Genomic DNA, 72,089 nt, shown 5'->3' with positions numbered 1-72,089 from the left:
GTCATGTCACTAATTTAACACTTTTTTGAGTGTTTCTAAGAGATACCAAGCAATTTGTAAGTTTCTCAGCAATGTTTGGGGAGCTTGAAGCATAAGTATAGCCATAATTCTTCTGGAAGAAAAGTGGAAGCATTGTGTACCAAGCCATCCAGGGGCTAAGGAAAGTATTCAGGCAAAGAGTGAGGGACACAAGTAAACTCCCCAAAAGTGAACACTTACAATGGGCTCAGGGAATCTGTTAGAATGTATACTGACATTAAAAGCAGGTTTTATCTTTTATTTCACACAAAATGAACAACAAGTTTAGTGATAAAATAAACACACATGGAGTTGGAGAAAGAACTATGGATGTATGTTCTAATCTTACTTGTGGTTGTTTGCTATTTGTGTGACTTTAGGCAATCATTTAATCTCCCAGGGATATAGTTTCTTAAATGTAAAATGACAGAATTAGACTAATTTGTTTCCAACTTCACTTCTAGCTCTAGATCTTTTGTTATCCCTCTTCCCCTCTGCCTCTGTCTCTGTCTCTCTGTCTATCTGTCTCTCTCCTCCTTTCCCCTTCCCTCTCCTGCTTCCCTGTCCTTTCTCCATATGCATTTATTGCAGTACCTACCAGTGTGCTCTGCTTAAAATAATTATTTAAAAATACTAATGTGCATTCAGTAGAAGTTTAGTGAAACTTTCAATTTGCCTTATGTGAAAATTATTTTTTGGAGGGATTCATCTCAATTTTCAACCCAACATGAAGACGCTATATATAGCTATTTTCCCATGCTCTTCTTTCCATAAGCCCCTCAATGCACATAGAGAATCACTTTCCTTAGGCTATTCTTCCTCGGGTACTACTTAGTAATTTGCAGGCATCTGACCTTTGACTCTATTCCAGATGGTGCCTTACCTGCTCAGGTGCTTTTAATTATTTGTTTCTCTAATAGCTGACCTGTAAGCCAGATATATGCATTAATCCTGACCATCCCAGAAATTTAGAACAATTCAGAAAAAGCACTTTGTGGAGCAGAAAAAAATATCTCACTCAACATGTATGCTTTGCAGTTGGCAACTCTGGAATCTGCTTGTGCAATGAAGATTGTAAATGATTTAATTCAGCCAGTCTTTGGTAGCATAAGGCCTGGGAAATTACCACAATATACACTGAAACAGAAGGGATCCATCAAGGGCTAGAACCTGAAAAATTAACATTCATCCGAATTTTTTTTTTTTGCATTTCTTATTCTTTCTTTAGTTGTTGCCAAGTGATTTCATTCAGATATTTGTGTTCTGGGCAACACATGACTCTGACAAGTAACAGGATTCTAGGACATACAGAACACATTTCAGTATGTCAGCCAAACCATATGAAATAGCAATGATGCCAAATACAACTGTGATCATGTGTCTTAATAATGAATTGCTACTTTTGAAACTTTGAAGAATGAATTTTATTCTTTGTTATCTTTAGGGATTTGGAACATCATTGATATAATATTACACTTTGCAGACCATCCATGACTTTTCACTTATGCATTTCTTTCTTACATTCTTCCATAAAGTTCCAATATGAAATCTAATCAACAAATTAGGAAGCTTTCCTCTAGTTTTTAATATTTCATATATTATGCTGTAACCCATTTATTGCAATCCTTCTGTTTTCACTCATCTTTACTATGTGACTGGCTGGGTTACATTTTGGTCATGTGCACATCATGTTTTAATGTTTTTCACATTATTCCTAACCAGACATAATTGATGATATGCTCCAAGATACTAACACATATAAGGAATCTCTCCATTTTCATAGGGGTCATTCATAATTTTGTTTCTTCAAGAATTATCATGTTCAATAATGAAAATCTATATAATATCACTAAGAGAATATTTGTGATGAAAAAAATGTGTTTTTGTGTCAGGAAGCAGATTTCTGTCATTAAATCCCAGCACACTTTCCCAAATACCATATAGCCTGTGTATCTCTACTTTTTCACATCTGGATCCAGTTAATTGTCCATCTGTAATGCTTATATAAGATATTTGCAAAAATGAATTAACTCAGTTGTCTATCCATTTCACTTCATATCATAATCTGAGCAATATGCATTATTCATTACCTTGTTTTTTCCTAGATTTCTAGGTCAATCTATTTTGCATAGCTATAGATCTCATTGAGGAATTGATTTAATATTTCAGGACTTGATACAGTCATCATAATGTCAAATGCATCCAGGATCAACTGGAGATTCAATATGATCCCTCTTTCAATTGTACTTTTATTTAAGGATATTTTTCATGACTTTAGTATACAGTATTGATAAGCTTATTTATCTCTGCTTACACTTCACTTAATATTGATTAAAAAGAATTATTAAAGGAAATTATCTATATGGTCGGTTCCAGAAAGAATTTTGTTTAATCTTAGGAAATCTATAATACATATTTTGTTGAAAGAGAATCCTTGTGGCTGAATTTTATCAGGACAAATTTTTTTTATTGCCATTAATAAGAAGAATATAACTATATCATTTATTAGCCACATTTCTAAGTCAATTGTGTGATTGCAAAGAAGCAGTCTGCTAAGAAAGATTTCTCCAAAAGTATTCCTTTTTTTTTTTTTTTTTATCAAGTACAGATTTTTATAGACCTGATAAATACAGTAGTCATGTGGGTCACTACCTGCTGACATTTTCTCAATTGTCCTTTTTTGGTCATATACCTTCCATAAAACATTAATGTCAGTCTGATCTAGAGGTGACCCTCACTATTTTAAAATTATATCAGCAGTGTACAAGTTCTGGCAGATTTTAGCATCCTGGAATGTCTCCCGGTTTGTTCCCATCAAGAGATTATGTATTTTTATAAGGATCAATTGTGCTAAGAACAGAAGCTTATCAACAGTAGGCTAATTACTTGGTGATGAATTATTTGGTCATTCTATCCCAAGGAACAAATCAAGGCTCAAAATTATTCTCAGGCTATGCATTTTCTTTCCATTTATTGAATGATAGTAATTGAGTAAGTCAAAAGGCTTGGAGATGAGGGCAGAGTATGGTAAAATAAAATCACATAATTATTAGACTATTTATAAGTGTTAAATTATCTGTTAGCACTTTAAATTAGTGTATTTTTTTTCTAGTAACTAGTGAGTGGGCATACTACTTGAGTCATTTACTCATTAACCTTGATATTTTCAGTATAAATAAGACCAAAAAACAAATGAAAATTTTCCCAAATGGAGGAATTATTCATGAGTTCTTTTATTGCACATTCAAAGAAACATTATTTCATGGAGCACTTGGTCATCCCATATCATAGTAAGCATTTAAAAATGATAATTGTATTTTATTCATCATCATTGGGTAGAGAGGATGAACATTTAGGAAAAACCTCATATGAAGAACATTAAAAGAACTCTCCAAATTAAATCCATACATATTTTCCTGCTCAATGACTTCATTGGCTAAACAAGCAGAAGAATGGCATTTATTTTTTCACACAGATATGTGAGTGTATACATATACATAATTATGTGTACATATACATACATACATATAAAAATAATTATTCATTCTTTCAGTCATGCCTGTTCTTCATAACTCTTTGGGTCAAAGGACACCAATAATGCTTATGGTATTTTCTTGGTTGAGATATTAGAGTAGTTTGCCATTTTCCAGTGTATTAAGTCAAACAGTAATCAAGGGAATGTCTGAGACTATTTTTAAGCTCTGATGTTCCTTACTCTAGGCCCAACACTCTATCCACTGAGCCATTCAGCTGTCTTCAATACACACACTATACACACACATATGTACATACACATGTAAACAATTACATACTCAAACACATAAACACATACATAATGCATAATTATAATGCACACACATGCATGTCCATATACTCCATCCATAAAAGTGCATATGTTTGTATGCATGTATGTGTATGAGTGTATGTGTGTGTGTATGTGTATATATATATATATATATATATATATATATAAAATCTCCACCTATGTATGTAAGTATACATTTAAATTCACATTTATGTACACATATACAATGTACATCCGTGATGATATGCACGAACAGCAACATATGCATTGTGAAAATGTGTACACACATGGGCACATGCATATGCATACATGTATAGATGTTTGCTCCTGTGCATTCCCATTTATGCATATGTATATATATGTATATATACATATACAAATTATAATATATACAAACAAACATAAACTAATCTACCTAATTTTCCATATTCATATATGCATACATGTACACAAACATATTCATACACATCCATATCCATATACACATATACCTATACTTGGAAAACATAGTAAGTGTGAAATAAATGAGAACAAAATCTTATTAATTCTGCAGAATCTTTATGTCCTGACTACCTTCTTAAAGAGTAGATTCAGAAGGTAAAAAAATAACAGTTTTCAGAAGCACAAATGTGAATTATCAATAACCCTTTGAGAATGTACTCCATGTATGAATACTATAGCAAAGGAAATAGGTGTTAAAAAAAAATAGCTCTAAGGTTTGGCCACATTTCCTGAAAATTGGTTGAGATGAGGAAACAAAAGTGCCTTGTGAAGGTTAAAAGGGCTGTGGAAAGACAGGAAACTTCATTTATAGTTGGTGGGGCTGTGTATTGGTGAAGTCATTCTAGATATCCATTTAGTTTATGTAAGAAAAGTCAATAAACTGCACATAGACTTTTGACCCAGTCATCCTCCTAATAAGTATATAACACAAAGTAGTAAAAACCAGAAACAAAGGCACCGTACAAACCAAACCATTCATAGTTAAACCCTTTTGCCTAACAAAAGAATTGGAAAGAAAGCAGTGCTTCTTTGTTGGGGGATATATGAAAACAACAATGACACAATGAAAAGGATGGATAGCCATGAAGATAAAGCCAAAAATTTTAATTTATCAGGGAACTTGGAGGGAAATAGTGGCCTCTAGGGAAGAAAATTGATAAACAATTCTGGTAAAATTCTCTCTTATCTCATCACTACCCACATCAGCTGTAAAATTCATGAACAAACCTCAGTAAAAATACACTCTTTAAAGTGATCAAGAAAAGGGTCTGTATATCTACAGGAAATGATAGGTTGCAAATCAGCATAGAGTGTTGCTCTACAGCTATTCTGGAAAAAAGTAGCCTTTAAAAAAGATTGCAGCTATTCGATCAAGTTGTTTTCTCATCTTCAGTGTACTTTCTTGCCTTTCCATCTGAGGCAAATGTAAATCAAAAGCCTTTAGAGTTGTGGATTCTCATGATTCACAAGGTAATCTTGCAAATATAGGGAATTTATGATTCACAAACTGCTTAAGAGGCAACTCTGCTATTATCCTAAAATATTATTCCAGAGGATCTCATTTCATAATGTTTCATCTTGATTATATTTTAAAACTTAACTTTTCTTCAGAATAAATATATTCTTTTCCATTTACATACCTTTATTTTGTGAAGGTTTTTTTTTTTTTTTTTTTTTTTTTTTTTTTAATGTACAAAAGGACAGACTGGTTTATTTCAAGTTGCTCTAAAGTTATTCTTTTTGACTTGAGTGTCGATGCATATTTGGAATGACTAATGAATTCCCAAGTTATGTTTTTTCTAACTCAAAATTATAATTGAATTTCCCCAGAAGTTAGCATAATAAAGCTGCTGGATATTTTTCTACTTTGGATTATGCTTGTTCAATGAAAAAGGACTCTAGAACATAGAATTTGTTGTTATATCTTTAACACAATAATTTCATTAACCAGTGCATTTCTTAAACATTAAAAATATTTTTTTCTCAAAATGAATACTTAAAATACAGTGAATTTCTACATAAAAACTTTATATTTTCTCTATGGTTTATGGAGGCCATGCCATATTTTTTTTCACTTTGATCAGTAATTGATAGGGCAATACACAATGAATAATGAAATTAAATGTGGATGTAAGGCAAAAGTCTACCATTAGATATTTTTGTGTGATGCAGTAAGAAGAGATTAGGATCATAATTAGAAATAATTGGGTTTTAAGTCCCATCTTCATTACTTAATTGTCTTTATGATATGACTCAACAACTCTGAATCTCAGATTCCTTATATGTTTTATTTTGTAAGTTTTGGTGAAGTTTAGGGTGCTCAGAAATAGCTCCTCTGGTGTGAGTGCTTGCTGAATCCTTTTCAGGGCTGCTTCTCTACGTTTGGTGTCCACCTGAGTCACCCAACTCTCATCTGTGACTCACTTTCCAACTACAGCTTGTGGGTGACCACATCCCAGGAAACAAGATTGAGGGTAACTGACAGGTCTCACACCTGTTGGTGACTTGGCAGGAAATCCACCCCCAGGATCTAAAGACTTCCTGGCAGAATGGTTAGATGAGTACAGTTTGTTCCATTGGCTGTGAAGGGGCTGAAACAAGTGCTGTGGATAGGATGATTTCAGCAAAGCTTGCAAAGACTTACATAAACTGATGTTGAATGAAGTGAATAGAACCAAGAGAACATTGTACATAGCAATAGCAAGATTATATGATGATCAACTGTGATGAACTTGTCTCTTTTCAACAATGAGTGATTCAGGTCATTTCCAAGAGATGTGATAAAGAGAGCCATCTGCATCTAAAAAGAGGATTATGGGGGCTGAATGTGCATCACAACATAGTTTTTCATCCTTTTTTATTATTATTATTTGCTTACTGTTTTTTCTGTCTCATTTTTTCCTTTTTGATCTGATTTTTCTTATGCAGCATGATAAATATAGAAATATGTATAGAAGAATTGTACATGGCTAATGTATATTGGATTATTGCTGTCAAGGAGAGGAGAGGGGGAAGTGAGAGAGAAAAATTCATAACACGATTTTACAAGGGTGATGATTTTAAAATATTTTGGCATGAATGTTTTAAATAAAATGCTATTATTAAAACAAAACAAGTGCTATGGAGTGTTTAGAGCTTAGTCACACACTGAAGATGCCAAGGATATAGACTACAAGATCATTGCCCTTTGACATACCTTTTGTCTTGACACTGGATTTTACTGATTCTAGAAGAGAGAGTGAGGCTGGCTACTTTTTTTACTTCTATTTTACTTAAATACAATTCATGTACAAATGAAGACATTACCCATTATTTCATTGGTCTTCAAAAACAAAGGAAAAAATGGGTACCCATTTCACAAGTTTGGAATAAGGATCAAAAGAGAATATATATATATATATATATATATATATATATATATATATATATATAATATTTTGTTATTAATAAGGCTGACAATGTAGAATTCTCTCTTGATTGAATATTTAAGTTTAATTTTGTCGATGATCAATACTTTTCTTCCTAATAAATTCTGATTCTGATTCTGTAATGTTTGTGGATATCTCTGCTTTTCTATCTCTGATAACTCTTCTGTTTTAATTCTGCTCCTTAACTTGCTTTATTATTTAACATCCCTCCAGTCATGGATCTGTCCCTTGCCTTCTTCCCCATCCTTTGTGTCCCACTCTATCTCTTCCCCTTTATTTCTGTATAGATTTTGGAGGTGCTATACACTCCAAGGCACATATGTAATGTTGCCTATTTAACCCATTCCTGATATTAGTAGGTTTTCAGAACTGCGAGTCCTCTTCCCTTCTCTGTATCACATTTGCCTATTATTTCTTTGCACTTCATTTGTATAAATCTTTCTTTTGAGCTACCCAATTATTGATGTCAATTTTAAATATATAGTACACATTCCTATGTAAGAAAACATAATTGATTTGTCCATATTAAGTTCATCAGAATTAATCTTTTATATTGACTTTTATGTGTTAAATTTACTACTGAGTTTGGGTTTGGTTGAAAGTCCTAAAAATCTTCAAGTTCATTGGATGTCCATTTTTTTTATTCAATATCATGGATAATTTGCTGATAAGTCCTGTAAAATTCCAATTATAGCTCCTGCATATTTGATTTTTTCTTACTTTTTGCAAAATTTTCTTTTTGATCTCCTTCCTTCCTTCCTTTCTTCCTTCCTTCCTTCCTTCCTTTCTTTCTTTCTCCTCTCTCTCTCTCTCTTTCTCTCTCTCTCTCTCTCTTTTTTTTTTTTTTCTGAGGCAATTGGGGTAAAGAGCCTTGCTCAGGGTCACACAGCTAGGAAGTGTAAAGTGTCTGAAGCCATATTTGAACTCAGGTCCTCTTGACTTCAGGGCTGGTGCTCTACCCATTACCCCAACTAACTGACCCCTAATTCTAATTTTCAAAGAGTTATTTTTGTCTTTAAGACTGCATCTCCTTTTCTAGTTGGATAACTCCCCTCCCCATAATCTTTTTTGTTTTTCTTGGATTTTTTTAAAAGTTTTTCCTCAATATCTTTCCTTTTATTTTTAAATTCTTTTTTTTAGTTCTATAAATTCTCTCTGGGTAGGAAGCTATTTAATGTTACTCTTTGGGATAGAAGAAGCTTTTTAAAATTTTTTTTTACTTCAGTATACTCCTCTGAAGATGAATCATGGTCTTCCCTGTTTCTGTGGTTGAGTTCTTTCTTCTTTGCTGGTTCACTTTTTTTTTTTTTAAAATGAAAAGTATTAGTGTAAGCTTCTCTTATTGTTGAGTGAGGAATAGTGCCTCTAGCTTCACTTCAGCTCCCCTCAGTCTTCTCAGATACAGTCCCCTGACTTCCCATATTGTCTGAGAGGAGATAGTTTCTGTGGTTACTGCTTAGTCTCTAGTCAAATCTAGTTAGCTGCCAGGCTCCCTACTTGGTATTTCTGCAGAGCTAGAAGGAAGGGGTTAATTGGTTAATCTCTGGCCTGCATATTTCTTTGTATTTTCTTGGAAAGTACTTGAAGAATCCCTGTTCTGCCCCAAAGAATTTTGATTTTTCCCCAGTCTATGCTTTCCCTGAGGCACAAATTTGTTCTGTTTGTGGTGGAAATCTGAAGACCTTGAAATTTATTGACCTACTCTATTATCGTCCCAGAACTTCCCCCAAGGCATTTTTAATGTTTAATTTTAAATTGATGTTGATATACTAATGAATTAGGTAGGGGAACTGACTTCATTTTTTTTTAATTGAGAAGGTAAAACTGTCAAATAAGAGGCCTGTTGGAGCTCCAGATATGTGAGGAAAAGCACAATTGTAAGACCAATAAGTTATAATTGCCAAAGATACATTTGTTCCAGTAAAAAAAAAAAAAAAAAAAAAAAACCTTTTAATGAGGGGACAAAGGTCAATTTCTTCAACAAAGTTAAATTAAGTAATGTGTAGGAAAAGTAAAGGAAGAAATATTCCCTCTGCTTGAGGATAAATTTTAAAAGTTTGCAATTTTTTTTTTATAAATTTCAGTTCTTAGATCTGAAGATGATGCTTTAATTAAAGATGATAGGCAAATACTACAGTAGGATTATCAATTCCCTCTTTCTGGAAGGTATGGTCCTCCTACAGCAGTCTAAGATTGCACTAGGTTCTTTGTTCCATCACATTGCTAACTTATATTGAATTTTGTATCCTCAAAAACCTTGAGATCCTTTTCAGAAAAATATCTGTCTATTAATGCCTCCTTCATCTTATATTTGTATAGATCTAATTAAACAAGTAGACCTGTTTCTATTTGCTCAGTATTTAATTTAGTATATTTTATTAATTTTTGATGATTTTTGAAAAAGTTGATTAATTTTACTGTTTTGATGCTGCTAAATTATTAATGTTATTTATTTTAAATAATATTGAGTATTTATTACACCAAGATATTGGAGTTCACAATCAGGTTATAAAGATAAGAACATATTTAAGAAATGCTAAATAGAAGAAAAATAAGTATGAAAAGACAAAAGCCAAGAAATTTCAAGTTAGATTCAGATAAATGAAACTTGATAATTGTTTTACATAGAGAACTGGGTAAGGTGAACAGTGAAGGAAAAAGGGAACAAACTATCTTGCAGCCATGCATTAGAGGCCCTTAGATATTAGGTAAAGACTAGACATTATGCAGTGGATGATGGGAAACTTTTGAAAGTTTGTGAGTTATATAAGCAACATAATAAAATCAAGAATTTAGGAATATTAGCCCACTGGAAGTACTCAAGATTAATTGGAAAGGAGAAAGTATGGAGGCTAAAATATGTTAGGAAAATATGGCAATAATATAAGTACAAAGTAATACAGATTTAAACTAGTGAAGTGAAGGGAGAATTTTTAGGTTGTATGATCCTATTGGAAAGAATAAGGAAGAAATAATGAAAGATAACAATGGTTTGAAAGTTCTTCATCTGAAGAACTTCCCATATTTTCCATGTTTGAAAATTTACAACTGCCTCTACTTCTCAAATTCAATTAGTTAACAAACTCTCTCAGTTCCATCTTTTCAACCTATCACAGGCCCCTCTCCTCTACATTTCCTATTATCACCACTGGACTAATGTAATACCTTTAGAAGGTCTTCTTCTATTATTTTTACATCCTCCAATTCCGTAGCTAGTCATTGTTGAAGAAATTGGAAAAAGATGTAAGTATTAAAACCCTATTGGTAGATCTGTATATTGTTTCAAAACTTTTGAAGAAAAAAATGGAATTTAACTTCCCTTAACATACCTTTAAAAGGGGGTGGGGGGGGGAGAAAGGGAGGGTAGAATAAACTGTACTTTGATATATACTTTGATCAAGAGATTCCAATATTAGTTCCCTAAGGCAGTTAAAGACAAAATGAAATACTTCATCTATAGTGTGTGTATGTGTATGATTTATTTTGAAAAAACAAACTATAAAAAGAGATGTCAATTAAGGGGATGGTTGAATAAGTAGAGATATATGAATATAATGAAAAATTTTGTCACAAAACAACAAATATGAGGGGCTTTATATACATCATATTGTACACAAATACATACATATATACCTAATACATATATGTATGACATGCTTCAAGAATAGGAAAAACCTAGAACACTATGACTACAGCGATGAAAAGATAAATCAAAATGGGACATTGTACAATAAAAATGACTAAATCTTTATTTGGAGCAGAAAAGGAAAAAATTCTTTTCATCCTTATTCTGGAGATATGGGAAAATAATGAGTGTGCAATGTTTTGTGCTTTGTTATATGTGGCTGATGTTTCTGGGGTTTTGTTGTTTGTTTTTGTTTGTCCTTTAAACTGTTTTCCTGTGTTACAAAATGACACTAATATTGATGTAAACAGTAGGAAAGGGAAGTAAGAAGCATTTACAGAAATTGATGTTATATTAAAGCAAAATAAATCAATGAAACCTTTAAAGAACACTAATTTTGGAGTCATTGTGTTTAGGTTCAAATAAGCTTCCCAAGTTGCTAACAGTGATTTATTTACTTGGCCTCCCAAGTCATCTCTAAAATATTGTTAGTTTCAGGAGATCTTTTCTGATTTCTCTTCTAGGTCTAACATGATTTTATGATATTAAAAACATAATGAAGTGAATCAAGTTTTCTGACTATGTAATGATTACTGATTTTTTTTTTAATCTGGGAGATTTGATAGACAGTGAACAAATTCCTACTTGAATAGAAAGAAATGAGGTTGAAAAAGGAAGAGGAAATAGAAATGCACCTGAGCAATATTTGTACTTAGAGAAAATAAGTAAATTCTATTAGATCAAGGAAAAAACATAACAAATGAGCCAGGTGAGAGAAACTGTTCTTTTTTAGATGGTAAGTGGCTGACCTTGTTAAAAATGATATTAAGAAAGTTCTTAAGTAATAATGTCAAAAGGTTTAATATGCAAACTATGTATCTGTAGAAGTGATTAATGGAGTGGATGGATTTTAAAAAAGTAAAAAAATGGAGGGGAAAAACACTTCAAAATGTTAATTAACAAATGAATGGCTTACTTAGCTAAGATGAAAGCATTTGGGAGAGAAAAAGTAGGGCAAGCATAGGTAAAGACACTCACAGACTAGAGATATATCAAAGTTTGTAAGAAGAAATGGAGTGTTGTAGTAAAAATTTATAGATAAAAAAATGAACTGAATAAGAAGGAATGAACAGAAGAATTTTTGAGTGACTGAAAAAGTTCTCTTACATAAGCTTGAATTATTTCCATATGACAACAGTTTCAGAGACTGGAAATGTTACAGATAAAGGGAAAGAATGTTGTCTAATAATGGGGCAACAAAGGTTGGGGGGAATGAACTTACTAGAGAATGAATTAGGAAGAGACAACACTGTTAATTTGCCAGAAATGGAAAGTGCTCCTGAGTCTGTTGGCATTAGTGCTAACTTTTAAAAGCTATTACATGCGATTGAGTAAACTTTTGCCTTTCAGTAGTGTGTCAAAATAAAATACAGGTCCTCAAAGTATAATATCAATATGATTGGTAAAATCTATAAAAAAGAAGAGAACATTAGAAATGGAAGGCCACTGCCATCACTAAATATTGTAAGTTTTTTTGGTAGAAATATATAAAAAGAAAAGCTGATAATATAGAGTAAGCATTATATAATAAGGTCATTATAAATATAGGGATAGAAAGGACTTGACTGATCAAGTTAAAAGATATCATTATGGAGCATATCTAAATAAGGGTGATTAGAAGGATAATTATTTTACTTTGATCAGGAAAAAAAAAAAAAAAACCTCTTGGTTGATCCATTATGGTTTTTGTTTTGTTTTACCTTTTAATATCATGCAACAAAATAGAGTAAGAAACAAGTTGTTGAAACTATGTAAGACATATTTTATACTAATGTGACCACTATAATGACATTTGGAGAGCAAAAAGGTGTTAGGTAGCCACATAAAAGATATGGAAGGCAACAAGGCACACGGTAAATTGAATTCTACTCTTGAAGACAAGAATACTTGGGTTCAAGTTCTTTACAGTTAACAGGTTGTGCAGTTGAGTATACTTCTGATACACATTAAGTATATCACTTATCCTCTGAGACATAATAGCAAGTCACTTAACGACTTGGTGTCTTAGACAACTCTTTAAGGCTAAAATTAGAAAGAGTAACTGCCTTTCTAGAAAATATTCTAAAGCAAGAATTTTCTATATTGTTGAAAGCAAAGGTCCAGAGTCTCCTTGACTCTTTTCATCTTCCCATCTTAAGCAATAATAACAGCCACCACAATAACTATATATCTCATAGACCCTCTTTAAAAGGTCAATTTTAAATCATATTGAAGAGTATATATTCACTGAACATATACTATTCAGTATGATTTAAAATATATGTATGTATATGTGTATAAATATACATATATGTACATATGTGTGCATATATATATGTGTATATATATATATATATATATATATATATATATATGACTAAATTCATATTGAACTTAGAGTCCAGTAAAGACCACAAGATTTTTTTAGGGGCACTTCTGGATAATCATATCTTCTTCCACATCAATTTTTACATTTTTAAATTGATTTTTGGAATTAAATTGATTTTGAAATCCAAGCATAAAATTTTACATTTATTGTATTGTATCATATCTTTTTGAGCTCAAAACTAAACTTTGATTTTACTTTGGTCAATTTAATTCTAAAAATTCCAAAAAAAAAATTCCAAAAGAGATAGCTAGAAAATATCCACTGTAAGGTCAAAAAAGAGGAGAAATGAAAGGCAGGGCATGATAGGGGAGGAGAAACAACACTGAATTTGAACTCAAAGGATGTGGCTTTAAATTCTGACATTGCACCTTGATAGTCATATGCCATTAAATGATGAAGATGTTGATTCATCTCAGCTCTGCAATTTACTCCTTGGGGGACCTGACAAATCACTTCTCTTCTCAGTTTCCCATTTGTAAAATTTAATGGATTTGATGACATCTAAGGTCTTTTCTAGGTTTAAATTGATATGATCCATTCATTCCATATACCATGATAACAAGTAAAAAACAGAAAGACTCACAGGGGATATGTTTTATAAGATATGAAGAGCCAGAGAAGGTTATACACAAGAGCCAAACAAATTAAAAGCAAAGTCATAAAATGTTCAAGTAAACAGGGATAAAGGATAATATGAACCCTTTGGATAGAGAATCATATGTAAAACATTTGGAAAATAGAAATAATAGAAGTTAAAAAGAAAGCACAAAGGATTCAAAAGTGTGTGTGTGTGTGTGTGTGTGTGTGTGTATGTGTGTGTGTGTGTGTGTGTGTGGTACAGATTTATTAGTCTGCTATTATAGGGAACTCTCAAGGAGGAATTGAAGAACTAAGGAATTCTTCAAAATTATTTCCTTTTGTTGTTTCTTAGTTGTGCCTGATTCAATGTGACCCAAAGACCATATTGTCCATGCAGTTTTCTTGGCAAAGATGCTGGAGTAGTTTGCCATTTTCTCCTTCAAGATGTCTTCTTTTCTTATAGATGAGAACTGAGGTAAATAAGGAACGATTTTCCCACAATCATATAGCTACTAAGTGTCTGAGGCCAGATTTAGATTCACATCTTCTGACTCTAGACCCAGTGCTTTATCCACTATACCACCTTGCTACCATCAGTGCAAATCAGCAACTAGGCAGCAACTGATAGTCACAGAAATTTGCTTATTTAATTGAAAGGTTAAAAGAACTACCCAGAATTATAAGTCCAAATGTGTCAGAGGCAATATCTGAAATCCAGTATTTCTTGCCTTGTTATAAAATTAACATAAGATTGATCAAGCAATTGTTAGGCTAAATTTTCTTGTGATATTATTATACCATTAAAATACATGGTTATTTTTATTACAACCTTTTTTATAGATCTAAGGAGCAAAAGAAATAATTTAGGAGACAAATCATGTTTACCCTGTGGAAGAAGGAAGGCTAGATATATTTGCTATATAACTGTTTTACAGTTGAGTACCTTTGTATTTCAGCTTTAAGACGGTTGAAGATTACAGCAATTGGTAAAGTGTTCACTTTCCACTAGCTTTGTTGAAAGCTTGATGTGAAGCAAGTGAGTGTTCAGTGGAAGAGAAAAGCCTCCCCAAAGCAAAAGCTGCAATCAATAGAAACAACATGTTGGAGTTGATAATAGAGTAGAGGAAAACACAAACAACTGAAATTTCTAAAAATGAAACAAAACTGAATGATCTTAGAATGACAAGTGGTTGGTCCAAAATAAAAGAGTGAATATGTTTTAAAATATCAGTGAAGCCTAAAAATTATAATTCACTGTCTAAAATCAATATAAGGCAGTCAAAAGCAGATTATATTGGGAAATGTAGTAAAAAATATTATTCTTATAACTGCTTATTTCTCAGTGCTTGGAGAGAAGTATATGTTACTCTGAACATGGATTCATGAATACTGTTGAGATTGAATATTTAAACTAGGCTTAGAATCACCAATTCTAAGAATTGGAATTATCCTAGACTTAGAATCATCAACTCAAAGAAGGGAAATTGAAGTTTATCAACATTTAACCAAGAATTACCTCCTCTACATCATCCGAATTTGGTCATAAAGCCTTTTCTTGAATACCCCCAGTGAAGAGAAACCTGTGATTTCCCAAATGAACCAATGTCCTTCTTGCATAAAGATTGATTAGGAAGTTTTTTGATTGTTTTTTTCCAGATAGATAGGTTGGTAGATGTGTAGGTAGATAGATAGATAGCTCAACTCTAAATTAAACTTACATCAACTTTCAATCATGGCATCTAATTCTGTCCTCTTGGGTGAAGCAGAACAAATCTAGATTTTCTTTCATGTGGCAGACCTTTAACTATTTACAGAAAGCTATCTCAGACCCTTGAAGTCTTCTCTTGTCCCTGATTACAGGCAAACAAACACTCTGGTTCTTTCAATTGATTATTATAAGCTATGACCTCCAGACCACACATCATTCTAGTATCCTTTGTAAACCATAGTGTCCAGAACTGAACACAATGTTCCATCTGTTGTTTGACTTAAAAAAAGTATTACAGGATTAGCTGTAAATTTTGACACTTGGACTCATTTAATACAATTTAAGATTATATTTTCTATTTTCATTCACAGGTTTCTTTGCTGACTTGTTGAATTGCAATTCACTAAAACTTCAAGTTCTTTTTAGGTGAACTGCTGTTTACTTATGTCTTCTTTTAATTTGTAATTGTGAAGTTTATTTTTGCAACTTGAATGTAGAATTTACATGTATTTTACAAACACATATATGTGTGTGTACATACATATGTACATATATACTTATACAAATATACACAAGGGAAAACAAAGACAGATAAAGATAGAAAAAAGCCAAAACCATTTACTTTTAGGACACTCAACTGTACAAAGGGCAATGGTTACACCTAGTATCGTGGTTTAGTTTTGTAGTTAAACTCATTTTAAAAGAATCTTTAAAATAATTTAAAATAAAGAATAAAAATTCTATAAAAGAATTTTTAAATGAACCAAGGTATCAAAACAAAAAGAAAAATCACAGTATAGCACCCTACCATAACTCCACTGCAAAACTTTAGAAAATTCACAAGACAAAAGTTTGCATGGGAAATCCAAGCCAAAAAAAAAAAGAAAAAAGAAAAATCACAGTGAGTGATTTATTTTTCCACCTTAGGTCAGCATAGGGATACAGGGAAATGTTTAGGTAGGAGTGTCATGTGTCCATTCTATATACAGAAAATGAAAAAGACCTTAAACTGTGTACTAGTGCTAGAAGTTCTATATCCACACAAGAAGCTGTATCTTGTGGAGAATTAAGGAATAGGTTCTAAATAGCATGTCTCCTAGTTACCATTCAGTTTTGGGTCACAGATAGAAAGTTGCATGAGTAAGGAACCTAGAATTAGTGTTGATGTTCCAGGAGGAGAAGCCAGCATGCATGTTAGGCTAAGTTTTGTCTTAGAAGAAAGATCAAAATTAAGGAGGATATCTATGGTTCTAACCTCAGGAGCAAAACTTGTCTTAATTTTAGCCTCTAGCAAATTCTGAAGTTTGCAGGGGAATAATGAGGACAAGAATTTCACATTAAAGAGGACTCAGCAGTTTTGTCATTCTGAAGAAGCAGAGCTTTCTAGTCAACATATAGTGTCTGGATCTAGGAGTAGTCTCCTGAATTCCAACCTGAGGCAAGTCCAAAGATCTATTGCCCATATCCAGATCCAGTTAGGGGATGCAGAATTCAAGACTAGGAAACAATGATGAGACTTTTCCCTGAAAGCAAATGAAAGTGGGAATGTCCCTAAACTAAATTATTTCTAAGATACAGGAAAAGTGTAAACATAATTGACCACATCAATAATAAAATTCATATCATTATATGAATAGATACCCAATTTCATATTTTTCTTTTATTTTTTCTCAATTACATGTAAACGAATTTTTGTAACCTTCATTTTCTTTAAATTTTGAGATCTAAATTCCCTTACTCCCTCTCTTCCCTAATCCCTCTTTGAGAAGCCAAGCAGTTTTACATAGACTATACATATAGGTCATAAACATTTCCATAATAGCAATGTTTCAGGAGAAAATTTGCCTCCCTGGGACCAACAACATGGTAATTAATCTTTTTGAAGTAATTAAGATTGGTTCTTGCCTAACAGCAACATGGCTTATTACCATACTTGAAAACTTTCTATCTTTAATCCAGATGTTATAGTTTTAAGGAATGCAAGTTTATCTGTATGACATAATAGACATGACAAAAGGACTCAGGAGAATCAACAAACATATTCAGTCACTTTACTCATTTACATTTTCAACTTAATGTATATACAATATACATAGCCACTAAAAGTGTCTTTTCTCTGTGACAGAGTAATTGGCTGCATTGCATGTGGCACCAAGTATTCCTGCACAGCCAATCTTAATGTGCATGGAGGCTGAGAAGTTAAGGGCATTTATCAAAGACCTAAAGAAATCATATAATGCTCAAAAGCCTAACAATTTCTTTTTTGGAAGCATATTCAAATCCTTCTCTGATCCATAAAATTGGCTTGGATATTAATGCAATTTTGCCTTCAAATTAGTTTGGTGAATTCAGACCAAGTTTTATACCTCTGAAAATAAGTCTGATGTAAATTCTGTGACAGTATGATATTATCATGTGTTTATCCTGTAATCATAAAAGTTAGGATAGGTTGGTGGGAAAGATAGCAAATTGCTTTTTGATAGTTATATATTCTTCATAATTTTTTTTTTTTGCTTCAGGTAAAGAAAAAAGCCCTAAAAAAAAAAAAAAAAAAACTCTTTTCTTTTTGATAACTTTTCCTAAGTACTGATGCTTTAAATTATTATGTAAAGAGGGCAAAAGAACCCTTAATGTTAGGACCATATTCTTCCTTCTTCTCTCTCCTTCTCTCCCATACTTTCTCATAGACCCTTCCCTTTCCCAAAACCATCCTTTACCCTCTGTTCCCTTTCTCTTCTCTCTTCTCCATTCATTCTCATGTCATTAGTATTCTAAGAATATATGCAAGTTTTTAGAGAATAAAACTTGTTTATTTTCCATCATATTCTACTGGTAGCTACAGTATAAGCCATGCCATTTCACTGAAATTTCACTGGATATGGGAGGATGTATGGATATGGTAATCTTTACTCTGTGTTCCTGGAGTTGTATTCTTTCACTGCACTATTTATAAATAATTATAATTTTCTTTTTTTAATTAAAATGATTTAAAGTTTTGAGTTTCAAATCATTACCTCCTCTCCCTTCATTTCTCCCTACTCCCCTGAGATAGTATAATCATCTGTAGGTTATACATGTGCAGTTATGTAAAATATTTCAATATAAGTCATATTCTATGAGAAGATTCAAATAAAAGGAAAAAAAATAAAAATATCCTCCTCCAATCTGTATTTGATTGATATCTGGAGGTCATAGGATGTTTCATCAATAATTCTTTGGAACTGTCTTAGATCGATGTATTGCAGGGAACAACTAGATCATTCACAATTCTTCATTCAAAAATACTGCTATTACTGTGCACAATGTTGTCCTTTTTTTTTTTTTAACTTTACTATGCATTGAAAGTATTTCCAGGACTTTTTTTCTAAAATCATCCTATTTTTAATTATACCACAATAATAGTCCATTATAGTCATATACCAAGGCTTGTTTAGCCATTCCCCAAATGATGGACATCCTTTTTATTTTTAATTCCTACCTACCACAAAAAGCTGTATTTTTATTTAATTTATTTATTAAGTTACCCAATTACATTCAAAACATTTTTTTGTGTTGTTTTTTTTTTAAGTTCTAGGCTCCCTTATCCCTACCCTTAATTAAGAAATCACATGTGAAGTTATACAAAACATTTCCATAAAAGTCAAATTGTGAAAGAAAACACAGATTTCCTATCCTAATGAAAATAAAAACCTTCAAGAAATTAAGTAAAAATAAAGAGAGAGAAACAGAGAGTGTTCTGTTCTGTATTCAGACAGAAATAGTTCCTTCTCTGGGTATGGATAGGATTTTTCACCAGAAGTATTTCAGAGTAGTTGTGGATGATGATTGTACTACTGAGAATAACAAAATCATTTATAGCTGGTCATCCCAGAACATTGCTATTATTTTATATTCAGTATATCTCATTTTGTTCATGGAGGATTTTCCAGGTTTTTTTTTTCTTTCTTTCTTTCTTTTTTTTCCTGAATGCATCCTGCTCATCATTTCCCAGGGAACAATAAAATTTCATGTCAATAACTTGCTTTGAAATTTTTTTTACAATTACTATTGCAAATTGTATGTTCTTCTATTTATTCTTTTCCCTTTTACCCTGTCCCTCCTCAAAAGTATTTTGCTACTAACACCTCCCTTTCCTAACATGCCCTCTATTTTATATCCCTCTCCCCATTCTCATATCCCATTCCCCTCTTAATTTCCTGCAGGGTAAGATAAATTTCTATGCACCTATTGAGTACGTATATTATTTCCTATATGAGTCACTTTTGATGAAAGTAAAGTTTATTCACTCACCCTTTCTTTTCCCTCTTCCCCTCCACAGTAAAAACTTTTTCTTGTTTTTTTTTTTTTTCTTTTTAATGGCAGATTATTTCCATCATCCCACTTCCCCTTTCTCTTTCTTCCAGTACATTTCTCTCTAACCTCTTAATTTCATCATTAAAAAAAAAAAAGAGATATTATTCCTTTATATTCATCTCATACCCATGTCCTCTATCTATATTTACTCCTTCTAGTTGCCAAAATAACGAGAACATTTTAATGTTACAAGTTTCATCCTCCCATGTAGGAATGTAAACAGATAGATCTTAAATTCCTTATGATATCACTTTCCTGATTACCTCCTCATGCTTCTCTTGAGTCCTATATTTCAAAATCAAATTTTCCATTCAGCTCTAGTCTTTTCATCATGAAAGCTTGAAAATTCTGTTTCATTGAATGACCATCTTTTCCTCTGAAGGACTGTACTCAGTTTTGCTGAGTAGGTGATTCTTGGTTGCAATCCTAGCTTCATTTCTCTTCAGAATATCATATTCCAAACCCTCTGATCCTTTAATATAGAAGCTGCTAAACCATGCGTTATAATGATTGTGACTCCACTTTATTTGAATTGTTTCTTTCTGGATGCTTGCAATATTTTCTACTTGACTTAGGAGTTCTGGAATTTGGCTATAATATTGCTGGGAGTTTTTATTTTTTGGATCTGGATGGATTCTTTCAATTTCTACTTTATCCTCTGGTTCTAGAATATTAGGATAGTTTTCCTTCATAATTTCTTGAAAGATAATGTCCAGTCTCTTTTTTTGATCATCATTTTCAGGTACCAATAATTTTAAAATTATTTCTCTTGGATCTTATTTTCCAGATCAGTTGTTTTTCCAATGAGATAAGTTCAGATTTTTTTCTTTCTTTTTTTTCATTTTATTTTTGGTTTTGCTTTTATTGTATCTTGATTTTTCACAGTCATTATCTCCCATTAGCTCAGTTCTGTTGTTGTTGTTGTTGTTGTTGTTGTTGTTGTTTTAAGGATCATTTTCCTCTGTGAGATTTTGTACCTCCTTTCTCATTTGACCACCTTTTTTTAGGGTATTCTTCTCTTCATTAGCTTTTTGTATTTCCTTTTGAACCTTTCTCAATTCTTTCCCTAATTTTCCCTTTATCTCACTTACTTGATTTTCAAAGTCCCTTTGGAACTCTTCCATGAGCTGAGCCCAATTCTTATTAATTTTTTTGAGCCTGCATGTAATAGCTTTGCCTTTGCTATCTTTTCAGTGTATTTTGATCCTCCTTGTCACCTTAACAATTTTGAATGTTCAAAAATTTTTTTTCTGCTTATTTTCCTTACCTATTACTCAGCTTTAACTGTAAAAGTAAGGCTCTGTTTCCAAGATGGAGGCCCTCCTCACAGGGTTTTTGCAGCTGTTTTTAGAAATCCTTCTGGAATCTGACCACAAGCACACTGATTTTTTGCCCTGGAGCTGTTAAGTGTGTCCCAGTACCACTGTAGCTGTAAGATCCCCTGTGTTAGTTGGGTCTGGACCTATGTCTGGGTGTCTGCTGCCTAGGGCTGGGCTGGCATTGCACACTGTTACCTCCTTGCACCAGACCCTTTCCACTGACCTTCCAAATCCTCCCAGGTGTCCCCAGACTGAGAGATCCAAAAGCCTCCAACTCTATTGATGATTCAGAGGTCTGACCTCACTGACCAGGCAGGAACTGGAACCAGGGCCAGGTCTACACTGGGATTGCACACTAGGGTCCCACTCTGGTTCTCCAGACCATTTTTGCTGACCTTCCAGGTCCTCTCTGGTGTCTCTTGCCTGAGAGGTTTGGAAGCTGCCAATACTGCCAGTAATTAAGAGAACAGGTACAGGCTGAGGTTGAGGTTGCATGTGGGACTGTACAGGGGTACCCTGCACTGGGATTAGATGCTGGATTACCACTCTGGTGTTACAGGCATTTTTTGCTGAGTTTCTAAATTGACTTCTCTGTTTTTGCGTTTTCTGATGCTCCACAATTTGCTTAGAGTCATTATTTAAAGAAATTTGGAGAAGTTTGGGGGAGAGGCTGGGCAAGTTCCTACCTTTACTTCTCCATCTTGGCTCTTCCTCCTACTATAAATATTTTTTGAATAAATAAGTCCCTTTCTTTTTTTCTTTTTTTTTTGAGGGGGTTAGGAGGAAAGTCTTTAGAATAAAGATGCAGTAGTAAAGGATATATATAGTTTTATGGGCATAGCTCCCAAATGCTTTCCAAAATGATTGAATCATTTCACAACTCCACCAACAATGCATTAGAATTTCAGTGTTCCCAGATCTACTCCAATAATCAACATTTTTCTTTTTTTTCATATTAGTCGATCTAATAAGTGTGAGGCAGTATTTCAGTTGTTTAAATTTGCATTTCTCTGATTGATAGTTATTTAGAGTATATTTTTTAATTTGATTATAGATGGCTTTGATTTCTTAATCTGAAAACTGCCTGTTCATATCCTTTGACCACTTAACAACTGGGTAATGATTTTTATTTTCATAAATTTAACTCAGTTCTCTATGTATTTGAGAAATGAGACCTTTAATACAGATACTTATTGCTAATTTTTTTTTTTTCAGATTTCTGCTTTCCTATAATTTTGGTTGCATTGCTTTTGTTTATGCAAAATAATTTTTTTATGTAAAAGTATTTATAAAATTCCCTTGCTGTATAAGAAAAATCAGACCAAAAAGGAAAGTAAATGAGTAAGAAAAGAAAATGCAAGCAAACAACAACAAAAAGAGTGAGAATATTATGTTGTGATCCACACTCAGTTTCCACAGTCCTCTCTCTGGGTTAGATCTCTTCATGACAAGATCATTGGAACTGGCCTCAGTCATCTCATTGTTTGAACGAGTCACATCCATTAGAATTGATCATTACATAATGTTGCTGTTGCCGTGTTGTATCCTAGTTGTGCTCTTTTCATTTAGCATCAGTTAGTGTCTCTCCAGGCCTCTCTGAAACCATCCTGCCGGTCATTTCTTACAGAACAATAATATTCTATAACATTCATATACCACAATTTACTCAACCATTCTCCAACTGATGGGCATTCATTCATTTTCCAGCTTCTAGCCACTACAAACAGGGCTGCCACAAACATTTTTGCACATGTGGGTCCCTTTCCCTCCTTTAAGTTTTGGGATATAAGCACAGTAGGAACACCACTGGATCAAAGGGTATGGACAGTTTGATAACTTTTTGAGGATAGTTCCAAACTGCTCTCCAGAGTGGCTGGATCCATTCACAGTTCCACCAAGAATGTATTAGTATCCCAGTTTTCCCACATCCTCTATAACATTCAACATTTTCTTTTCCTGTCATCTTAACCAATCTGAACCTCTTTCAGGCAGTGACTGACACTTTTATTTTCAATTTTGATTTTCTTCTCTGGTTCTAATATATCAGCACACTTTTGGGGGATAATTTCTTGAAAGTTGTTCTGTAGGCTTTTATTTTTTCTTTTTTTCAAACATACCTTTCAGGTAGTCTAATGATTGTTATTTTTTATGGATCTGTTGTTTAAACTTTTATTTTTCTCTTATATAAATGTCTCAGTTATTAGTTTCCATAATTTTTTTCTAATTTTTATTGAATTATTTTTTCAGTGAATTTTTGCATTTCCTTTTCCATTTGGCCAATTCTATTTTTAGGCAGTTACTGTCTTTGATATGTCTTTTCCCGTGTTATTAACTTTTTTCAAGATAATCTTGGCATTACTGTCATTTATTTTCCTAATTTTTCTTTTACTTCTCTAATTTTGTTTTTAAAATCCTTTTTTAAGTTTTTCCAGGAAAATAATTTGGGGGGTGATCTGGGACCAAATTACTTTTTTTTTTTTAATTTAAGGTCACATGTAACTCTATTTTGACCCTATTGTTCTCTTCTAAGTTTAAATCTTGAGCCTCCCTATCTTTGGAGATGTTATTGATTTTCCAAGCCTCTTTTTTTTTTTTTTTTTTTTTAAACTTGGAGTTTTTATGCAAGACTTGTATTCTGTTCCTGCATTGTCACAAACTTTTGGGGCAGTCTTATTGCTGGCTTTTTTGGGGCATCAGGACTGAACTGCTTGTATTCTCTGGAGGTGACTACCCTTCTGGCTTTTACTGGTAGGTGAAGTCTCCCTGTTGACCTGCAAAGAATATATAGGGTTTAGCAGCCAACCTCCAGGTTTAGGGGCCTTGCTGGTGGGTTGCTATGGAAACAGAGTCTCTCCACTGGTAGATCCCAGAGCTAGACTCTCACTATTGGCCAGACACAGGGCAAGGATTCATTAATAGTCAGCAATGGAGTCAAATCCTTGCTTGTGACCTGAGTAGGGGGTGTGGTTACTGTTGGGACCTTGCTGCTTTGCACAAATTGCTCTCTTGCCTAGGGGGCTGCTAGTTTGCAGGATGATAGGATCTCACTAGTGGATTCACCCAGAGCCTTGCTGCAGGCTCCATGCTGTGAGGCTGACTTCTGCTGCTGCTGTTGCTCTTGGACCTTGCTCCTCCCCCATCCCAGTGAAACAGACTTTTTCTGCAGTGCTGGTAAACTGCTTGTCTTCCTATAACAGTCCTAAGGTTGTTTTATAGTTAATTGAAGAGTAATTTGGAAAATTTCAGAGGATTTCTTCCTCACTTGGGCATCTTGGCACCAAAAATCTATCATAAATTTCAAAATCTTTTGTTTTTTTCTTTTGATACTGGATACTTTACTAATCGTGATCTTAGATACCCAAGGTTATTAAGATCCCCTAAAAATGAAAACTATTTGTTAATTTTCTCTTCCTCTACTTACTATGGCAGAGCTGAGAGAATAGTTGTTCTAGCAAAACCAAAGACCACTTGAATCGCCTCAAAGAAAGGCCTTTTTAAAAAAAAAAAAAATCTTTTTTGTTTCCATTTACCTAATGTTCCAAAATATTCTATAGTATTTCTGTATTCATCCATTTTTTTGTTATAAAATGTTTAACATAGAAGGTAATTAAATGAAAAACAACAGGTGTTCTTTTTTCTGTGCCTTTTTAAAGGGATCAATACATAAATTATATTTTTTTCCTTTTGTACAATATTCATTTTTTAAGTCTTCATTTTTAATGTCCCTTAACATTTCAAGCATAATTCAACAGACTAAAATATCTTTACTAAAGCTACACAGGAGGCATTTGAGTTAGATGAAGGGAACAGTGGCCAAATTAAACTCCTTATCTTAATTCCTTCAAACATTTGAATTACATTTCTATTTATTTTGCCTTTCTCTTTACCCTTAATTTCCACTTCTCTCCAGTGTCTCTAGTAGGCTTGATGAGTTGATGATTTGCAAAAGTAATCAACCTGCTGCTAACAGGGCATAATAATATTATGTGGGACAGTATCTTATGGTAACATCATCTAGTTTGTTTGTTTGTTAAAATTGCATCAACAGATTTGTTATGATAGGTTGGGGTGGTTCCAATCTCAACATCACAATAGCATGAATAAAATCCATATTTTATAGTTATAATTGTAATTCATATACTATGGCTGTAAGTATCCAGAAACCAAAACATCTTTGATTTCTTTAACTACTTATAATAGATTGCTATTTAATAATTTATCTAAACTATTTATAAAACTATTATGTTTAAGTGTTTTATAGTCTTTTGTGATATTTAACTTCACAGAATTGCTACACACTAAGAAAAGCCCTATCTGTACTTGTGTTTTAAAGATCTAAGGAGTTCGGCTAACTTTTATTACATTAGAATTCAAGGGGAAATTATGAATTGTTCCTATCCATCACCTTCATTATTTTATCACCTTTAATGTTACCGTCTCTTTTCAGGCTGTTTTATTATAACATTTTAAAAGATATTTCATGCTTTCTAAATGTATATTTCCCTCAACAGTCTTATCAAACAAGTACTAGAGTTGTAGGAGAAAGATTTTTACACTCAAAATCTAGCTGTATAACCTTGAATAAATCACACTACTAAAAATTAACCAAGGTTAAGTCTTAAAAGTGCAGCGATAAAGCCTTTTGAACTACTTGCTTTTCATTTTGAGCTTAGTCTATCTAACCAGACTTTCTGAGAAAGAGGCTGAGAATATTGCATAATTATTATTGGCCCGAAGGGAATGACCTATGGCTGAGAAATCCTATTCTTTTCAAAGCCAGGGGTACAGGAATGGCTCATGAAACCTGGACAGAAACCTGTCCTTTGCCAAGCTTCATTTAACTCAGTTTCCACCCAATTCTCTGGTGGTTTCTTTAGGTAGTGTATTGTTTGTTAGTGCTATCAATGCCTAAGATGACATGAAGAGGAAGAAAATAAGTAGAAAATATGTTAAAATCAAAATCTGAAGCCCAATCTATCATCATTAATAGAGTGAATTTGGATCCCGATTTATTTAGCTTGCCAACAACACTGTGTAAAAAAGTAACCTCACTTATCAGACACAGGCTCTATCCACAGTGATGATATAATGTTCTATTCCATTTATCAAGGGACCTGTAAGCCAAAAGCTGGGAAGATGCAGCTGATTAGTTTCAGTTTTCAGCAGGGAAATCTTCATCTCTTAATTGAACAGAAATTGATTTTTCAACAATGAGATTCCTGGCCCATGAATAGAACTCAAGAAGGCTCTCAAAAAGTAAAGAACCAACATACAAACTAAACATTTACAGGATTAGGTGGGTGGGGAATGTAGGAGTTGTCTTTCATTTGGTAGATTCACAATTTATCTCCTTTTGAGTGACCGCTTCTGAGTAAGCTAGTAGTCACCTCCAGTAAACAAATTTAAAGTCATATGCTTTTCAGTCTCCACCTCCCTGTCCCTAGGCTTCATATGTAATCTTGAGCTGAGGATGTATCAGTAAGAGCACAAAGAAAATCCATTCCTTTAGGCTACATAGAGCTAGGGGATTTTCAAAAAACCAGTGCTAAAGTTGCAAAGGATAAACAATATTTTGACCTCTGTGCTACATACCAACCCAGCTATTAAAAAAAAAAAAAAAGAAACAAATACAACAACAAAGAAACCCAAAACAACAACAAGAACTATGCAGTGTTAAAACAAATTAAATTCAGTCAAAATAATTTTGACAGAGATAATAAGATAAACCATGAGGATTTCTACAAACTAGATCTGGGTAAAAAGTTCAGAGTTTAAAAGAAACTGCCCAAAAAAAATGTAGTTGTAGTATTGAATGAGGTTAAGACAAACCCAAACATTCATCTGAATTCCATTCAGCAAGCATTTTTTGTTAGGTGCCTACTATGTGTCAGACATTGTGATAGTTTTTGAAGATATAAAGGAAAGAAAAAAAAAAAAAAAGCTCTGCCATGAAGGAACCTGGATTCGATTACATTTCCACAGATAAATGAATATTATTTTTGCTGAATAGTTTTCAGTTGTGTCCATCTCTTTGTGATCTCTTTTGGGGGATACTAGGCCAAGTGGTTTGCCATTTCTTTCTCCATTTTTTTTAACCATTGTAATTTAGGCAAATAAGATTAGGTGATTTGCCCAGGGTCACACAGTAAGTATTTGGAACCAGAATCAGGAAGATGAACGTTCCTGACTCTGGCCCTGGCTCACTATGCATTGCAACACCTAGCAGCCTCAGAAAAATGAATACAAAATGCACAATATTTACATAATAAAATATATCATAATATAATGTCATAAGCATTTTGTCAGGTTTAAAGCTCAGAATGATCTAAAATTGCCAACCAACAAAGGCCAGGTAGGGATGGGGCAAATTTTTTAAAGGATATTTGAAATTAAGAACAAAAGAAAGCAGCAACAACAGAAACCTATATTAGAGAAAGAAGAGAATCAAAGTAGGAATAAGAGACCTCTGCCTATGACTAATAAAATTTTGATAAAATGCAAACAAAAAGAACTGTTTAATTTTCATTTTGCTTCAGTTTTCTCTGTGAAAAAGGAATGTTCTTTGTATTTGAAAGGAAATAACATAAAAGAAAAATAGGGAAGCTGACACTAAAGAGAAGCAGAAATATTGAAAGAGAGCATTTTGTTAGTTTGGCTCACTTGAAGCAGTCTTGAAATGGTAATTACTGAGCCATTTTCAATGACAAATGAAAAATCATGAAGGATGGGTAAGGTAGTACAACTGAATTGGAAGGGAGCCAATACTTATCCCCATCCATCCCCCAATACGACAAAACAAAATAGAGAATCTTTAAACTGAAGGTTTCTTGTTTATTCCCAAGAAAATTATAAGATGTAGACATTTTCTGATGGCAGAAAATGAAGAGGAATTATGAAGTCTCTTGATGAGGGTAAATAAGAAGAATATAAAAGCTGGCTTGAAGCTTAACATCAGAAAAGGCTAACATCTTGGCAATGAGTCCCATCACTTCCTGGCAAAGAGAAAAAGAAAAAATGGAAGCAGTGTCAAATTTTATATGCTGGGGCTCAAAGATCATTGCAGATAAAGATGGCAAGCCATGAAATTAAAAGACATTTGCTCCTTGGAAGGAAAGTTATAGAAAATCTGGATAGCATACTAAAAAGCAGAGGCATAAACTGGTTGACAAGGGTCTGTATATTTCAAAACTATGATTTTTCCAGTAGCAATGTATGGTTCTGAGAGTTGGACTACAAGAAAGCTGAGTCTCATAGAATTGACAACTGAATTGTGGTGCTACAGAAAATTCTGAGAATCTGTTGCATATTTTAAAAAAAAGTCAAATCAGCCAATAATTAATACCATCTATTTATTGGAAATTTGAATACTGGTGCTGAAGTTTAAACATTTTGAACACATAATGAGAAGACAGGATTCATTGGACAAACTCCTGATGTTAGGAAGGATTGAAGGCAAAAGGAAAAGGGGAAAGTAGAAATGAGATGAATAGATAATATTATGGAAACAATGAAGATGAATTTGAATAGATATTAAAAGTATAATGGAGTGGGCCTGACATCCTAATGGTCCATGGGGTCATGAAGAATTGGACAAAACTAAAAACAGAACAACATGAGAGATTTAGTGAATATTTACAAAGAATATCAATCAGAAAGATCCAGCATGACTATATCAAAGACAGGTTATTACAGATAAGCTTTACTTTATTTTTTCCACTGAATTACTGAACAGAAAAAATCAGGAGATTGCTGTAGTTAAAGTTCATCTAGATTTTAGTATGATATTTGACTAAAACATTGTATGCTATACCTGCATAAAAGGTATAAATTTAAGAGCTAAATAATGTATAATTGGGTTAATTTGATTAAATGGTCAGACTGACAAGAGTTAGATTTCAAAGGGACCTTAAAAGTCATAAAATATAAAACCTTTATTTTACAGACAAATAAATCAAGGTGCAGAGAGGTGAAGTAGCTTGGTCAAGATTACATGGAAAGTAAATGGCAGAATCAGGATTTCATAGCAGGTGATTTGATTTTAAAATCCTGTATTTTTTTTTTTTTTCACTGTATACTCAAAAGTTAGTCATCAGTAATCTAAATATCATCTTGGAAACATATCTCCAAAAGAGTAACTATAAAGCCTGTGCTTGACCTTGTGCTTTTTCATATGTCTATCAATCAGTTGCATACAGGTATAGAAGGTATGTTCACTAAATTTTTATGCAACCCAAAGCTAGGAGGGATAACTAATGTACTCCATTATCATTGGGAAGTAGATGGATAGATAGATAGATAGATAGATAGATCTTAAATTAGATGATTTTTTTTTAAATTAAAGCTTTTTATTTTCCAAAACATGTGTGGACAATTCTTCAATATTAACCTTTGCAAAACCTTGTTCCAATTTTCCCTCCCTTCCCCCACGTTCTCCCATAAATGGCAAATAGTCTGATATATGTTGAACATGGTAGAAATATATGTTAAATCTAATATATGCATACACATTTATACAATTATCTTACTGCACAAGAAAAAATGAAGCAAAGTAAAATACAAGCAAACAAAAGTGAAAATGTTATGTTGTGAAGCACACACAGTTCCCACAGTCCTCTCTGTGAAATTAGATGAAATCTAATGGACTTGACTTAACCATTTTGGGTGGCCTCTTTAGAATATATCCAGCTTATCAATGTCTTTTCTTTGTAGGTAAGAAAGATTGTAAATGACAGAGAAAAAAGTGTATAGTATATACCTAAAAAAAAAAAAAAAAAAAAAAAAAAAAAGAAGCTGATCTTATTGAATTGAAGGCCATGATCAGTATCTCCAAGATTCTGTCCTAGATCCTCTTCTCTTTTTTTTCTATATTCACTCTCCTATTTTTTCTCTTATCATCTTTATCCTGATGACCCTGATGGACCTATATAACCTTTCCTAGCTTTTCTCCATTCTCTATCACCACTTGGCTTCTGGTCATTTTAAATTGAATGACCTATAGATATCTGTAATTCATCTCACACTCTTTCACTTCAAATTCAGTACTTCATCATCATTATTGGCATTATTCTTATCAAATATTTATTACATACAGTGAAGTGTTTAATACTTCACTGTGCTAAATTCTGGGGACACAAAGAAAGACAATCACATTAACTCTCTTCAAGGAGGTCAGTTTTAATGAGAAATGTATCTTACAAACAACTTTGTTATATATATATATGCATATGTATGTATATATATAAATAATATGTATATATTATTTATGTGTGAACATATATACATTTATTTCTGAGGGAATATAATGGCAGTAGGTGAAATCAGCAAAGACTTCTTGCAATAAGAAAGTGAGGAGAGAGACTGTACCAGACTTGGTGAATAGACAGTGAAAAAGAATGGAGTATCTTATGTGAAAAGAAGAATAAAATGAAAGCTGGAAAGGTAAATGTAGAAACCAAAGTTTGATATCTTGTTCTCAAACAATAAATACATATTTGTTAAGAATCTGTTAGGTATTAGACACTGCTCTAGAGTATAAAGAATGAAATAATCCCTATTACATGTAGTTTATATTCTAAAGGGTTACCTCAAAGTATGTGTGTACATGTGTGTATAGTGTGGTATACATACATATACATATATGTGTATATATATTTGTGCATATATATGTGTGTGTATCTGATAACAGTAGGACCTGAATTAAGGTGGTAGCTGTATGAATAGAAAGAAGAAGTCAGGTGTAAGAAGTGTTGTAGAAGTAGAAATAATAAAATTTGGTGAGTGATTAGATTTGGAAGTGAGGAACACTGAGGAATTAGGATTAGTGCTGAAGGTCAGGATAGTGGTGCCCTTGTCAGAAAAAGAGAAGTTAAGGAGGTAGGAAGGTTTAAGCCATTCATTCTAGTAAGCTACTAAATCCTGTTCATTTCTCCATCTACAGAACTTCTCTACTTCCATCTTTCTCTCATAGCTACTACCACATTTTAAACCTTCAACACATATTTCTTAAATTATTTCAAATAGTATTCATATTTATTTCTTTGGCTCAGAATTTCTGTCCCTTTCCATATAGGTGTCAAGGTTATTTTCCTAATGTGCTAATCTAAGTGGATTATTCTCCTATTTGTAGGATCAATTACAACAGTACAGTTTAGCGCTTATAGCCTTCCATTTTGCTTTGTCCCACCTCCCCAAACCTTTTACACATTTTTATACTTCGTATATGCTAAAATTCAAATAAACTAGATAGACTTTTCCTCATTCTTGGCACTCCAAGTGTAGAAATGCTTTTTAAATTAATTATTTCAAACATTCTTCTAGATCTAAAGAAGTTTTAGAGCCAGTTTTTAAATTCAAGTGTCCTAACTCCAAGGCAACTGATCCTATAGTTCTAGTTAAATGTAGTTCATTTCTTCTTCAGAGTCTCCTTTCATCAATATGGCTGTTATGGAAAGGAAAATCATAGAATTACAGAAGCTTAGAGTTGAGAAAAAATATCAGAATGTATCTAAATACCTAACAAATAAGACATGGTAGAAATATTATTTACTCAAATAATCTATCCATTGCATTTTGAAACAATATTGTTATTATTAAATTCTTTTATTATTATTATTTCAAACATTCTTCTAGATCTAAAGAAGTTTTAGAGCCAGTTTTTAAATTCAAGTGTCCTAACTCCAAGGCAACTGATCCTATAGTTCTAGTTAAATGTAGTTCATTTCTTCTTCAGAGTCTCCTTTCATCAATATGGCTGTTATGGAAAGGAAAATCATAGAATTACAGAAGCTTAGAGTTGAGAAAAAATATCAGAATGTATCTAAATACCTAACAAATAAGACATGGTAGAAATATTATTTACTCAAATAATCTATCCATTGCATTTTGAAACAATATTGTTATTATTAAATTCTTTTATTATTATTATTAAGGTAGTTTCCCCCCTTTTTGAAAGCTACCTTTCTGAAATTTCCATCTATTACTTATAGTTTTACTTTCTGGGAGCAGGAACAATTTTAATCCATTACAAGTCTTCAGATATTTAACAACAATTATCACTTCTCTCTCTTCCATTCTTGTTCTTTTAACCAATCCTTATAATAGATTTCAAAATGAGAAACATATATATATGTAAACTGCCCTTTCTTTCACATCCCCTGGCTTTGACCCTTGTCCAAGTTTTTGTCATCTTGGTCGAAGATTACTGATGATAACTTTGAGGCATCAAGGTAGCATAGTAGAGACATTGGTAGCACTGAAATGAAGAAGCTTTGAGTTTGAATCTTACATCAGTTATATCTACTGTTTATCTAACTTTGGGAAAGTCATATAACTTCAGTCTGTCTCATTTTTTGCATGATTAAAATGGAGATAATGATAGTTCCTACATCAGAATTATGAAGATCAGATGAGGTAACATATATAAAGCACTTGGCAAAACTTGAAATGCTATGTAAAATATTATTTGATGATATTGATGGTGATGATGATGATGATGATATTCTCTTCCATAATCCACTGTTTATGTTAACGTGCTCCTCTTTAGAGTTTTATTATGTATATAAAATGAATTTAAAGTATGCAGACTTTATGTAAGAAAAGACAGGTCAATTAGTAATCCTAAAGTGAAACAAACTGCCTTGGGAGGTAATGACTTCTTCTTCATGTAATGTCTGCAGACAAAGTATGGTTGTTTCCTCATACAACATGTAGCATTTTGTAGGAAGAATATTCAAGTGCAAAGTTTGAATATTTATCATCCAAGGCACAATCTAGTCTCAAGATTCTAGATTCCTAAGTTACAATGCTCTTTCTCCCCCCATCTTCCATTAAAATTGCAAATTAATCTAATTTACTTTACCTTCTTTTAAAATGTTTATTCTTTTTTCCTCTTGTTTTTCTTCACCATTTTAAAAATTCACTCTCCATCAATAAATAAATAAAACTGAATTTCTGCCATCCTATTGAAGTCAGTCAGATGCCTGGCCTCATACTAACTATAGTTTTTTGGTTTTTTTTTTCCTTTCAAACCATTTTAATAAAGTATAATAAGGTGGGAAAAGTATAGAACTAAAAGGCAGAAATCTGATTTTGCCCCCCCAAAAAAAAAACAAAAAACAAAAGAAAGAAGTGGGATAGGTATTATCTAATACTTTCAATTGAAAAATTGAACAAGGAAAAGACATGTTCATATTTCAGAACTCTTGGATTCATATAGTTCATGTTAATTAGGGAACATAACAATAAGGTAAATTGCAAAGATAAAATAACTATCTTTAGCTCAACAATTTTCTAAAAATATATCTCTATATATGGATTAATAATTCTCTAATAGTGAGAGGCAGTGTTAAGAAGAGACAGAAGACTGACATTGAAGATAGGAATGCTAGAATCTAAGTTCTACCTTTGACACTTATTAATTGGGCAAATAAATTTTTGACAAAGCATTTTTGGAGGGACTTTTCATACCAGGACTTCCACATAATCCTGAAATTGGAAATTCAGGAACAAAATTATAGTTGTGCTCCCACCCTAATTTATTTTTCTTCTCTCACATATATAAAGAAGTAATGGAAAATAATTTTATTCTTGGATCAAAAGGATATCCTCTATTTCTCTTTTTTGTACCTTTTGATTATGACTATAATTTTATGTAGCCCCTCTGAAACTCTCCACTGAGGCTTGAAAATACAGATTATTTCACATGGTCCAGCTCTCTTAAAGCTCTATGCAACAATGATATTATTGTAACAAACAAATGGAAATCCAAAAATGATTCAACATGCCAAGGTATGAAGCCCCTTGAGATGCTTTTGTTCTCCCATCACACAATCTGTTCAGGTCATGGATTTAACAGTTTACTAAGCAATAGCTACTTGTAAATAATTTTAATTTCACTTTTCACATAACAATCTCAATATATTATCAAAATCCTTTAACAAAGAAGAAATGATTATAGCTACCCCCTTAAGAAATATCACTAAGGATAAAGCTAATTGGTTTCTTAACCCCAAATTTCCTTTATTTATATAGCAGGAGACACTAGTTGACTGGGTAACCAAGGGAATTACACAATTCTTGTCTATTCTCTTCCATAATACATTATTTATATTAATATGCTCATTTTTTCCTCCTCTGTGGCTATGGCCATGAAACAATTCTGAAATGGGTTGGGGATTGTCCCTTTCAATTGATAATTAGATGAGCATTGAAACAGAGCCTTTGGGTATATTTACATAATTGAGAATTAAACCATGTGATCTTTGGTTGAAAAATCAGAAGATAAAATTCACAAGCTAGTAAAAAACTCAAATTCAAAGTGAATCAAATTAGTGACATGATTATACCATATCATTGATAGAAACATGCAGTTATTAGTAATTGTATATTTAATAAAATCCAACATATGGAAATAGTAAGACATCTCAGAAGACATCTAAATATTAACATTTACAACTAACAACTCTAAAGTTTTAGGTTATTTACATGGACATTTCCTAATTACATGAGGAACTGATTATATGTAAAAAGCCTTTTCTGATATTTTATCATAGTGCTACAGAAATTTTGCATTGCTCTTCAAGTTCACACATAGCCAGAGAAATTAAGTTAGGACCCCAAAGTCCAAGTACCAGACTAGCAAAGTGTGAAGAAAGTCATAATGGAAAGGTTACTCACAGGATGATTAATGTTCTGGCCACAAAACTCATGAAACTATCTCCTAAGTTGTGAATGGTTTATGATCTATATCAATGGTTTGTGATTTGGGTGTTACTTGGTTTGATATAAACCTGTGAGTTTATTTTATAAGAAACTGCAAATTAGCAAATTATCATGAACAAATTAGATCAAATTAGAACAAATTAGATTATAATATTTAGAGGTACCTGAGATAATGAGCTTTTAAAGTTATTTGGTAGAGTTACATCTACCCCATAAAGCAGAAGAGGAGCTGGCATTTGTCTTCTTAATTCTGGGCTGGCTATCTGTCATGATTTCTTGGAAATTTTGGAGGAGGGACAGTTAGAGAGTTATCCATATTGAGAAATCCCAAATCTTTTGAAGTATTGGTGTTCTTCCAAAATTTATCCTTTCTGCATATAGAATAGATTCTGTTTAAATGCATGCATTAATATGTTAAACCATTGTTTAGAACTGTTTCTATGAAGTTGTTACTGGGATCAGTGATTACACGAAGCAATGAGTACTTTACTAGTAGGTAAAACACAAGCCAATAACTCCAACAGAAGAAAGTATTAAGGAAGGAATCAGGAAAGGAAATTTTACCTTTTAATGATTAGAGAGAAATATATGTAATGGGGCTCTGGCACATTCATAGACCATCTATGATGGTGTGGGCTGATGAAGAACTTTGGGGAATCATTTCCAGGAAAATGGAAGATTTGCACACAAGTGGAAATTCTGCCTAGGACCATGAAAGGGACAGCCTTTTTTCCATTGACTGCATAGCCAGAATAATCAGTCACTCAATAAATAAATTATCAAGCACTTAATCTATTAAGTTTTAGGTACTGTGAAAAGCATTGAAAATGTTAAGGTAAAATACAATCCCTGTTCTGAAGGGGATAATTGTCTAATGGGGAAATGACATGAAAGTTCTTTTGTGCATTTATATATACATATATATATATATATATATATATATATATATATATATTCATAAGTTACTAGCATTATATTGGATAAGGAAAGACTGTTTGTAGAAGGTAAGATTTTATTTGGAATCTAAAGGAAGCCAGAGAAGCAGAGATGGGGAAGGAGAGCATTATAAGCATGGGAAACCTTTAGTGAAAGTTCCTGAAGTCTGGAAGTGAAATGTTTTATATGGGGAACATCAAGGAAATAATTGCTACTATTATATAATATGAAGAGAGGAGTAAGATGGGAAAAAAAGATTAAAAATGCAGGAAAGGCCCAAATAATAAAGAGCTTTAAAATCTAGATAATTTATATTTGTTCTAGAAGCAATAGGGAGCTGCTGGATTTCATTGAATTGCAGAGTGACATGGTCCTATCTGCACTTTAGGAAGCTTAATTTGACAGTTGAACAGAGAGTAAATTGAAGTGGAAAGAGACTTTAGGCAAGGAAAGGTACTAGTAGGCTATTACCATAGGCTATTACAATGAATTGATGAGTACATGCAATAGAGTGATGTCAGTGGAAAAAAGAGGGAATATGTGAGAAGTGTTATAAAAGTTAAGTCAATAGAACTTGGCAACAAATTGGATATAGAAGTTGTGACTGAGAACTTAAGGATGAATCTAGGTAATATCTATTAATATCTTTAAAATGCTCTGACTGGAAATCTGGAGTTTTGCCCTTTTCATTTGCTCTTTTTCTATTCTAAGTATAAATAGCGGACTCTGCAGTCTAGTTAGAAATCTCTAACCACTGGATCTGAGAGTCCAGGAATCTAGGCTAGATGATTTAGCCTGAACTTGGTGGGATTAATTCTATGTAAGAATTGAGTTTAATTCTGTGGTTAATTCCTTTCTATTCCCCAATCACTGAGGCAGTGATAGGGGATATTATAACCCTGAAGATGAAAATTTTTTCCATACTCTTTTTTATATTTTTTTAACTAAATATCCTTGTATAAAATCTAATCCAGTCTTAAATGGTTATATGAACTGGAAGAAAATTGATGCTGAAAAATAGAATTGAGGGTACTTTGATACCAAACTGGTTCGATTAGTTTTAGCAAATCTCTATGGTCTTTTAATTGCAATTTAAGATTGAGAATGAACTTATAATGTAAAAATTCAATAATAAAGTACTGAAGTAGGTTTTAATTATAATCAAACATTGAATCTAGAGAACTTTGAAGGGTGTAACTATTATTATTATTATTTTCTATTTAAATTTCATGTGCAACATTCTTTAAGAACTGCATTCTACAAATGGAGAAAATTCCCACATTAATTGTTTCAAGGACCGTGTTAAGATAAATACCCAAATTACCTTGCATGCTTATTTTGTTTAAAAGTTGTTTTAAAACATCGTATTTAAAATTAGGATCCTAAAATCATGGATTTAGAATGATTGGATGAAATATTTATTAAGTGAATACTATGTTATTGTTTTTTAGTTAAGTCATGTCCAACTCTTTGTGAACCCATTTGAGTTTTCTTGGCAAGGATATTGGAGTGTTTTGTATTTCCTTTTACAATTCATTTTACATATGAAGAAACTGAGGCAAATATGATTAATGTCACAAGTTAGTGAGTGTCAGAGGCCAAATTGAATTCAGCTCTTCTAGACTCAAGACTTGACTCTCTCTAACCTTATGATGTTACCATGTGCAAAATATGGATTCTGAAGATATAAATAAAAAAAATGATAAACGCCCTTACCTTAGGGATCTCACATTCTAATGATGGATGCAACACTTATGGAAGATTTCTGCTGCAAATCCAGGGGAAAAGGCTCATTTAGGGTCCAACTCTTATGTTGAACCACTCGACCCCTGATTATGCAGTCAGGATCTGAACTTTGAGGCTTAAATACTTAAGTGGCTATGTAGCCCACTGTTACTGCCAGGGCTTTGAATGTCTCCACTCTGGAGATTGGATTTTCTCTAAGGATTCTTCTACTCTTACTATTGCTAGACAAAATGCTTTGCAAACTATACAAGATCCTGCAGCCTTCTTGTCTCTGGCAGTGGGGACATGGTAAAGGTAATAGGTTGCTGCATGATTTTTTAAAAAAATAAATACATTTCTTCACAATTGGAAAAAGTCCCTTACAGCAGTTTATCATTGGATTCTTGATCCTCATTCCATTTTGTGCAAATGTAATGGTTTTGCTGGAATATGTTAATGTCTACAGTCTTCCTCCAGGCCAGACCAGGATCCTAGCACATAGAACTTTTCCCTTAGTTCTGGCCTCTGAAACTGAGCCAGAAAACACAGTCAGTTCTTTGTCTTGAAATAACTTTAATGGAATCATCAAGTTGCCTTTAAATTTTGTTTTCTCAAAGCTAAATAATACCAAATTCTTTCAACTGACCATATTCATATTACAGTCCTAATGTCTTTTATCATTCTGGTCATCATCCTGTGAACATTTTCCAACTTGCCCAAAAATGTGACCTCTAGTACGAAATATATATATATAGTTAATGCTCCCTATTCTTACCTACAATATCTTTAGGAATGCAGACTAGAAGAACATCCTGCTCTGCCCGCTCTCCCCCCCACCCCCAACATATAGCACTTAGATCATATAAGCTTGTAGTCCCTGAAACTGAGTTCTTTCTTAGGTAAATTTCTGTTTAACTGTCAAAACCCTGCTTTTTCTGTATATATGAGATAAAAATTTAAATATTTCAAGACAATATATTTATCATTGTTCATTCTTCTATTTTATATTTGGCTTTACATTCTCTCCACAGGAGATATTTTTATTAAAAATCTAGTATCTACTATATATATTATCCTTTTTAGCTTTTCTCATCTAAAGATGTTATACAGGTGATTGATAAAAAAAATTAAATAGCACAAGGGCAGAGAAGATACCTGAATCACAGAATTAAAACAAGAAGGAAAAAAATCCGCAAAATCTGAAGAGATACTAGAGGCAATCAGTCATCCAAAATATACTTAATGGGAATTCCCTCTACCTCATACTTGATAAGTGATCTTTTGTCTTTTCAATATTGATATCCAAGGAGGAAGAATAAACTATCTGCTAACACAGCAAATTATTTTTTAGATAACTGTAACAGTTCCTCCAGCTTGGGGATAGAGTGGGAATCACATTAAGAATACCTCCCCCTTTCTGTTCTGGAATTTCCTCTCTCTTTCCAGAAGACCCAACCCATGAACTCTCTAATTTGGTATTTCTAGAGAAAGAATTCTAATACTGACAGTCTTAAGAAATCTAAAAGGCTGAATCATGCTGCCTGATCATGTAGCAAGCTATACAAACTTTGGGAACTGAATGTGCGGTCCTTTTTTATCTTTAAGAAACCAGCTCTGCAGAGACAATCCCTCTTCTCTTGTTATCAGGCTTGATTCTGGAGTCTAAAGTAACAATAATGTCCATTTTTTTCCCAAGGTCAGAGGAGAGAATGTGTAAAGGGTTTTTCAAAAACTCCATATAGTATGTAAATAAAATGCCATCAGTCTAGTGGGAAAAGGGTTGAATCTGGAGTTAGAGGACTTGTATCCAAATTTCAGCTTTATTACTTAAAATCTGTGGAAATTTGGGTAACTCTTCAGGCTTTAGTTATTTCCTTTAGAAAATGAGAGAATTAGATTAGATAACCTCTAAAGTGCTTTAAACCTCTTTATTCTGTGACACATGATGATGATGAGGATGGTGACTATTGGCAATATTAGGCTTTAGCTTTTTGAATCATCTTAACTGAGAATAAATCCTACGCCCACAGTGTCTAGAACTGACGATATTTAACTTTTGAGCTTCTGATGCTGCTATGGTTACTGGCAGACTGCAATGCCTTTTAAGGGATCCTATCAATATAGCAGTAATGTTATGTTTTACATAAAAAAAGCCTGTCATTCTCACTGTTACAGGTGTGCAGGTATTGAATGATTTGAAGAAAATAGGAACATGATAGATATATTTGTTCCATTACTGTCATCTTACTAGAAACGGCTCATCAGCATTTTCAATAAAAATTTTCCTCATATCACATATTCAAAAATTCTGTAGGGTAGACTGAGGAGGGAGGGCAACCAAAATTTTATCAATATTATTTAGGAATTAAAATAATGGAAGTATACCAGTGGCTTGTAATCACTTCTCCCTCAGAAGCTGGAGTCTGAAAATCATGTCATATTGAAAAATTAGGTGCATTTCTTCACATTATAGCAACTATTTGACCAACATTCACTGAACTTATTTTGAATAATCATTGATATTTGTAAAAAAAAAAAAAAAAAAAAAAAAAAAGCATTGATTTTATTTAGTGAGGTTTGGTGCTGGTGAGTGGGAGAGTGGTAAGTACAGCTAAAATGCTCACAATGGAAAGTCTCCTGAGGAATTAAAAAAAAATCTAGAGAATGTACAGATTTTTTTTCTCATATTCATACAGTAACCTGACCCAAAGAGAGAGCTGTTGCTAAGCAACAAATTCCCCCACCCCCTTTCGGTTTCATGTTGAAATCGGAGGAAGTGTCCTTGCCAAATACTTCTAACAGAAATGAACCTGTTTCCTAGGGAGTACCACCCTCAAACTAAATCAAACACAGAGAAAAACTAGGTCATCTTTTCTGTCGTTTTGTCTGAAAAGTCAACTTGGAAATGTGAACTTAGAAATACATGATATTCTGTTGATTTTCTTTCACAAATGACTTTGTGTTCAATGTTTGCAAGTCTACAATTTAACACTCCTTTGGCTCCACATATTATAAAATTCTGCATTCCTGATTGAGAAATGAAACACGTTCCCAATGCCCTTCTATCTCTAAATGAAGGTTTGTTGGGAATTGAGATAGAGCGAGGAAAGACTTCTCGGGCCTCAGCCAAGTCCTTAATTGCTTCAGTTGAACATGGCCAAGGTAGCTATATAATATAATTTTTTAATGGAGATGTATATAAAATGACAGGGTTTGCCTAATAAAAGTCGTCTTTGTTATCAACTTTAATTGTTGAAGTCATTTATCATAGTAAGAGAAGCAAAGAAAAGGGAAAGAAAGGGAAAAGAAATTAAAAACAAGCAAAGGATAAAACCTATGCAAAAATATGACTTTTTTAAGAAATGTGAAAATATTTTGAAATGACTGATCTTCAAAAATGCTATTTGAGAGGTATAAATATATGCTTTTATAAGTCATAATGTAGGAAAACTTATCTAGCATTACAGGCAAAGGATCTGTGTTCAAATCCTGCTTCTGCCATTTTCTGAATGTGTGGCACTGGATTTCAGACTCTCCAATTATAAAATGAAATTATTTAATTGGATGGCCTATCTATCTAGATACCTCACAGGTACCTCCAAACTAAAATTTTGCAAAAATTTCAGAGCCAACATTCCTGTTTTACTTGAGCCATTTTCTGAGTTGCTATTGCTACTGGTGCATCTCCAACTAGAGCACAGAGACCATGCTCTAGAGTATTTCCAACCCCCTCATTTTATAGTTCTAATTAGTGAAAACTGTCTATATCTAGGAGTTCCTAGAGGCTGAATCCTTTTCCTTTGAGCATTTTCAACTTGCTGCCATACAAAATTTCTTACTGTACCACACTTACTAGTATAAGCAATGCAATATCATTATTAAGATTGCTCCTAAAATTGCTGGGAAAACTGGAAAATAGTATGGCAGAAACTAGATATTGACCATCATTTAACATCCTATACTAATATAAAGTCAAAATGGGTTCATCATTTAGACATGCAGGGTGATACTAAGTAAATTAGGAGAACAAAGGATAATCTACCTTTCAGATCTGTGGAGAAGGAAGGAATTTATGGCCAAAGAAGAACCAGAGAACATTATGAAATACAAAATGGATAATTTTGATTATATTAAATTAAAAATTTTTGTACAAAGAAAACCAATGCAGCCAAGATTAAAAGGAAAGCAGGAAACTGAGGGGAAATTTTACATCCAATCCTGATAAAGACCTCATTTCTAAAGAATATAGAGAATTGACTCAATTTTATGAAAAGTGCAAACCATTCAACAATTGTTAAATGATCAAAGGATATGAAGACAATTTTCAGATGAAGAAATTGAAACCATTTCTATTCATATGAAAAAAATGTTCTAAATCACTACTGATAAGAGAAATACAAATTATGACAACTACTGATAAGAGAAATACAAATTATGACAACCATTTCACATCTCTCAGATTGTCTAAAATAACAGGAAAAGATAATGATGAATGTTGGAGGAGATGTGGGAAAACTGTGTCATTAATACATTGTTAGTGGAGTTGAGAACTGATCCAATCATTCTAGATAGCAATTTGGAACCATTCCCAAAGGCTATCAGATTATTCTCTACTGGGTCTGTATCCTAAAGAAACCATAAAAAAGGGAATAGGACACACATGTGTCAAAATGTTTGTAGCAATCATTTTTTAGTAGAAAGGAACTAGAAACTGAGTGGATGCCCACCAATTGGGGAATAGCTAAATAAGTTATGGTATATGAATGTAATGGGATACTATTGTTTTATCAGAAATGATCAGCAGACTAATTTCAGAAAGTCCTGGAGAGACTTAGATGAACTGATGCTAAGTGAAATGAGTAGAACCAAAGAAACATTGTACACAGCAACAAGATTATGTGATGATCAACAGTGATGAACTTGGCTCTTTTCAGCAGTGAAGTGATTCACGTCAATTCCAATAGACTTGTGATTCATTTGTTGTTGTTTGTTTATTGAATTTTTGTTTCCTTTTTTCCCCCTCTTGATCTGATTTTTCTTGTGTAGCAGGGCAAATGAAGAAATATGTTTAGAACTGCACATATTTAACATATATTGGATTATTTGCTGTCTAGGGGAGGGGGTGGAGGGAAGGATGGAAAAATGTAGAATAGAAGATTTTGCAAGCATGAATGATGAAAACTATCTTTTTTATGTATTTTGAAAAAAGGTATTATTATAAATACATACATATATACATATACATAAGCACATGCACACACATGTATAAAACAGAAGCTTCTTGAGAGCAAGTCCTATTTCCATGTTCTATTTGTATCCCCAGTACATAGCTCATTAATTAACATGCAGAAAATAGCTTTTCTTCTCCCTCTTTCCTTTCCTTTTTCTCTCTCTCCCTCTTTTCCTCCCTCCATTTCTTTCTCCCTCTCTTCCTCTATTCCTTCCTTCCTTCCTTCCTTCCTGTCTTTCTTCTTTCCTTCTTTCCTTCCTTCCTTCTTCCCTCTCTCTTTCTCTTCCTTTTGATTTTTGGTTATGGGAATGTCATTGAGGTGACAGAGGCTAAAATGAAATCTAAGTATTTTTCATATGTTAGGAAAATTAACTATTAGAACTGTTACAAAAGATGCCTTAAAATACTGGATAAGTATGGTAGATCATAATTCCAAAAGGTAGATTTGTAACTAATTCAGTGATCAAAACTATGGACCAGTCATAAATGTCAACTTGTACGGGTTAGATTTAAGGTTCTAATGAGGTATATTGTAAGTCTATTCTTGAACCTGTGCTACTTAACAATTACTTCAGTGATTGGGTTAAAGTCTTAGGTTGTATGTTTATCAACTCACCTTATCAGGGTGAAGCCAGAAGGGATGTCTACCACTAGATTATAAAAACAAAATTTAAAAATATCTTAGACTTGACTCTTCAACAATGAAGTGATTCAAGCCAATTTAACAGACTTGTAAGGAAGAGCCATCTGCATCCAGAAAGAATTGTGCAGACTGAACGTGGATCACAGCACAGTATTTTTATCTTTTTGTTGTTGTTAGCTTGATTTGTTTTTTCTTTCTCAATTTTTCCTTTTTGATCTGATTTTTCTTGTGCAGCATGATAATATGGAAATATGTATAGAAGAATTGCACATGTTTTAAACTACATTGAATTACTTGCTGCCTAAGTGAGGGAAGTGGGGTAAAGGGAAGGAGAAAAATTTGAAACATAAGGTTTGCAAGAATGGATGTTGAAAACTCTCTTTGTAAACATTTTGAAAATAAAAAAAAAATAAAGATTAAAAAAAATTCAGAGCACGTTAAACCAAAGGATTCAATAGCTAATGATTTGGTAATAAGATTTTCTTTCTCACTGCGAAAATCAGAGATATGATGGTTCACATGACTCTTTGGGTACAAAAATGTATAAATATTTAAATTTGGCTAGAATTTTTTTTTTACTTTTTCAGTCATTTGACTCTTTGAATGAAGAATACTTTCAGCAATGGAAAGAAATTAACAGAAATATAGCATTATCTCATCAATTACACTGATTCCTATAAGAAGATTCCTAATCTTTTTATTTGACAATGCTTTTTTTCTTGCCAAACAAAACAAAATAAGACAATAAAGCTTTTCACATAAAAACTTTCTCTTGCCATTCCTCATCTCTTAGAATCCTTCCTAAAAACTTAGTTCATGGACAGATTGCTATGGGTGGTCTTTTTTGAGTCCCCGTATTCTCCCTCCTCAAACTGTCTTATAGAAGCTTGTCTATTTTTTTTTTCATTTCTACCCTAGATGGTAAGCTCTTTGAGGGCAAAGATAATACTGTATCCTCAGGGCTTTAGCAGTCGTTAAAGACTTGGAGAAAGCCAGCAGAATGTGGGCGAAGAGATGACAAAGGAAAGATTTCTCAGCATAACTGAGATAGCTAGTGAAAATGTGCAGTATTGAAAAATAGAGTATTCTAGGAACAAGAAGAATACTAGTGTCAAAGGATCACAGAGTATATGGATCACAGAATATGTGTAAGAGGAATGGAAAGGTAAGAAAGAGCTAGATTACAAAAGGCTTTAAAAACCACATGGAGATTTCTATATTTGATTCTGTAGTCACAGAAGTTTATTGAATAACATAGTGACATGGTCAGAATTGTCCTTTAAAAAAAACAGTTTGGCAGCTGAAGGGATGGACTGGGATGATGAGAGGCTTAAGGCAGGGAGACCAACTAGCAGGACATTATAATATCTCATTTGTGAGATGGCAATTTCCTAGAGCTGGATGATAGCAGTATCAGAGAGAAACAATCATAGGTAAGAGATCTTAAGGTATCTCTATGGTGGAATCTGTCAAAGAATCTTAAATAATTGCATCCTACCATGTGAGACATCTTGATTAAAGGAAGTTTTCAAGGCTTTGTTCTACTGAATTGAATGCTTTAAAAATAAACAATGGGCACATCAGGATCATTTATTTTCTACACCTTTCAGTCAGTTTAGTGCAAAGTCTTTTCTGTATCTGCCTCATGTTTCCTTCAAGGTATCTACAATATGTGTTCATAAATCCTATCAAAATTTATATGAGTAAGTAGGCATATTTGACAGGAGTTTTTTTTTTTGTCAGATTCAATATATAGGAAATATTTTAGACAAGAGAAGAAAGACTTGTTTAAAATATTTGAAGCTGTTTCATATAGCATAGAAGGCTTGGGTTGGAATCCTGCCTTAGACACTAGATGTGTGATCCTGGGCAAGTTATTTAATTTCTTTGAACCTCTCTGTCTTCTCATCTCTAAAATACATATAACAAGCAGCACCTGTGGTATTTATGAGGACCAATGTGCAATTTTATAAAGTTATTTTTGTATACCATAAAGAATTATGTAAATATTAGCTATTTTATTATTATTTGGAACAAAAACTTTTTTTTGTATCTAGAATCAAGGAACTAGGAGAAATTGATGAAAATTGCAAAAAAGCAAATTTAAACTTGGGATTAATCAAGAATATCTTTCTTTGGTTACCCCAAAGTATAACATGCATCTTGGAAGACAGAGAGCTTTTCTTTGCTGAAGATCTACAATACTGAGTGATTACTTGAAAGATGTGTGATAGAGAGTATCCCAGGATTCCTTTTAGGTAAGGATTAGACTAGATGGTGCCTACTGAGACCCCTTTCAAGTTAAAAATCCTCTGACTCATAATACTGGTTTGGTAAGGAATTTTAGATTAGTGAGAATTTAGATCCCAAATTTGGAAACTACTGATGAAAACACTTTTCAAAAACTTTCAAGAAATTTTGGGAGCCATGATTTATTGCTATTGTAAATCTGCCTTCTGTGACAATAATAGCTGAGAAAAAATACAGGAAGTTGTGCATCTGGTAAATAACTGGTATTTGTTCACAGAGAATTCTGAGAAGAGGAGAAAAGAGGAGAGGCATATGAAGTTCACTGAAGCATATGTGTCCTCCATCTTGAGGACTTGTAGCTGAAACTTTCCATATGTGTGTATCCATCCCCATTTTAATGTTTGCTACTTGAGCAGAAACAAAACATTGTACACAGGAACAGCAATATTGTAATGGTGATCAACTGTGAAAGGCTTAGTGTCTTTCATCAAAACAAACAATCTAAGCTGATTTCAAAAGATTCCAAAGAGACCCTTCTTTTCAGAGAAGTGATGAATTCTAAATGCAAATGGAAGCATACTTTTCCCCCACTTTCTCAGTTTGTTTTGTTTTGTTTTTTTGTCCAGCATGGCTAATATGGAAATATGTGTTGTACAAATTTATATGTATAATGGATATCATATTGCTTGCCTTTTCAGTGGTTTGAGAAAGGGCTAGAGAGAGAAAATATTTAGAAATCAAAATGTTTTTAAATGGATGTCATAAATGAATGAATGAACAAGCAATCCAACCAACCAAAAAAATAAAGTGAGCTCCTTGAGAACAAAATGTGTCTTATTTTTCTATTTGAAATTCCAGAACATACCACCACAACTTTGTACATTGTGAATATTTAATAAATGCTTTATTCATTCATTTATTTATTTCAGATAAAAATGTGGAGGAACATATTTTCTCTTTAGGATTTTATTTAGATTGACTGTGAGTGTTAAAACTCATACCACATTCCTTTCTTGCCATTAGCACTGGAAATTGAGTTTTTAAAAAGAGCCCAGGAAAAATCTTGAAGTGCTGACCACCTTTACATAACATTGTGTCATAGACTCTAGGTGCATTATCTCCATCCTTGTAGGATAATTCCTTTTCCTGTTGAGTATTACCCCTCACCTTGCTGTCTATTGATCTTGATCTTCTTATCTTGACCCCTATCCTGTCAGGATTAAGTTATGATCCTTTCCTGGAATTATGGCTTGTCCATCCTCCTAGTGTTTTGCTCCCCCTTATCTGCCTTTGTTTCTCCTATAAGATTGTATACTCATGCTATGTAATCTGTTTGCAATCCCTAGTTAACTAAAACCCTATATAGGTTCCATGCTTTGTTTTTTCTGCACTGAATGCTTTGGACAAGAGTCCTATCAGGTGAGTTAGCTTAAACCCCACATTAAAGATTAAAAAAACAATCTCTGCTTGCCTCAGTTTCTCTGATATCATATAATTGGAGACCCCAGCAAGATATGAGGAATTTGAGAGTGAGATTAGAGATTGGAGAAACATGGGACTTCAATGGAGAGCCTTGAGCCTGCTGGTTCTGAACTCTTTTAGGGGGACTGGCCCTTGATTTGTTCCAGGATCCCAGGGGAGACTAGATCCAGATGAAGTAAAGACCCACCACAGACTGACCTCTATTTGGCCTAAGTAGAGAAACTTTAACGAAACCCTTACAGGATAAGTTTTCTGTCTGGTCTGATTGCAAATCTGGGTCCCCAGAAAAAATTGGACTGATGAGCCATACAACTCTGGGAAGTGCTAATGGGACACCATGTGACATTACTTAGTCTGGGTGCCTTCAGGTATAAATTTGTGTGATTTTTAAGCACAACTTGGTCTTGGGTACCTTTGGGCACAGATCTGGGTGCCATTAGACACTCTGGGTAATTTTTTTTTTTTCATGTGTAAAATGCAGGGACTGAGCACTCTCTGTGAAAGCCACAGAATGCACTTGGTCTAATTCCTCCAGTTTTAGCTTGGTTAATCTTAGAAAAGGCTTAGTTTGATACTTCTGTTTCTGGGAGTTAGAGATTGTTGAACTGAAAGCTACCCTCCTAGCACTCCTGAGATATCAAGAGCTTGTCCTTAGTTTCTATTTGTTGATATATGGTGAGAATTCTGTTGTGTTTATGAGGTCTGTTTTTGTGACTCATTTTTGATTTAAGTTCTGTTAAGTTTTAAGAACAATGATTGAGGAATTTGGCAATTGATATTTTCAAAATTGCAAAGGTGCTTGGCATAAAACAAATGCTTTATGAGTGTTAACTTCTTTATTGGATTTAATTGTAACCTGTTTACTCGGTGAAAAACAGAAAACCTTGGCTGCTTTTAGAATTTGGCAGAAAATCAGGCTGTTTAAAAACCTGTTTGAAGAAAAAAGAGGACAAAAACCTTATCTGGATCAGGTTTCAGTTCTGAATGAGGGGAGGTAAGATAGAGAACAAAAGTACCTAATATCAATTGTTTAAAAAAAAAACAAACTCTAGCAAGCAATAATAGCCTCCTAATCTATTCAGAGTTCCAAGTCTTCTCATACTTCTAAGGGCCAGGTTTGTATGTATTGAAAAATAACCAAAAGCTAATTCAGTTTGCTTGCAACATTTAATTAGAATTTAGTGAAATTTATTTAAGTGTGAAAAAGGGTATGGCTTATTGGCTAGTCTATTGAATTAGGGGGAGGGGGAGGGAGGCTTAGTATTTTGAAATTGGAATTGTGATTTGGAAATTGTGGGAGATAAATACTATTGCCTGGTACATGTTAAATCTGTTTATTCTGGGTATAAAATCTTAGGAATTTGTTTGAATATTGAAACTTTACTACTGGAAATTTGCAACAGTATTTGATTTGATTTGGTTTAAAAAGAGCTTGTTAAAACAAAGTTCTGATAACTTACCTGAAGAAGTCACATGTTTGTATTCCATATGAGCTAGGATTTAAATTTTATCACCTCTGCTGGACATGGGTATAAGCTTTGTGAAGTTATTTAGCTGTTAACTATATTGTGGATCTTAAAAGTTTTGAAGAAAAATAAAGCAAAGGAAAGGAGGAAAAAGGTGATTTTATATATATGGGACAAAAAAGATTGATTTACAGAAATAATTGACAGTTTGAATGAAATATCTAGTTAGAATATCACATTGATTTTTTTATATTGGTGTGTATGTTAAAAAATCAGAAAAACTGTAAATTATATGAGGTTCTGATACATTTTTGATAGGCTATGTTATGTTCACTATATTATGTTTATTGGCTATCGTGTACAAATTGTGAAACTGATAATTGTGTAGGGGTTATTAGTGAAATTGTTATATGTTATTGGTTTAAAAGCATGTTAGAAGGAGAAAGAGGGAGAAATAATGTTAGGCAAAAGGAAGAATGTTGAAATCTGGAGGACAGAGAGGTGGGAGAGTGTTGGAAACAGGGAGGGAGAGAGAAAAGCACAGTATGTTGGAGAAAGGGCAAGTCCTTTAATAGAAGGAACTTGCCATTTGCTTAGAGAAAGGAAATACACTGGCTGGCTAAATCCTGAGAAAAGCTTGGCCTAAAAGCCTTAAACTTAATTTTAAGGAGAAGTGGAATGGGGAAAGGGGAAAGAAAAAGATCTTTTGGCTTTGGAGAAAGATGAAGATTTAATTCACCCTCCTCCCCCATGGTGTGGCTTCTTCTTAGAAGGGAAAAACTTGTACCTCATCTTGGCTTGTTGAAACATTAGTTGCTTTTATTTTCTAAAGATATAGCCTATATTTATTTGGTGTTAATTACTAAATGAATATTTCTTTTAATTGTTTCAAGTCTATGGCCACTTTAAGGCAAGGTCATTTTTGATGTTGTATCATAGATTCCACTGCTTAGCAATATAAGTGTGATTATTTCTACCAAGGTCTCCATCTATCTTCAGCAAATTATTTAATGTTTATTTAAGTGCATAGTGGTCTCTTTGTTTAATGAATATGATTAAAAAATGTGATCTATACCATTCTTGAAGTACCAGGAGCAGGATTTTAACCTGATCTATTAGAGTATGCACAATTGTTTGTGGGATATTTTTTGTTTTATATAGACCTTGTATCTACTATTTATGTAATATTCTTCTCTAAAATATAATAAAAGGCTCTCTCAAGCTGGGCTCTCTCAAGCCCAGAAGGCTGTTCTCTGGGAGCAGCCTTCCTTTCAGTTTAGTAATCGCCCCAAATGCAGCCAGGTATTAAAGTCCAAATCCTTTATTGTCTCCTTCAAAATCTTGTCTACTTCACTTGGGGCTCAGCTAGTTTTTCTGGAAGCCTATCTCTCTCCTTGGTTCTGAGAAGCTTGCCTTCTCTGGCTTCTGAATCTCCCGGATTTCCAAGGGTTTGTGCTTGAGCCTCCAGCCACAACAAAGGTGGAAGATGGAATGAATCTGTCTCAGCCTCAGAAAGCTTCTAGTGCTCAGAATGCCTTTCTGGCCCTAAGAGCTCCTCCTTATATATTCCACACTGATTATACACCAATCATTATGTCACTAGGAAACTATTATTTGTTGTAGGATTAAATCAATGCTAAACTAGATTTAACCACTGTCTCCTCAATTCCACTTACTTAGCACCTTGTTTCAAGTTCTGGCTCATAACATTTATATTTCCAAAATTTTATAGGAAATCCTCAATTGGAGAAAGATAAATTAGTATTTTTTAAGAAGTTATTAATGTTAATTCTGATAAGGTTCCTTTATGTGAGATTAAGATATTCTATACTCTGTATCAGTTTTAATTGATTGTATTGAGTCATCTTAAAGTGTACCTATTATTTAACAGGACTCTGAGGATAATGGTTTTTGCCTTTGTCCCTTTGAATATGTTTGTTATAGACAATATGCAATTTAGAATTTTACTATATATCAGGCATTTTAAAAGCAAAATGATTTGTGTAATGTTGACCTTAAAAATTATCTTAGATATGAAAGATAAGCTGTGAACTTTCTAAGAGCAATCTCTTATTGTTACCAATATAAGGTCATAGTCCATACCTATTTAGGATATGTGATCTTTGAGAGCTAGATTCATCTGAAATTTTGATTAATGAGATTTGCTATTGGAGATTTCCTGTGTCCTGTATGTGCTCTCAGATTGAGGCTTGAAGAATCAGTTTTGACTGATTATATTATATTATACTCATGACCCTGGCTTTTTCCTCCTATAGCAGAATTTCTATGATCAGAACAAATGTGAGACCTAGCTACTATTTTTTTTTTAATTGGGACTACAGCTGACACATCTTTAACATTTGTCTGCCCTGTGAGACAAACATTTTTCCTTACATGGGAAGCTGCTGGCCAATCTATTATAAAGGCCTCTTCACATCTTGTAACAATCCTTGTGAAGCAATCTTTCTATCTCAGACTATTCTAACATTTATCTGTTAGATTTCATTTTTATTCTGAATTTTGGTCAAGTTACAACTGTATTGACGAGCTTCAGAGACCTGGATCAACCTATTACATGCTTCAATAAGTTTCAGTACATATCCCCCGAAAATAAGATCCTGTAGGATAATTCAGCCCTATCCCCATTCTCAGAAGGAAGTAGTTTTAGAAGATGACCATTGTTCCTGCTTCTAATGGCCTTTGGGACCCATTGATTTGGGAGGAACTGGAACTGTTGGTTGATGAATGAATGCCATTCTAACTGGGTTGCCTGTTACAATGTATTTAGGATTTAGGATGAAAAATATTGGGTAAGATTTGGGTAAATGTTACTGAAAAAGGACACACCATTAACAATTCAGTTTAGTGCTTGTCAAATTATAGAATGTATCTGAATTATCTAATTGAACACAATGTTCCCTTGTAATTATTATTCCCATGTAATTATTTGAGGAATCTTTGGATAAGTTCCAGAGTAGAAAACCCCTACTGTACTAGTGTGTTACATATAGAAACTTTAATTCACTTTCAGGACTTATATATGAGATGGCTACTTGATAATTAGAGCCCTGTCTACTCCCTCTTGGATGATTCCTTTGACAGAACAGAAGGGGAGATAAGAGATAAGAAACCAGGAAAGCTGATGGATTTTCTCAAAAGCACTTGAAAGAATGGGAAGAACAACATTATCAGACAACTCACCTAGGGATTAGGTTGAAGGGACTGCAGCTGGGAGAGAGATGGGAAATGGATTTGACAAAAATTAAATCTCAGGCAGCAGGTTACAGGTATCTCTCTCTAGCCACCATAGTAATCCTTCCCACAACTTCAGTCCTGCCTAACCCATATCATCCTGAATGCCACCAGTTCCTGTTCACTTTAGAAGCCCTCCCCACAATCCTTTTCATCCTTACTCTTTGCTTGGCTTATTATCAATAATATATTCATTTTTTGACCCCACAAAACCTTGTTGGGCTATGATTGCTGGCTCTGCTTTAACTTTGAACCTCCTTATTTTGTTGGGATTGCCTTGGCAGACTCAGTACCTGGGACCACTTCTCTCTATCTATCTGTTCTTGGGAATAACCAAAAATCACCCTCAGAAATCTCCAAGTTATAGTTGTCTGTCTTATGACTGCTTCCATGAGGCTTTCTGATCCACTCCTCCAGTCCTGTAACCCTAGTTCCTTAATTAACATTTCAACATCCCTGAAGGGCGCTGAAGTTTAGTATCAGGCTCATGAAATGTGCATACTCTCACACCTTTCTGTATCCTGGTAGGCTTTCTATTCTTTCAGACCTAGACAAGTGGAGCCATTTCAGGTCTCACCATTCCCTCTTGGAGTCTCCCTGACAGCGTTATGCAGTGCAGCTCCTTCCCTGCCTAGTAGGGTTAGGACTGCTTAGCACAACAGCTTTGAGCCTCTCTGCCCTCTCTACCGGCAGAGGCTGAGTTAAGTACACAGATGGTGCAGACCTAACTCACATTGAATTGTCCATCTCTAACTGGATTCCTGGCTGAGATGGTGCTCCAGACCTGACATGCATTCTTGCAACAGGGAGGTCTCTGTACCTCTCTAAAGAAAGAATGCTGTTAGCCACTCTGGGGTTATGTGTGAGAGTCTGGCCCTTGCTCTAGGTCCTTGCACCTTTTCTAATTTTGTTTATTTGCTCTCAGCTAGAGTCAGTCAAAATCGTGGTGCTGACACCCTGCAAGATGATTCAATGATTTGAATACTTACTAGAGAAAGTGGGGATATGTTGAGCCACCCTCTTCCTTGCCATTAGGACTGGAAATTGAGTTTTTAAGAAGAGCCCAGGAAAAACCTTGAAGCTCTGGCCATCTTTATATAACACTATGTCATAAATTCCAGGTGCATTATCTTCATCCTTGCTAGGATAATTCCCCCCTCCTTTTGAGTATTACCCCTCACCTCACTGTCTACTGCCTTAGACCTTCTTATCTTGACCTCTATCCTGTCAGGATTAAGTTATGATCCTTTCCTGGAATTATCTATTCTTTCAGTGTCCTTCTCCCCTTTATCTGCCTTTGTTTCCCCTATAAGATTATATATTCAGGTTATGTATTCTGTTTGCAAACTCTAGTTAACAAAAACCTGATATAAGTTTCGTGTCTTGGTTTATTTGCATCTAATGCTTTGGGACAAGAGTCCCATCTGGTCAGCTAGTTTAAACTCCACATTAAAGATTAAAAACCAATCTCTGCTTGCCTTAGTTTCTCTGGCATCACATAATAACTAATGATGGGGGAGATAACTCTGGTAAAATGAATATCTAGTTATAGATTGTCTCTAACTGAGTGAGAAAATCTCTTTCTAGCCCTTCAGTACATCCCCTCCCCCAATCCCTACCTACCTACCTATTATTGAACTTCCCTCTTTGTTATTTCAAGCAAGAAGCTTTGCTTCTTTTCTGATGTTCAGATGAGTTCCTATAATTTCATTGCACTGATCAGCTCCTGTCTTCCACTGAGTATTCTATTTGTTTTCTATATCACTCCCTTGCTTCTTTTATCTCCCTTGATGCATGAAACTGTCTTTAATGCTCTAGCTTTGGCTATGTATTTATTTGGGAAAATCCTGGAGGTGGGAGTATGTTGAGTTGGTCTAGAACAATCATATTAAATATAATGAGAGTTTTCTACTTCATTATTACAAGTCTTAAGTGGTTCCCTTTAGCAGGTACAGAGGTCTGGTAGCAGGAGTACAGAGACTAAACACGTGGCCATGCATGCCCTCCAGTCCTCCTGGCTTGTCTTTCCTTCTCATTACTGGACTAATAATATTGGTCTCTTGTTGCATCTAAGGGTGAATTTGGGTTTTAATCTAATATTCTTTCTGATATTTACTTCTCCTGCTTAAAAATTTGCTTTGACTTAAAACAGGGTGTGTGCTGGTGCTCAAGTTCATTGTTTTCCTGGCAATTTTAGCCCTAGTGACTGATTCCTGAACAAAACAATGAATGAATCTATTATATTCATTTTAGAAAAATAAAGAAAAGCCCTACCTTTCCACACTCCAGCATTCCTCAAATGTCTGCATAGACAGGACTAGAGAACTAAAAATATTTTTTATGCATCAAACATGGTGAGTTACAATATTAAAGTCAGAGAGGGAGAGTGAACTGAATATTCAATTAATGGAAGGGGAAGGTTAAGAGCTAATTAGCACTATGGAAGGACTAACTATAGGATATAAGAAACAAGCACAGCCTTCAAAGGCTTTCCTAACTATTCTTTTTTGAGCATCCTGGAATGTCTACACTTCAGAAGATGGGTTACACTATGTAATGGCAATTTGTAATTTTATTTAGTAAATGAGAGAAAATGTGCATTTTGGATTGGGTGCTGGACTTGGAATCAGGAAGATGTAGCTTCAAATTCTGCCTCAGACCCTTAATAACTATGCTTACTACTGAGTATTAATTTTGTGAACAACGGATGCGTGTGATGATATATGTATATATATATATATTTTTTTTTTTTTTGGTTTCCAAAGTTATAAAAATTAAATTGGGGAAATGAAACAAATCAGAAAACTGAGACCCACAGGGACATCAGTAGGTGCTCAGAGTAGAGATTATCTCAGTCAAAAGAATTTAAGAATGGAAGCTCCTTGGGGGGGTAGGGGTGGTGGTCTGTGATTTAAAAGGAACCTTTTTGATTTTTACACTGTTGAATCCTCTTGATGCTTTCAGGACTTGGTTTGCTACCAGTTGAGCAAACATCTTTGTTTTATGGTCTTTATTTTTTTTTTTTTTTTCCTGAAGGACGTGGGAGCATTCCACTTTAAGATTGATATAAACCTTATCAGAACTGCTCACACTTGCATACCTTGCTGACCCTGTTTTGGTCAACAATGGGAATGTCCTTTCTCATGAGAAAGTAATAAATTCCTTTTTGCCTCTCCTAAGACAAGTCTCTGATTGGTTAATTGGATGGGGGGTAGGGGGGCAGTGTTACTTACCATAAAGTTTTTTCATCACGAAATAAAGAGCTTGGATTAGATAATTTCTAAAATTCTTTCCAATTCTAAAATCCATGTTCTCTTTTTAAGGATCTTAGAAATTGTTTAACATGACTTGGCTAATAATCTCATGGTTATTTGTCTGTCTGTCGTCACAGTGAATAAATGTGGAAGCTAAGTTTGGAACCCAAGTCTTCTGATTAGAAGTCTTAAACTCTTTCTAGTATTGCACACCACTTCATTAATAGAGGCTGTTGGGAGCTCTTGCACCCCACATCTTTAATGCAGTATTAAACGCTGAGTTCTTATATCCAAAGGCCTCAGAACATCATTCAAACAATCTGACTACATTTTAAAGTTTGTCATTTGGAAGTAATAAGTATTTTCAATTCTGCATGTGTCAAGAACTTAGATGGGAATGAAATTCAGAACTCTCAGTTGTGTTGTTGTTATTAAAAATACTGGGTCACTTTTCTTCTTTGTTATTCATCACACCGTTATATAGATTGTTCTTAGTTGTCAAAACATCAAAGAAAAATAGTCTTTGTATTTAATGAAATCTTTAGATATGCAGACATGGAAATATCCCAATTCTTCTTGTAATGGCTCAAGCTTCTTCAACAGTTAAGGGGTACCATAATTATTATAAGTTATCATTTCATATGGAAAATGAAAGTTTTCTATTCAAACTAGGGAAAAACTACACAATTTGCCCACAGAGTGGTTGCTTTCTTTCTTCCACCCCAATAACTTTGATGCACAGAAAACTACAATGTGTGAACAATACCTTGAGAGTTACACTTTGCTGTTACTTTAATAATGGTTTTAGAGTAAAACTCAAATGTAGTTTCTCAGAGACAGGAAAATTATAAGATTGGAAATCACAGTTCTAGCTTTAAAACAAAACAAAACAAAACAATGATTTTAGGTGTGTGTGGAATTTCAGCTGAGGAAATTCCCTTTACTAATGTAGGCTAGTATTTGGCCTGTCACTTATAGTTTTATAGAGTTAATTTGAACATTAAAACATTAAATGCCTTTTCCAGGGTCACACAACTAGTCTAAATCACAGTTAGAACTAGGATTAGCAACCAAATTGATCTCATGCCTTACTTTCAACCATTATACTGAGCTGCCTCTCAGTTTTTAAAACCAGATAAACCCCAGCTTCTCAAATTTAATATTTCACTGACAAATAAACATGCCCATCACATCCTCCAACTACTTCTTATTTCATTATAATTTAAAGTGATATTTTTATAAATTTAGTAGTTTTCCAAATTTAAGATTTGTGTCTCTTTGTTGTAAAGATTAGCCTCGAAGCCTATGCTAAGAAATCACTAAGTGGCTGGAAAGGTTTGGAGTATGGGTCTATTAAAAGACTTGTCTATTGCTGCTGTCCTGGCTCTGCTTCTCATTCTTTAAATTTTGTTACTATGTCTATTGTTTTCTCACTGTGGAAGATTCCTGCCTTCCTTTTGACCAATCGTCCCCATGGTAGTGAGTACTTTCCTTAATGTCTATGATCAGGAAGTTCCCATACTGACCATCTTTCACTCCTGTCCTGTCTCCTCCCCTGGCTCACTGTATTTTAGTGTATCAATTTAAAATAAATAGCAAAGACTAAGATTTTTAATGGAGGCAAAGGGATTAAAATCCTAGGCCTACATGCAGCATCAAAATATTGGAGTATCTTGAAAGGCAGAGGAATGCAGGATTAAATATGCTTCAATAGGAAAGAAGTCCCATGGGAAATACAATCTGCAAAAGGTGTTATATAAATTGTTTTGCATGAGAAAAGAAAGCAGGAATTTTGAGGATCTCCTTCCTTTTCTTCCTTCCTTTCCCTTTTCCTTCCTTCCTCCCTTCCTCCTTTCTTTCCTCCCTTCCTTGCTTCCTTCCTTCCTTCCTTCCTTCCTTCTTTCCTTCCTTCCTTCCTTCCTTCCTTCCTTCCTTCCTTCCTTCCTTCCTCCCTCCCTCCCTCCTTTACTTCCTTTCTTCCTTCCTTCCCTCCTTTTTTTCTCTTTCTTTCTTTCTTTCTTTCTCTTTGTTTCTCTCTTTCTTTCTCTCTCTCTCTCTTTCTTTCTTTCTTTCTTTCTAATGACTCTGGGATCAGGAAAATTCAGTTCATAATCAGCCGAATTCAATAACCAATGAAAGCTCTCCAATCCCCTTTTGCCTATCATGTCTTTATGTGCTTGTCTGTAAGTTTCTTGGGGGACTTTCTTTTTGCTTGTTTCCCCTCCCTTCCCCCCCCCCCCCGTGATTTGCATAGTATATGGCACATAGTAAATAATTAATAAATGGTTGTTGTCTTGACTTGTGGCTGTGTGAGAACCATACTAACTCATTAAGAAGAGAATCACTACCAGATAGTTGAGCACTAGGTCACAAAATCTAGCAATGGAAACCTATGAAGCATTTTCAATGTAAAACATATTGTTTTTGGGAAAAAAAATATTGACCTTATGCTTAAGTATTTTTTTTTCTTCCATGTTTTCATGGAATTTTAACTTTATAGTTATAATGATTTAACTTTTTGATAGTTATTGAAACATTCTATGAAAATACCAAACCAATAAGTAACATTTTACTTATCCTCAGAAAATTTGCCAAATACTTTGAATATATTATACAGTTTGATCTTCACAACAAATTTATGAAATCCATGTCATTCTGTTTCACATGTGAGAAAACTAAAATACTAGCAATATTTTTGAGTTATGATTTACTCAAAAGAAATACAGCTATTAAGTATTTTTGTGGTATTTGAACAGAGAACTCTGAATCTAGGATTTTACTCACTTCTAAGGACAAAAGTTTTTTCTGATCATAGATCTAATGAAATAGGAGTGATAACAAGAATGCTAATACAAATGATAAAAAAAAATAAATCTAAGATCCCCTTCACCAAATTCATTGCTTCTTGTCAAATGAGTTAATACATGTGAAATGCTTTGCAAATTTTAAAGCACTATATATTCTAATTATTATTTCCAAGTAGGTTTTTTTTTTTTTTAATGGAGAATACAGTCTTGAATGTGCAAGCATAAAGAAGGGGTATATTAAATTGAATAGTATAGATCACCTGAATTCAAACAGTCTGCATTAAAAGCCAGGCATATATGGAATTCCCTGCCCATGCCCTTTTAAAGAATAAAATACAATCTTAATTAAATTACTGCATATGAAAAAGTGCTAAAAAGCATAGCTGGTTTTGTTTAGTCTATTTTTCCATGTATTATTAAAGTCAAAATTCCCAAGGAATCAGCCATTATAGGTAATTAGGAACTCATTTGTTGGTTATCCATCCGGAGGCAAAGCAGAAAATGGTTAATGTTCTAATGAAATCACTGCTTACAAGGGCTCAGGAGGATTCCATGGCTATTTTTATAAAAACCTAATAGATTGTTTACAGGCATAATGCATTTTATGCCTATTCTTAAAAAAAAAAAACATAAAAACTCAGGATAAGTAATAAGAACAGACCTTATAATTATAGATTGACTGTGAAAGAGGTTTTTATATTTATGTTCACTAGTAGTCCATGCCTCCTACGCTAATGTTAATATTATACAAAATGCAATGACAGATGTGACTATGAAGATAACTTGTTCAGTGATGTACTTTGCATTGACATTAAACAAGGTATAAATCTGGGAGATAATTCTATGTTTGACTAAGATATTTTCCAGGGATATGGAATATATCTTTATAGTGAAGAAAATTTGCATGGAATCTTTAAAAAGAAAAAAGACAAAAAAAAAAGAAAATTAATAAATAAATGAATGAATAATAAATAATAATAATAAAAAAGATTCCTTGTCAATGGTAAGTTTTCCAAATAGTCTTATTTGAGAATAGTATCATACAAATTGAACTAGGGCCTAAATGCCTCAGATCCTCTCAAAATTAGTAAAAAATATTTGAGCATTGTGTATTCTATATATTGTCATATAGTTTAATAAATCGTTCATCATTAACATCAATTATTTATCTAATCTATAATTTTTGTCAGTTAATAAAAATGGAAAATGATTTGGAATTGTAATTGAAGAGATAAGTCTCGATCAGATTTTAAAAATTATATAATTCTTTCAATGATTCTGTGCTGTTTATATTATAAAAGTCAATCCTATTAGAGCCAACATATTCATAAGGATTTCTGCATACGGTATAAATTTATTTCATACTTATTATTTCCTTGATAATTGTATTAATTTACTTTTCTTAATTTCTGTTTTTTGGGGTATTTGCTAATTGGATAATCTATACACTAATTTATTTTCTGTGAGCTTTTCTCCAGAAATGCTTTCATGACTTTTCCTAATAGAAAATTCAACTTTTTCATTGAAAATTAGGTTGAGGTCTGCAGGGTATACCATTTCCTCTAAAATGCCTTTTCTTTTCATAATATGTTATTCTATTCCCTTCTGCATTTTTGGCAGGTATAAAATGATTTTGTTATTCAAATTTTCTATGCTTTCTATATGAATGCCTTTTTCCTGGTCGCTTATGGAATTCTTTGCTTATGATTAGAGTAGTTATAATGTAATCACAAAGTGTCTTCATGTTTGTGTAAAGGAGTTTCATTCATTTTATGTTTTTCTGTTAGGTGATCAGTGAATTATTTGGATTGCTTTCCCTCCCTATATTACAGTTAGTGGTTTTTAAAAAATTTCCTGCATTATGATCTTAGACTTTTTGACTTGTCTTATTCTTATGGGAGCCTTGCTATCCTTAAGTTGTCTTTCCTATCCAGTCTTTGAAGTTAATGTGTTTTGCTTGTAATGAGATATGTCCTTTTAAATATTATTACTTTTGGTTTCTTTTCTATCAGATTATTTTTAATTTCAGTGTGTTTCTTTTCCCCATCAGTGATTCCTTCTTTTGTGTCTTTAGAGATACTTAACATTTTGTATTCAAGTTTTTCTCTTCTTTCAGTTGTTTCTGCTGTGTAGGCCATGAATTATACTGTTTGTTTGCTTTTAAATGCTTTCCTCAAATTTTTGATTTCTGTCTTGAAACATCCAGGAACATTTTCCTGTGGTTCCATTCTGTCTTGGGAATCCACAGAGTCCAATTTTCTTTTGCTTTTATTTTTTAACATTTATTTTAATTAAAAAAACAGAAAAGGAAAACAAAATAAAACAGAATATTGTCATAGGCTCAGTGGAACATCAGGGAGTATTCAATATATATATAAATAAATTACCAGTTCAAAAAAGGACATGTAATAGTAGAAGAAATTATATTCCTAGGGATCTATTTTTTCTTTACTTGTGAAGGTTTTTCTTTTGTTCTCTGCTGTGTACTTTTTTAAAAAAATATTCTTTCCCTGCTGCCTTTCATTCCCTCCACCTCACCCAAGCAGGCTACAATTAAGCAAGGCTATATTTATATATACATATATTGATTTATACAAAATATACACACATCTCCATGCCATCCCCTCCCCACATACACACACACCTTTCCTAACGCTATTAACTCTTAGCTTGCTCCTTAAATTGCCTTGTTATTACTTAACCTCCCCCCACCCATGGATCTCTTCCTTGTCTTCTTCTTTCACCTTTTGTATTCTCCTCTTCTGATCCCTTCTCTCTTATTTCTTAATAACTTTTTGTAGGCTACATATATACCTTCAGGGTATAAGCACATCATTTACAGAGCATAATTACTATTTTAACTCTCCCCCAATTTGAGCTAGCTGACTGCAATTGTGAAGAAGCAGTGGAGTGGGAATGCTGCTGTGGGATGCAGCAATTTTAAATATATGTTATACATTTCCATGTAAAAACATAAGCAATTTGACCATGTTTTTTGGAATTGATCTTTAATATTGGCTCTTACATGTAAAATTTTCTATTGAGTTCTGGTTTGGTTGAAAAAAATCTGCAAGTTTATTGAATGTCCATTTTATCCCATTCAATATTATAGATAATTTTGTGGGCCTAGTTCTTTTTATTTCTGGTATATATGATTATAGGACCTGCAGTCTTTTATTATGGCTGCACATAAAAGTACTGTCCAATTCTAATTATAGTCACAGCATATTTGAATTGTTTCTTGTTTCTTGCAAAAATTTCGCTTTGATTTGGGGGTTTCAAAATTTGGCAATAATATTCCTTTGTGTTTTCCACAAAGGATCTCTTTGAAGTGATGATTGTTGGATTTTTTCTGTTTTCTACTTGCACTCATATTCTGTCATTTCTTAACAATTTTCTTGCATTATTTCTTGCATTGTCAAAATTATGTTTTTGGTCATAGCTTTTGGGTAGTCCAATTATTCTTATATATTTCTCCTCTTGATCTCTTCTCAAGACCTGTTGCTTTTATTAACAGATGTTCTTTATTCATATTTTATGTTCGGTTTTGTTATTTCTTAATCTCTTAAACTTCACTGGCTTTCCCTTGCCCAGTTCTAATTTTCAGAAAGTTATTTTCATCTGTAAAATGCTGTACCTTCTTTTTGAATTGTTTAACTTTTTTCATAATTTGTCTTTCTCTGACAATTTTTATTTATTTATTAGTTTTTTCTCAATGTTTCTCATTTGATTTTTAAATATTTTTTCAGCTTTTAAAAAAATTCTCTCGGCAGGAAGCCATTTAAATATTACTCTTTGGGATAGAAGAAGCTTTTATTACTTCAGTATCCTCCTCTGAAGAGGAACCCCAGCGTTTCCTGTTCCCATAATAAGTTTCTATCATTAGATTCTTTCTTCTTTGCCAGTTCATTTTTTTGAGAAATATTACTGTAAACACATTGTAAAGATTGGGGGATTGGTGCCCCAAACCAAAAGTTCCACTTTCTTGCAAGTGCCTACAGCCAGTTACATCCCTGCCCCACTGCTTCTGCACTAACCAGGTATACTAGTTCCTCCTTGCCCACTTTAAAAAAGAATCAGTTTTTTTCTGGTTATACATGTATATTATTAAAAATAATTAATGCATGTATAATATTAAAATAATACATATTTTTATGAATCATGTTGAGAGAGAAAAATCAGAACAAAACGGAAAATCATGAGAGAAAAACAACAGAAGGAAAAGAAAAAAGTAAACATGTATTGCTTTACTTTCACACTTAATAATTCTTTTTTCTGTAGGCAGAGGGAATTTTCCATCTAAAGTTTATTGGGATTGTCTTGGATAACTGAACCATTGAGAAGAACCAAGTCTTTCATAGTTGATCATCACACAATCATGATGTTACTGTATATACTTTATTCCTGATTGCTTATTTCACTTAGAATCAATTCATGCACATCTTTTCTGGCCTTTCTAAAGTCATCTTGTTCGTTATTTTTATAGAGCAATAATATACTATTACCTTCATATATGATAAATTATTCAGCCATTCTCCAATTGATGGGCATCTACTGATTTTCCAATTATTTGCCACAACAAAAAGAACTGCTACAAACATCTTTGCACCTATGCATCCTTTCTCTCCTTTAAGATTTCCTTGAGATAGATACTCAATAGTAGTACTTCTGTATCAAAGGGTATGCACAGTTTTATAGCCCTTTGGGCATAGTTTCAAATCACTCTCCAGAATGGTTGGCTCATTTCACAACTCCACCAACAATGCATTAGTGCTGCAGTTTTCCCATATCTCCAACATTTGCCATTATCTTTTCCTGTCATCTTAGTCAATATGAAAATTGTGAGTTGGTACCTCAGAGTAGTTTTAATTTGCATTTCTCTAATGTAATCTCAGTAGTGATTTAAGAGTCTTTTTTCATGTGACTATAGATGGCTTTAGTCTCATCATCTGAAAATTGTCTGTTCATATCCTTTCACATGGTCAATTTTTGTGTGGGAATACCAGGCACAGCTGTTGTTTAGAGATGCAGCCTTGGGTAAGGAGAAACCAGCATATTGTTTAGTGCAGAAGCAGTGAGGCAGATCTGTAATTGATTGCTGGCACCTGTAGCAGGGTGGAGCTTTTGATTTGGGGCAACATCCTCGCAATCCTATATTCCTAAAAGATAAAAGTCATATATCTTTTTTGTCCCTATTCAGAGGTCTATCATATCTAAGTTTTCTAGGATTCTATTAATCTCCCTAATTTCTCTCTTGTTTATTTTGTGGTTAGAATTATCTAATTAATGGTGCTCCCTTAATATAGTTTTGCTATCTATTTCTTCCTGTATACATTTGATTTCATTTGCTTTTCTTGCAGTTTAGATTCCTTTTCTCTCAGTTGTCTGTGTTTTTTTTTTTTGTTTTTGTTTTTTTTGGTATTCATCTTCTATTCTGATTTTTGATTGTTGATTTATCCATTTACCCGCTAATTTGAACTGTTATGCCTTTGTCCCCAAATCTTTGTTGATTATAATCTTTTTTTTATATTATCCTTTTACTTACTTAAATTTTTTTTTAACTTTTTTTTTTACTTCTGCTTTGATGGTGAATTTACTTCTAGGAATAAACTTCAAAGCTATCTTAGTCTTTTTCTATTTGGAGGAATACTGGCCTTTCATTCAGTTTCAGATAGCTTCTGGGGAGAAAATACTAGACTCAAAGTGATCACACCAGGCTCATTGTAGCTCTTAACTTTTCCAAAGCTTTTTATCCATTTTAAGTTTCCTTTACATTTCACTGACCAAGTAAGATCATTTGTTAAGAACTTCCTCTTATCATACTCTCCCCATATTGGATCACTCAGATGTTTTTTCATCCCTTCTTCATATGAAGTTGCTTTTCTCCTTGCCAAGGCAAATCTTTCTATATATAGGAAATCTTCTCTATCAGACTCCACTCCTCATAGTCCCTGTTCTCTCAGGAATCATCAGTCTCTCCCTCTATTCAGGGTGTTTCCCTACTGTTTACAAACAAACCTCTGATTCTCCAAAGTCAAAAACTGTCAGGTGATTCATCAATCATAATTAGCTATTATTTATAACCTCTTGTCTTTAGTTGCTAAATTCCTTTAGAAGGCTGTCTACAATTTTGGTGCTATTTAGTTCTTTTCCTCAAACTTCTTTTTAACTTCCATATGGCTTCTGACCTCATTGTTCAACTGAAGTTCTCTCTCCAAAGTTTCTAGCAATCTCTTAATTGCCATATCTAATGACCTTTTTCTCAATTCCATTCTTTTTTAACTCTCTGAATTCTCTGACACCATCAATTAATCTCTTCTCCTCAAGACTATTTCTTGTGTGTGTGTGTGTGTGTGTATGTGTGATTGCTAAAATAGATATTCAGGGCTCTATCTTATCCACTCATTAAACTTAATTGTCATCACTACAGAAATGATTACCCAGTATATTTATCTGATGCTAAACTTTCTCTTGATTTCCAGGCTTGCATCTCCAACATTTTATTCAACAATTCAACCTAGATGTCCTATAATCTTCTTAAATTCAATATATCCAAAATCGAGCACATTATCCATCCTATCCCCCATATCCCACTCTAACTTTCCTATTCCTACCACCATGCTCCCAATCATCAAGGCTCAAAACTTGGGTATTATCCTTAAGTATTCCCTTTCACATCCAAGCAGTTATTTGGTCTTAGTGACTCTATATTCATAACTTCTCTCATATATTCCCCCTTCCTTCCTCTGACATAGGCAATACCCTAATGCAGGGCTTTATCACTTTATGCCTGGATTCTTTCAATAACCCACTGATTAATAATACTGCCTCAAGTCTTTCCCCACTCCAGTCCATTCTCCAGAAGCATAAATCTGGCTTGGTTATTCTCCTCTTCCTGAAGAAATTATGGTTTCTGTCTGGTTTCTATGTTTTTTAAAAACATATTCATGAATCACATTGGAAGAGAAAAATCAGAAAAAAGAATAAAAACTATGTGAGGAAAAAAAAAACAGAAGAAAAAGGGAAAAAAAGTGAACATGACATGTGTTGCTTTACATTTATTCATCATAGCTCTCTCTGGATGCAAATGGCATTTTTATCCAAAAGTTCTCTCCTCTAAGATCTTCAATATAAAATCCTCTGGAAGTTAAAGCCCTTCATAACCTAGCCTCTTCCTACATTTTCCATCTTCCTTCATTTAACTCCCTTTTACATATTGTACAATCAGTGAACAATAGCTTTCTTGCTGTTTCTCACATGTTTTTTCTCCCTGATTTTTTTTTTAATGATTATTTCCTATACCTGGGAAATTCTCTCTCTTTATCTCTGTCTCTTGGCATTCCTCACTTACTTAAGGTGCCACCTAAATTCCTATCCTTCATAAGATGCCTTTCGTAACTTATTTTAATACTAGTACCTTAGATGCTTAAGATGAATTATAAATTTACTCCATATATATCTGGTTTAGACATATTCATATGTTGTTTTTTCCCTTTAGCTTGTGATCTCTTGGGAAGCGCTATTACTCTGGCCTTTCTTTTCATTCTCCAATACTTAGCATAGTGCTCGGCATATATGAGCTCGATGCAACTTTACTTTGTCTTATAGACACTTGGACTATGTAAAAATTTCTCTTGTGAAAATGTGTCTCTGCCCCATACCTGTGAAATAAGACCTCCAGTGTCTGTCTCCAGTTATTCAAGAAAGTAAATATAAGGTGGCCTAGCTGTACCTGACCTAAAACTATATTATAAAGCAGCAGTCACCAAAACCATTTGGTATTGGCTAAGAAATAGATTCGTTGATCAGTGGAACAGGTTAGGTTCACAAGACAGAATAGTCAACTATAGCAATTTAGTGTTTGACAAACCCAAAGATCCTAACTTCTGGGATAAGAATTCATTATTTGACAAAAACTGCTGGGATAACTGGAAATTAGTATGGCAGAAATTAGGCATGGACCCACACTTAACACCGTATACCAAGATAAGATCAAAATGGGTCCATGATTTAGACATAAAGAACGAGATTATAAATAAATTGGAGGAACATAGGATAGTTTATCTCTCAGACTTGTGGAAGAGGAAGAAATTTGTGACTAAAGACGAACTAGAGACCATTATTGATCACAAAATAGAAAATTTTGATTACATCAAATTAATAAGCTTCTGTACAAACAAAACTAATGTAAACAAGATTAGAAGGGAAGCAACAAACTGGGAAAACACCTTCACAGTTAAAGGTTCTGATAAAGGCCTCATTTCCAAAATATATAGAGAATTGTCTCTAATTTATAAGAAACCAAGCCATTCTCCAATTGATAAATGGTCAAAGGATATGAACAGACAATTTTCAGATGATGAAATTAAAATCATTACCACTCATATGAAAGAGTGTTCCAAATCATTATTAATCAGAGAAATGCAAATTAAGACAACTCTGAGATACCACTACACACCTGTCAGATTGGCTAAGATGACAGGAAAAAATAATGATGAGTGTTGGAGGGGATGTGGGAAAACTGGGACACTGATACATTGTTTGTGGAGCTGTGAACGAATCCAACCATTCTGGAGAGCAATCTGGAATTATGCCCAAAAAGTTATCAAACTGTGCATACCCTTTGATCCAGCAGTGTTTCTATTGGGCTTATACTCCAAGGAGATACTAAAGAAGGGAAAGGGACCTGTATGTGCCAAAATGTTTGTGGCAGCCCTGTTTGTAGTGGCTAGAAGCTGGAAACTGAGTGGATGCCCATCAATTGGAGAATGGTTGGGTAAATTGTGGTATATGAATGTTATGGAATATTATTGTTCTGTAAGAAATGACCAGCAAGATGAATACAGAGAAGCTTGGAGAGAATTACATGAACTGATGCTAAGTGAAATGAGCAGAACCAAGAGATCATTATATACGTCAACAATGATACTGTATGAAGATGTAATCTGATGGAAGCGGATTTCTTTGACAAAGAGACCTAATTCAGTTTCAATTGATCAATGATAGACAGAAGCAGCTACACCCAAAGGGAAAAAAAAAAAAAAAAACACTGGGAAATGAATGTAAACTGTTTGCATTTTGTTTTCTTCCAGGTTACTTCTACCTTCTGAATCCAATTCTCCTGTGCAACAAGAAAACTGTTTGGATCTGCACACATACATTGTATCTAGGATATACTAGGACATATTCAACATATATAGGACTGCTTGCCATCTAGGGGGGGTGGAGGGTGGGAGGGAAAAATCGGAACAGAAGTGAGTGCAAGGGATAATGTTGTAAAAAAAAATTACCCTGGCATGGATTCTGTCAATAAAAAGTTACTATAATAAAAAAAAAATAAGAAAGTAAATATAGTCATGTTTTGGAAAAAAATAAATTCTTCATGTTATAATAAAATGATGAATATATGCTTGGTCTCAGGAATATGGATATTTTCCCAGCAAAACAAGTCATAATTCATCTATATATGTTCCTCCTGGATTACTCTTATCACTGTGTTCCCATAAATTCCTAATAGGAAATCTCCTAACATGCCAGGTCACTTTTTTTTTTTTTTTCCAATTCTCTTGACATTACAGGGACACAAAGAAAATCAGGTACTATCCACTGTCATTACCTGAACATTCATTCTTTCTCTCTCTTTCTCTCTCTCTCTTCTCTCTCTCTCTCTCTCTCTCTCTCTCTCTCTCTCTCTTTCTCTCTCTGTCTCTGTTTGTCTCTCTCTCTGTCTGTCTGTCTCTGTCTCTGTCTGTCTGTCTCTCTCTCTCTTTATTCTTTATGTGTTTCACTTTCTTTCTCTTTCCGTCCTCCCTCCTTCTGACTTGTCTTTCTTTCTTTTTTCTTCTGCTTATACATTTCTTTGGTGTCATTCTTTATTCTGCTCTTCCTGTGTTATTCCTTACTTATATTTCATTAGAAGTGTTGTGTTTTCTTCTGTGGGAATGCTGAATGTGATATCCAATAAAAAAAATAAAACAATATAGAAAGTGTAGAGAATAATATACTACCTGAAATGCCTTGTTCAAAATCAGAATCCTCTACAGCTGGAAATTATAGTGCTTAATTCTACACATTTACATTAATGGCATATTCCAAGGTACAGTTAAACAATATGATGACATAAAATTTGTGTTTAATGGGGGACACACAGATAGGAGTAAGGGGGAGAGAAGGGAAGAAGTGTTCTTTAATATGCATTTTATAGGTTCAAATAGATCTAAATGACAGATTCAATTTGAAATGGATGTCCTTCTCACACTTTATGGCAAATTCATAGGCCAGACATTTAGATAACTGACAGGGAATTGAAAAAAAATTGTTAAGAAGTTCTAGTTTAAGTGACATCTGTGATGTTAGCAGGAGCTATCATTTTTCCATAATGCTTTATGTTACTACACAAAGCTAAGCTTTTGTTCCTCTTTGCTCTTCCCCCCAAGTCTCTTGGGGTCTTGGTTCACTGTCTCTCTCAATTAGGTGAACATCTCATACTATTACTTTCTTTACTAGTACATTTTACCCCCACAGCATATCTTATGTGTAAAAAGCACTTAATGAATGTTAGGTAAATTGTATTATATTGAATTCTCATGAAATTCTGGTGATCATTCAGCTTTTCAACAAATTTGCCCGGAAGAAAAAAAGCAGGTTGACCTCAGAGATGCCCAGGGAAACTTGCTGGTTTTAAGTAATGTTTAGGTGCCACTTGGTGTTTGTTTTGTGTACTTTCAGGTCTTGTTTTGGTTTCGGGTCTTGTCTTTGCATTTTGGAGTCCTTCAAATAGACTGACTTATCTGCTGATATATATCTCAAACTTCTCTTCTCTCAAAGACTACTGCCTACATGAGGGCTATTAGGCAAATGTTCTTACAAAGTTGTCTGAATTCTATATGATATATATGTATATGTATATAGAACTATTATCTATATATGTGGTAGATCTCTAAATTTGCACATCTTTTTTTTTCTTTTCTTTTCTTTTCTTTCTTTCTTTCTTTTTTTTTTTTTTTTTTTTTTGAGCTACTTCAGTTCTGCTTTATTTATAGAGCACAGCTCCTTCTTTGAGGAGGGCATGGCATCCTGGGAGGTCCTGTGTCAATGCCTCTCAAGTTGTACAATCTTAAAAAGAAACTTTGAAAGTGTCCTTGTATCACTTTTTTTCTGACCACTGCGTGATTGCTTACTCTGTATGAGTTCTCCATAAAATAGTCTTTTTGGTAAGTATACCTTTTGCATTCAAACAATGTGACCAGCCCAATGGACTTGCCCTCTCTGCAGTAGAATTTTACTGCTTGGCACTTTGGGTAGAGAAAAGACCTCAGCATCTGTCAAATGGAAGCAATTTCATTTCCTGGCATGGTGCTAGTGTACTGTCCAAATTTCACAGGCATACAACAATGAAGGCAGCACAAACAGGTAAGTAGATTTTCAGTTTGGTGGTCAGTACTGATTCCCGCCCACACTTTCCTTTGGAGCATCCCAAACAATGAGGTAGCTCTGGCAATGCATGTGTAAACCTTATTATCAATGTCTGCCAAAGTAAGTGAACTTATCCCATCATTCAAAATTCCATTTGCTGTAACTGATGTTTCGACATATGGGTAGTGTGGTTCTGGCTGATGGGGTATCTGTGTTTTCCTTGTGTTAATTTTTAGGCCAAAAATAGCCCTAATAGCAAAGAATCAATCCATAATTTGTTGCACCTCAGCTTCAGAAGTTGTATTCAGTGCACAGTTATCTACCAACAAAAAATTTGCACCAATACTCCCTCCATTTTAAGTTCGACTTAGATCATTTGCAAGTTAAAGAATTTACCATTAATGAGGTAGCTGACATTGATGATGTGATTGCTTCATTAAAGATTTTTTGACAACATCATGCTAAAATAATGCTGAAAACATCATGCTAAAAAGCATGAGAGGTGTCAGAGGCAAAATAGTGGCAAGAAGCCAAGTAGTTGCCCAAGCTCTCCCAAGATTTCCTCAGAAATAATAGTAAATCAAGCCTGTAGATGATTTTGAAATGAAAGAACCAACAAAAATGCAGAGTGAAATACTTTTTCAGCTTAAGATATATTAAAAGGATTTCAGGAAAGTACTACTTGGGTAAAAAAGGAATATATCCCAGTCCAGGCAAGGTGAGGCAATCTAGAGGGAAGCTCTTAGCCACAGCACAGACCAGCTGTGTTACATCCTCCATTCTTATTCAGTAGACCTGTGGCTCAGCAGCTGAACAGAAGGCTCAGCTTAGCAGTGAGTCTTCCAATTGTAGTGCACTGTACTCTTGAAAACTGGAAGACCTATGCTACGCCAACTCAGTCCAATGGGAAAAATATCTTTGGACTCAGCTTGATAAGCTAGTGAGAGGTCCCTGATAAGCTAGTGAGAGGTCCCTGATATATTATATCATAGAGGTCCCTGACTCCCTACAAAGGAAACTTGAGATAGTATCTCCTGTGCCCTAGGAAGAGAGTTCAATTTTTATAAATGAGCAAAAAAGTAAAAATTGTACATGTATAAGCTCCTCTATTGGAATCTTTGCTGTCTTGGGGAGAGAAGAGATAACAGAGGGAGGAAGGAAAAAAATTGAAGCTCAAAATCTTCCAGACATGAATGTTGAAAGCTGTTTTTGCCTGTAACAGGAAAATAAAATACTATTGATAGAAAAAAAAAATGGGAGGAAGCATACAAACTTGTTTCACTCCATTGGTGACTGAAAAAGTGTGAGAGTATCATCCATTATCCAGAACCTGGGCAAACATGATACAGTGAAATCAACATACAATACTAATGTATTTTTGCAGGCAACCAATTTTAACATAATTTTCTATAAGCTCTCATGATTGACAGCATAAGACCTTAATCAGATCCACAAGTTGTTGAATACAGGCTCTCTTCTGCTCCTGATATTGTACTGGAGTTGTTGGACAGCAAATACCATACTGATCATCCCTTAGCCTTTTTGGAAAACATACTGGCTCTCAGGTAGATGACCATCTTCTAGGCGCAGTGGTTCTCAAAGTCTGGTCCAGAGCATCCTAGGAATCTCTGAAATCCTTTCAGAGTGTCTTCAAATTCATTATTAGTTTTTATTTTTAATGTGATCAATATCTACAACTATAAACCACATAAAAACTCTTTGGACAGATCCTCAATCATTTTTAATAGGATAAAGATATTGAGAACAAAAGTTTGAGGACCACTGTCTAGGGCAAAGATCAGCCTATTAAGGTGAACTCTAACAGTGCCAGGAATGAGTGAGAGGCTCCCCTGTGATTTCTCCAGGACAGTCTGTTTCCTTTACTTTTATGCACAATAGACAGAGGAGGCATCTTTGAATTCCTAGGAGATAACATTCTCTTGCCATATAACATGGAGATTTCCATTTAGCTTTTATATGGACAATGGTTCCCCTACCTTGTAAATCTCACCTGGAATAGAATCAGCAACAAGTGTTTTGCCAGACAAAAGGAAAATAGTGGCTTTCAAATCCTCTCGTCCAATTGGTACTTCAGCCAAGTAAAAATTGACTTCAACCTAAGATAAACAGTCAGTGGCTTCAGCATTGATTAATAACAATCTGTTGAGTTTACTATAGAAGTGTTCAGATCATCTCTTAATGATTATATCCTTATCACTAAGAAATGTGTTTCTGTTAACCCAAGTAGTTGAGATGTACCATAGGTCTTTTATCCATAAATAGCCTGCAGGTATCATAAAAGGGCTTTGAATTATTATCATCAGCATAAAACTGAATTTCATTTGTCTTGTTACCTAGTCCAAGAATCAGGCATCTCTCTAAGTTTTACTTGTACTTGAGATAGCATTAAATTCTGATTTTTTTTCATATCTTTTTCTATTTTTATTACAGCTTTTTATTTTTCAAAACATATGCATGGACAATTCTTCAACATTAGATCTTGTAAAACCCTGTATTCCAATCTTCCCCCTGTTTCCCCAAGCCTCCCCCTAGATGGCAAGTAGTACAATATTATACATGGTAGAAATATATGTTAAATCCAATATATGCATACATATTTATGCAATTTTTTTGCCACACAAGA

Source organism: Sarcophilus harrisii, chromosome 1 (assembly GCF_902635505.1).
Source record: "Sarcophilus harrisii chromosome 1, mSarHar1.11, whole genome shotgun sequence".
Lineage (NCBI taxonomy): Eukaryota > Metazoa > Chordata > Mammalia > Dasyuromorphia > Dasyuridae > Sarcophilus > Sarcophilus harrisii.
This window is presented reverse-complemented; position numbering follows the sequence as displayed.